Here is a 72,089-nt window from a genome sequence, read left to right as displayed (position 1 = left end):
CAAATTTAATGGATAATTTTATGAATTTTTAAAAATCAAAATTTTAATTATTTTTATTTTTACTTTAAAAAAATATAATTTTCTTTTTCTCTTTTCTTTTTCTTCTTCTCCAGCTGGTGCCCAACCAAAGGTGAGCCTCGAACTCGTTGAGCTTGCTTGACACCGGTGAGCTCGAGTCTCACTAGATTGACGAGGCTTGAGTCGGGCTTGGCTGTCGCTAGCCATCATCATGGCAGCCACGGGCAAGGAAGGAGGAAGAAGAATGGAAAAAAAAAAGGAAAGAAAAAAAGAAATATAAAAAATAATTATAATTTTGATTTTTACGAGTTAGAGAGGAAGAAAAAGATTGTGAGGCTTGGGTTGGAAATGAGTTTTAAATCCAACCTATTTAAGACTCATGTTTTCAATTTAATTAGTCTCTTCTAAAAGTAAGTGATCAATATATGATCAATTTATGATTTTAAATGGGTAATATATGGGTCTAAGACTCATTTTGACATAGGTCTTGCAATGTGTAGCACGTCAAGTGTGATGCCTGGTTTTGCATGGAGTGTGACGAGAAGTTCAGTAAGGCTGCGTAAGAGCTCAAGTGATAGATCGGGGACTTGAAGGTCAAGAACTCATCGTTGAGATCCTGGATTGAGTTGTGACGGACCACAACCATCTCAATGACTTGTCTTAATTGTGTCATTTATCTTCCCAGATAATTCTTGAAAAGAAGACTCGTCTTTCGTAGCCACACTTTCGACGCCGAGAAATGTTACCCAAACCAATATCCATTGTCATGCTCCTTCTGGTTGTTTCGATTGGTCTTATTTGTCTCCCTGACTTGTCTCTTGGGTTCGTTCATTAAATGAAATATCAATGAATACGTTAATTAGGACGAAGTCGGAATCAAATCATACAGCGAGAGATGGAAAGTCTTGAGACTTAATAATGTACAAATGTTGTAGGGGAATTATGGGAAATCTCTGGAGTATTCTTTGCTTTGTATGTACGCCGTGCGTATTGGAGATGTGGCAAGTCGAGATTCACACACACGTCGCTCTCAGCCAATTTGTGCCGGGGATGTTAACATTGTTAAGATTTCAGCTAATCTGTGATTACAACATCCTCAAACGATAGTTTTTTACCATGGCCGATACTTGGAGAATGTATTGATTATAGTTAAGCTAATAGGCGATGTTAATTGCGTGCGAAGGAAACGGTGGATATACATTAAATCTCACTAAAGATTGAAAGCTTTCACATAGTTTATAGGCTTCGATTAATTCACCCCATCACGTTAGGTATAGCCTAAATCTAGTTGCTATCTCCACGTGGGAAAGAATGCCTACTACGTTTGTGCGATGATGATAATGAGGTATCGTGTTTTCATTTGTGGATTGACAAAATTAACAAATCTTTGTCTTAAGCCCAACATTTTTCATGTTATTCAAACTCTATAGAGAAGATTGCATCACAAGTCTTAAATCTTATGTACCAAACGCAAGCAGGCTCTTATCCTTTCGATTGATTCAATCAAGTCCTAAATTTTTACTAAAAGGTTCAATTAAATTCTAACAGTTTTAGTGGTTCAGTTGAATCCTAAATATTTACTAAAAAGTGTAATTAAATCTCAAAATTCATGTTTAGAAGGGCAATTTAAGGGTGCCACATAGGCAACTTTTAAGTTATAATTATGCCATTTTAAGTATTCTTTATCCAAAGGACTTGATTATACTTTTTGAAAATATGTTCATGACTTAATTAAACCGATTAAAAGGTTTAGCACTTATTGCATTACGTATATAAAGTTTAGAACTTCTAGTGCATTATTGATAAGAAAGTAAAACTTTTTCAATATTCCGTACTTATATTTTAAAATCTCGTCATTCAGTTTTATCAAACAAGCCATAAGTAACCCCTTGCTTGCTTATCCCAGCACGTGGTTTTTGAGTTAATTGACTCTTTTCAATTGATGTTAATTATCATAATCAAACAAATCTAATCTCATTAAAGTGCTGAACTTGGGAATTTTCAGCCTTAATTGGGTCATCAAACCAAACCTAACTAATGTCGCACAAGTAGGACCCATGAATTGAATTATTAACTTCTTTAAATATCCTATAAGAATTTCTACTTCACTTAGGTCTTGCTTAATAAAACTGAAAAACAAGCACTGATAATTTAATCATCGAATTTTAAATGCTGACAATTTTAAGTTTAGAGAAATGCACATAAAAAAAGTTATCGGTAGGTTTTACCAAGATTTTAATTACCATTAATTACTTTTCTTTTTCCATTATGAAAAAAAAAAAAAGGGATTGCTATAACCATATTAACTATTGAAAGTCAAACATTTTAGCACATGAAAACGGCCGATGTTTCCTTTGTGGTATGCGACAGATGATCTTAACATAATGCTCCATTAAAAACGTGAACTAAGCATGCGTCAGCGGATTCTATGAAATTTGCATGTCACCTTCCCGTTGAAAATTACACAGATGGATTGCCAAATTCTATACGACGGAGATGACCGGGAGCAAGTAAAATTATTTAGTCAAACAACACGTCCTTCTCACCACATAGTCAAGAAATTTTAAAAGATGCATGGAAGAGGGCGTTAATTTTCCGGAAACTCCAAGCAGTTAAGGCTTGCATGGTAACGTTTTATTTCTCCCGATTTTTGTTCTTTTGTTCCCAAAAAAAAAAAAGAACAAATATCTATTTGGTAATGCTAACTTTTTTTCTATTTCCCGGAATAGAAAAATTGTTGGGAATAGATTTAGAATAGAAACAAGAAAAAAAAAAAAAAAGTAGCTTCTTGTTTTTGAAAATAATTTCTAGAAATGAGTTCTCTTTTTTTTTGCCCTATTTTTCTTTTGTTCTTCTTTCTTGTTGCAGCCATCGTTGGCCGCTTGCCAATCGTCGGCCACCTCCGGTTGCCCGTGGCCACCGGGCGGTGCCACCGTCGGCAATTGCTGGCAATGGTCGCCACCGCTCATAGCCCACCAATTGACAATCGCCATCATTCATCGGCAGCCTGCTTTGTTGCCAACCGCCACACGATCGCCGCTGTTGCAGCACGACCGGCCGACCGCTGCCGCTGACTGTGTCGTGCGACGATCATGTGGCGATCGTGTGGCGGTCGTGCGACGGTCATGCGACGGTCGTGCGGTGGTTGTACGGGCGGTTGGCAATCCGTGAGTAAGAAGAAAAAACAAATAAATACAAAAATTTATAAATTTTTATCAAACACATTTCTATTATTTTTCTATTCCAAGAATAGATTTTTTTTTTTATAGTTACCAAACACCTTATTTTACTAAGAAATTGTTCCTGAAGTAAACATAAAAAAGAACTATTTCTGAAAAGAAATAGTTCTCCGGAATAGAAACGTTACCATGTGCACCCTTAATTGCACAAAGAATTTTAATGGATAGGTTCTAAACAAATGAAATGACTCCATGTCTTCACATTTTCGGAGGTTGTTTTGCACGTTATTTGAATGAAAGTCCAATGACCAAATAAATTTTTGGGGCTCATTGGCCGGAATATCCAAGGTCGGGTGAACCAATTGAAAGCGAAGTCTAGATTTAAGGATACGATTGAAGAAAATTGGAATGCAATGTATCTTGGATGAGAAAAAGAACAAAGTTTGATAATCCCACTTATAAGTAAAACCTGAACTGAATTATAATCTCTTTATCCGCAAGAATTTGGTTTGTCCAAAATTTCCTGTGCAAGGCTCAAATTTCACCTAAATCATAGTTTAGATGAATCCAATGACCAAAAATATAGCATAGATAGTTTGTTTTTAAGAAGGAGAAAAAAACACAAGCATTTGGCAACCTGTAAAAACCATGGTTATATCCGTCCAGATCCATTTTGTAAGATCAAGCAACTGTAATGAAAACACTACAATAAAAGTTTGTTGTTGAAGTTGAAAACACTTCACTAACATAACTGTGCGTGATTGTATTTAAAGAAACAAATCTAAAACCCATTTATGGTCAGAAGTATCTTTGGGCGCTGTAGGCATTTCCAGGTTCTCAGAACATGCTTGGTTAGAAGTATCCTCAGTAGCTGCAGGTATCCCCATCTTATCAAAATAAGCTTCATTTATCTCCACCACAAGTTTCGGTTGCCCTTCAATGATTTCTAAATATTTAGGATGTCCTCAATAGTCATTCATATTCTCCACAATTATTGACAAGGCCGCCTGAAGGAGAACCTTTGCATTGTGTTGATGTGCAAAGGCATAGCTCCTAATTGAGTTCTCCCAATTTAATTTTGACATCACGAAATTTTCACAATGAAAGGCATCACTTGGTATTTGTCAGCCAAAGCCAGAAGCTCCAAGCATTCTGCTCATCATCCATGCACACCTCTGCGGTGTATAGATATTTCACGAATGTTTGAAGGACATTAATCGACGTGTCGCTGATGTTGACCACAGCTTGCTTTCTTGCATCTCACTCGAGAGCATCACTTTAAAAACTTCAGACCGGCTAGCCTGTAAATTCAAAGTTGAAGAGAACTCAGAAATTCTCGCAGTGTGAGAAATTAAATTTTCTTCATTTGGATCATATTTTTAAAAGTTTGAATGATAAACTTTTCGTAGATGCAAAAATTGCGTTGATTGAATGTTGCAAGGAAAAATTATGCAAAACAAAATCTAAATTTGGGTACGATTTTATTTAAGGTTTGGTTTTTAATTTTAACAAAAAAATGTTATTGTGATCCATTATGACACTTCTAGCGTCCAATTTATTTTGGCATATTCCTAGATTGTGGTTTGCAATTTGTGCCTATTTCGGTGAAGCCAAGTCATACCCAAACGGAGATCACAACTAGAGCAAAGAAAAATCGAAAGTTCAAATTAGAGCAAAATCAGAAACGATTGTTGACCTCCAAGTCTTCCATCTCTTGCTTGAGCCCTTACACGGACTTGCTGAACTTGTTATAGTACTCCTGACAAAACCAAGCGGCTTGCGTGAGGTGTCCCGCCATGCATGCACTTGGTGTCTTTTCGGAGCAATTGTGTCCAGTCCAATTGCAATAGCAATAACATCTTGTTAAAATGGGTAAATGAATAAGGGACTGCTTGCAATCTTAAGATCCATCAACACCCCCATTAAATATTTCACAATTTATGAGAATATGTACTATAATAAACCAACTTCCTCAATAACGTATAGTGGGTGTGGAAGGTTTTAAATTAAGATGAGAATGTGGAGGGTTTTTTTTTAATTAGGAGGAGTTGCATTAGTGGTTCAAACTAAAACCAAACTCAAAGGCAGCTGTCGTTTAATGTGAATCATAGTCATACAAAAACTTACCACAACCTATCTACCAAATCAGCATCTTGCCACCGGTTACATTTGGCAACGAAATAACAAAGAAGACAAAACTAACTTTACATATAGATAAACCACATTAAAGAAAATATTACTAGCTATTCAAGAAAAGTTTAAGCTTGGCTATAATACCATGAGAGTTTTTGTGGGATTACTGCTAATGTTCTAAAAATTTAAGTTATTAGATGAGTGCGTGATTTATTATTTAAATATTCTAACAATAAGTAGAAAAGAACAAACAGAAAAAAAAAAATCGAGCCCAACATGTAGCGAACAACATCCTATAAAATGGAGCTTAAAATGCTAAAAGATAAAAGAAAGTGACCAAAAAAAAGGTCTAAAGTGTCCAATTATATCATATTTTGAAAAGTTCGAATGATAGCCTTTCCGTGGATGCAAAAATCGTGTTGATTAAATGTTGTAAGGAAAAATTTAATCTAAATTTGGGTATGATTTTTTTAATATTTGGGTCTTAATTTTAACTACAAAAACATTATTGTGAATCCATTGTGACAATTCTAGCGTCAGTCCAATTTATGTTGGCAAATGCCCAGACTCCGATTTGCAATTTGCGCCTAGTCCGGTAAAACCCCAAAATATTGAATCACCACAAGCTATGCATTCAACAATCTAGCCTTGGAAATATCCCTTATCAAACTATTAAGATTTTTTGAACTACATTTCTAAGCACTCTTCGACTGACCAAGTTCATCTCCCTGCCGATGTCCACTTGATCGTCGAGGATGGTTCCGAGGGGACTCCGCCGATGCGGATCCCAGCCCACATACTCATTTTGGTCAGCATCACATTAGCATTTTCTTTGATTTAAATTTTTGGATTTTTCTTTGATTTTGCTCGATCTGATTTGAGAAACCGACGATAGGTTTAGTTAACAGCAATTAAGGTTTGTATTGCATTTGTGGTTGGATTTGAATTTTCATTCGCACTCCAAGCTATTTTGGTAGATAAGGATGGTCTGAAAGGGATTGTGCTATGAAATCTCGTTGTCCGATTCTAAATACAGCGGTACCTAGGCTTAATAGTTATTCCTCACATAAACGAGTTCTGTTACAAGTTTAGGCGGATTGAATAGTTGTCGAGTACATTGGCATTATCAATTTCTGCGATTGTTTATTCTGCCACTGTAGTTTCCTGAATTTTCTCTTCCCCTCTCTATTTAAAATTAGGGTTCGATCCCTAGTTTTGAGAGCAATGTTGGAGCATCCAAATGGAAGAGAACCGGAGTGGCGAGATTCATATAAGGGACTAAGGGACTCCTCACCTGAGGCCGTCAAAGCCTTTGTCGACTACCTTAACTCAGCTAAAGTATTCCTTGATTACCAACTGGCTTCGGAGATGTTGAAGTTAGCTGAGAAGTATGGGGTCATGCAGTTGAAGAATGATTTTGAGAAGTTCATAGTGTCTCATCTAAATTGGGAGAACTCGATATTTAGTTATGCGATTGTGCACATGCACAATGCAAAGCTTCTCCTTGAGGCCGCTGAGTCCTTAATAAAAAAACAACTTGGCTAAATTGAGAAACCATCCAAACTATCAAAGACTTGGTAAGGATAATCCAGCCATTGCATTCAAGATGCTTGAAGCATGTTTTCTTAGTAGTCAATACTTCTGCATGATATAGGCTGATTGAAGCTTCTCATCTTCTTGTTGTTGCTGACTGAAGATTCCTTGGTTTGGGCCGAAGAAGCAATGTCACTTGATCATTATCAAACTGACTGTAATCTTTTTTGTCCGTGAGGATCCCACCCCGAGCGCCTTCTACTTCTAATAGGCCATGAACTAGATCAGAATCATTCTTAACGAGTCCATAAGAAGTGATCTCATTTTTTTCATCGGGTCCGAGTAGAGACCAAGGTCTTGAGCTATCGATCCGGCGAACAACTCAAAAGATAAAGAAGTATCGTTAATTTCTTCATGCTCGTTCCAAGTTCGAAGTACCATTTGTACAAATAAGAATCCCCTTCGTTACATGATTTCTTCTTCATATAGATAGATATAGGATCTATGGGGCAATTACTTAGAAGTACATTTTGTGCAACAGCCCTTCCTATCTGATAGAAAATGATCCCATGATCCTGAACCGATCTTACCTGGGATCGCAAATCCCAAGTTGTCTATGAAGAGCAGATCTAATTGTATTAGTGTCTAGAATTGATTTCTTTTGTGTAATACTAATCGATAGGGCCTCATTGGTAAGTACTACAAGATCTCGTACATTGGAACCCATGGTTATGGACCCGAATCCATTAGTATGGAACATCTTCTTTTCAAGTGAAATCCCCTAGTATATGAAAGGGTGAAAAAGTGCTTTCGTTGTTGTGGAATAAGAAGCCTTCGTATCTTAATGCATGTATTTAATTTATTCGGAGCTATTAGAGCGGGATCCACTTTTTGGGGAACTTCTCACCGTGTCCAAATTAAATTGGGACAACTCTCTCGAACTATGCCTTTGCGTATCAACAAAATGTGAAGGTTATATGAAGCATGTTTTGACAAGCTAGGAATGACTACAACACCTAGATACTTCTAACCAACCGTTGAAAAATCTAATTATAGATATGGATGGTTTGAAAATAAATCTAATTATAGATATGGATGGTTTGAAAATAAATCTAATTATAGATATGGATGGTTTGAAAATAGGATTGGTGAGAGTATTCTTCTAGAGAGTGAGGCACATTGAGAGATAATGCTTTCTATTACTCAAATAGTTGGATTGATACAAATGAGGCGATAGCTCTCTTATTTATATGAGAAATTTCCTAATTACAACCGTTGATTCACTATAGATCTAATGGTGGAGATTGCATCACCCTATTCACCAACTGCCTGTATTTATGTCGAGAATACTCTAGAATTCGACACATTTACCGTATCGCCCATCTCTAAGATGTTCTAGAAATCCTAGGAAACTTGGTCCATCTTCTTGGTTACACACGGCTCCTTGTGCATAAGAAGCCTCAATACCACTACACTTAGTCGGAACACTTTTGTTTCTTTATGCTTACCATTTAGGCATTTCCAAATTCCTCATAGTGCTAGGAAGAACAAGGAATAAATTTGGAGGGTAAAAGGTGTTGCCTAATGTTGTCATTTTGAATTTAGATAACATCCATCCTAACAAATGCTTTAGATCAGAAAATGAAAATAACATTACGATGATCAAGATCCAAAGTAGTACTAGAAAACAAACGTCTGTACTAGAATTCGCGGGTAAGTGATTTAAATGAAAGGAAAGCAAGAGTAAAAATAAGAAGTTACAACCCTAAGTTGGAAATGGAAAGAGTTATAAGTTGTTTTAATAAAAAAAATACAAGAATGAAGAATTTTTACTAGTTCTCTTTGATCTTTGAAATAAAAAGTACACGTGTTAACGATAAGATAATAATTTTGATATGTCATGCTTCCTACATGACTCCTAAATGTCCATTAGAGGATTTATTCACTAGCATAATTACCTTCTTCAAGAAGTAGAATGTAGGATTTTCAGGATTAAGAACTTCTTTTACTAACAAAGAACCAAAAGAAAAGAAACAAATGAATTCTGAGCTTAGATGGCAAATTTTTAAAGTTTGGTCCCTATCATACATTAATCAAATGTAACCCAAATAAATGGTTGTAGTAAATTAGAAGATCCTCCCCAAAATAGTGATATGTTGACTTCCAAATTTTGGCTATTTATTTAAGATTTGTTTGCACCAAAATTAGGGATTGATTTTAACCCCTAAAAAGAAAAAAAAAAAATCAATTAAATTGTATAACATATAGATTTTAGAAGCCTTTGCATTAAGAGTGATAGCATTAATTAAAATTTGTTAAATTAAAAACTTATAAAAAATAAGAAAAAAATCAATGAAAAGAATTAAAAGATTAATAAGAAAAAAATTAAAAAAAATTAAAAAATTAATTGTTAAAAAGAATAAAGAAGAAGAAGAAGAAGAAGAGGAGGAGGAGGCGGAGTCGGGCCGGGTGGACCCGCCCCCTATTTCTTTTCTTTTCTTTTCTCGGGTGGACCCGGCCTACTCCCTTTTTCCTCTTCCTTTTTCCTCGCGCGGACCGGCCCATCTGCTTACCCTCCAGCCCGGCCCGTGCGCTGGTCTTCTTCTTCCTCTTCACGCTGTTCACGCTTCTGCAAAAGAAAAGCAAAGCACAAGTCAGAGGAGGCAGAGGATCGCGAGGAGGGGCAGGTAGCGGCATGATCCACGGATCGGGTGATGCAAGCCTAGGGAGGCTTTCTCAAACAATAGGATCGGGAGAGTGACTCGCGCAAGAAACGGGACGAACAGTAATTTCAGCACTGCGCAAGCTCAGGAGAACAGTCGTATCTTTGTCGATATAGATCGGATCGACCTGATTCCAAAGCCAAATGAACAAAGACTTCTGGATCTACAATTTATGTGTTTTGGGTTTTCTGAAATAAGTACTGTAGGATAGTCGAAATTGGGTTGGAAGTAACGAACAGAACAGGAAAAGATAGGAACTTCGTTGGTTGCTCTTCTAGGCCTCCAAGGAAGTTGAAAGGGACACCGATTCTTCTAGATCGATGACTGCAACTCTTCAAGGATGCAGATTTCGAAAGCTCCGACTCTTCAAGGACGGAGTGAAAACTCTTCTAGGTTTTCAAGGGTTGAACTCTTCAAGGTTCATGATACTTGCTTCAAGCAAAGCTTTTCATTAATCAAAAGTTGTCTGTCTTCTACAAGGGATTGGATGGCTTATATCATCAAAGAAATAAAAACAGAGCATAGAAACTTGAAAGCATTAAAGAGCCTAGAAACTAGAAAAATAATAAAGAGCCTAGGAACTAGAAACTAGTAAAAGAGCATGGAAACTATAAGCTAGTAAATGCGTCACGCGAGCTTCAAGTGTCTTTCAAGCTTCCGGGATGGACTCGAGATGTCGTTATGGCTTCTCGGTTTCGTCGAGCTTTAATGCGGGCCGATTTTCTTGGTCGAGGAGCCGGTCTTCAATGTGGGCTGCATCATCCTCCCCATCTTTAAAAGAATTCGTCCTCGAATTCTTGCCATCATCATCGAAGAATCTCCCACCCTACTAGGTGCCAACGTAATCTTCTTGCCTCCAAATTCAAAGAATATGTATTTCGATAACCGTCATGCATAGTCCTCCTATCGAATTGCCATGGTCGACCAAGAATAATGTGACTCAGTGCCTTTCTTCAACCACGACATTTTATAAGGCGTAGGGTGCGTTTTTAATTCCAACTTCAGATTGTTTGCCGCTACTTCAGAAATTATATTCTCACAACAACCAGAGTCAATAATTAATTGACACACCTTTCCCATGATTGTGCAAGCAGAATGAAAAATATTGGTACGCAACCACCTATCTCCAATGTCGTCTCGAGGGAGTAAGAAAATTTTTCCTCACCATAAGAAGTTCGCGGTGTCGGCATGCACTATTTGTTCATCATCCGCAGCTTCTTCATCATTTTTCAACTCCTCTTCAAGTGGATTCTCAGCATTCTCATCAGAATCATCATCCACCAAAAAGGCTTTACCGATTGGTCGATTCTTATTGATTCGACAATTGCTAGCACGATGACCCAACTCCCCACAAGAATAGCAACGTATTTCGGATGTAGCAGGTTGATTCGAAACATGGGGTTGAGTAGAAGGCTTACTAGCAGATTGCTGTCTCCGAGAATGAGAGCGCTCCATTTTGAGTGCCCGTTGGTGTGCATCTCCTAAGTCCCAAATGTCGAGGACTTCCAAGGCGTCTTGAATGTAAAATTGAAGACCGTTCAAGTATTTGTTCACAAGCACATCCTCTGGGTCCTGGATATTATTACGAATCACCAACTCATTGAATTCATTGGTGTATTGGTCCACCGTTCGCGTACCTTGTGTTAGATTTTGGTACCGTTGGTAGAGCTCTCTCTTATATCCTTTGGGGAGAAAATATTTTTGAATCTTGCCCTCCATCTTTCTCCACGAAGTGATTGGTGCTTTGCCAACGGATTGGCGAGTTTGTTTTTCACGTCTCCACCAAGCAATCGCCTTGCCTCGGAATCGCATAGCAATGATCCCAACGCGACGATTCTCCGGAACATTCCGATGCTCAAACACCTCATTCACAAGTGTCAGCCAATCAACAATTTCATCAGGAGACTCAGTACCTGTAAATTCTGGAACATCTTTCTTGACTTCCTTTTCCCAATCGGGCTCACGAATATGTTGTAAACGATGTCGAACATGCCTCCGACCGTGAATAGATTGAACACTTTCCGAAGAGGAAGAGTCACCACGGGAATTTTCAGTCCTGGAACGGGGTGGAGAATTATTTGCTTCAGCCCTCAATCGCTGAACTTCTTGCGTCAGTTCGTCAATTTGTTGTTGCATATTCTCAGCGAGTGTGTGCAATTCATTGAGGGGAACGGTTCTGCCGCCACGACGCCTTGCTTGTCTTGGAGGCATTGTCCTCTCCTCCAAAGCTCTGATACCAAATGATGCAAGCCTAGGGGAGGCTTTCTCAAACAATAGGATCGGGAGAGTGACTCGCGCACAAGAAACGGGACGAACAGTAATTTCAGCACTGCGCAAGCTCAGGAGAACAGTCGTATCTTTGTCGATATAGATCGGATCGACCTGATTCCAAAGCCAAATGAACAAAGACTTCTGGATCTACAATTTATGTGTTTTGGGTTTTCTGAAATAAGTACTGTAGGATAGTCGAAATTGGGTTGGAAGTAACGAACAGAACAGGAAAAGATAGGAACTTCGTTGGTTGCTCTTCTAGGCCTCCAAGGAAGTTGAAAGGGACACCGATTCTTCTAGATCGATGACTGCAACTCTTCAAGGATGCAGATTTCGAAAGCTCCGACTCTTCAGGACGGAGTGAAAACTCTTCTAGGTTTTCAAGGGTTGAACTCTTCAAGGTTCATGATACTTGCTTCAAGCAAAGCTTTTCATTAATCAAAAGTTGTCTGTCTTCTACAAGGGATTGGATGGCTTATATCATCAAAGAAATAAAAACAGAGCATAGAAACTTGAAAGCATTAAAGAGCCTAGAAACTAGAAAAATAATAAAGAGCCTAGGAACTAGAAACTAGTAAAAGAGCATGGAAACTATAAGCTAGTAAATGCGTCACGCGAGCTTCCAAGTGTCTTTCAAGCTTCCGGGATGGACTCGAGATGTCGTTATGGCTTCTCGGTTTCGTCGAGCTTTAATGCGGGCCGATTTTCTTGGTCGAGGGAGCCGGTCTTCAATGTGGGCTGCATCATCGGGTCACGCCGCCAGGCAAGCTGGCAATGGCAGAGGCCATGCGCACTTGCCCGGTTGCCCTTAAAGGCGAGGGGGGCTCGCTTGTTTCAAAGAAAAGAAAAGAAAAGAAGATGAAGGAGAGAAGCTTGAGTGGAGCCAAGGGGAGAAAGATAAAAGGTGGGAGAGAACTGGCCGTGAGAAAGAGGGGGTTTTAGAGGAGAGCGCTCCGGTTCCTCTACGAGGATCGCCGGCAAATCTCTTCCCCCTGTTGTCCGTTCATACGCTCCCTCATCACCAAAAAAACGTCGCAGAAGCCAGGCTCAAATCGATGAGAAAGGACGAGTCCAGCTCAAGCCTTCACGGAGATAGTCGATTACGTCTCGCTTCAAAAGCCGGGTACCCTTCGTTCTCAAGTGTTCTGTTCTGCGATGCTTTACTGAGTTTGAGGGTGCTGGGCTTAATCGAAGAGGTAATGGATAAAAGCTTGCGGAACCAAGCCTGATTTGCGGTGATTCATGCTGGTTTAGAGTGTTATCTACCATGTTTAGATGAAAAATTACATTAAACTCGAGTTCGAAACTCATATCAAAGTGCACACCACTTGTTCGATGATTTATATAGTAAATTTAAATAATGAAACTGTTTAATTTTTTAAAATTGAAAAAATGTAATGAAAAACAAATGATGTGAAAAGCTAACTGAAATGAGAATTAAAGAGAAAGAAACTATTTAAATTTGCTCTTCTTATCTGCATTGCATTTTCATTACCTTGTCAGTTCGTATGTAGTAGTCCTCCTAACATGATTCGGTATTGTCATCAAAACTTTTCTAAGACTTGCATACGGTTATCTCATTAAGTTGGATATTTGATATTGCCTTTGTTGTGAAGAAGATTCTTATTTCGCTTAGAGCCTTCAAATATCAAGTACTTTCAATCGCAATCGCAATGCAAGGAGTTTTCTTGTGAAATGGTTATGCGATGGATACTCAGCAGCAATAAGGCTTACTGAAAATTGTTTTACGAGGATTACACTAAATAACTAAAGTTTTTTTTTTTTTTTTGGTAAAAGCTAGATAACTAAAGTTAATAAGGCAATTAAACTAAAATGATTAAAACTGTTTTTTTTTTTTTTTTTTTAATAATAATTTCCTGTGCAGATGTTGACGCTTCCTAAAATCGCTCTGTTGCTTTCGTTCTAGGTTTGGTGCTAGCTGTAATCTGAGCTTGTAAAATGGAATTTGGCCAAGCAAGCTTGGCCAGTTCAAGCTTGATTGACGAAGCAGAGCTCAAGAAGAAGAATGGGAGAATAAGGGTAAGATTCTTGTGCATATCCTCCTCTGTTTTGGGGGTGAAATGTGAGGAAATATTAGCTCTGAAAACTCGTCTGTGCGCTTGCGTTTGGCTAGATGCAGGCTCGCGTGCATGGCATTGATGTGCAGCATCGCAATTTACTGCCTTGCGAGCTGGTTCTGTCTTCTTTAAAGATGGAGCGTGGCAAATAAGGGTGTATTCTCTAGAAGAGGCTGTGCTGTTCGCGTGCCTGTGAATTTCTGTGAACAGCTTTAGTTTATATTTAGCTTTGGAATGTATTGGTACAGGGGACACAAGTTGGCTGCGGGATCATTAAAGAAGATGGAATTAGCCACAAGTCATTCCTAGCTGATCATAGAAAAAACGCTGGAGCATGCCTACTTGCCTTGCAGGTTAAAATATGCCCTGTAGTTCCTATATTTCTGGTTATTAAATGACTTTGCATTCTCATCTCGAGAAAGGGATCGAGAAAATCATGGTGGTGAGTGTGCTTTCGAATCAAAATGAGAGCCTTGATTCATGGCATTTCAGTATTCTTTTAAAGAAGATAGAATCGGTCATTTCAGATTCTGAACAAGTCACTTCAAATAGAGATTCATATTCCACTCAACTCAACTAAGGCTCATTCGAGCAAATCAAAGGAATCAAATGCACTAAAAATTGAGGATCTCTCGTTTAGAAGTCTAGTCCAAGCAAACAAATATGTACTTATAATGCCTGAATAGATGAAAGCTAATTCAAAAACCCCAAGATCAACCTTAGAGAAAGTTTGACATCGGACCAGGAAGTAATCTTTTAGTGAGAATGCCCTATCGAGGTGCATCTGTACGAACATGCACTTCCAAAAGTAATTTCAACTCCTGTTATCACCATATAAATCCAGCTAGAAGCATGTACAGTGGCAGAATTTTACCACAAGTCTCTAAATAAATATATGCAGAAACTCATATTGATTTGATAATGCGAACTTTATATGCTCAAGAACCATTTGATCTGCCTAGCGTTACATCTTGAAAAACTGGAGTAAACATAAAACGGTGAAGTTTAGGCTCCAGAACAGACAAGACCAAGGCCAATCCAAGCAATTATTGAGACCATAGCGAAAGAAGAAAGCGGTCCAACATGCTTTTTGAAGGCCCAATCACCGAAAAGATTGACTGTCGAATGCATATGTTAAAGATTGAAGTTCAAGATGTCAAAAAACGTACTCACAATCACAAGATTTATCTAGCATATAGCTCGTCGTCTTTTCTTACGTCTCCCGAGTAAAGTTGCGTTTTTACACATGAATATAAGCAATAAACAAAAAAAAGTAAGGAAATAATCGGAGGGCAAGTAATGAGTAATAGACATATTATATACGGCACTAAAATTAATGGCGTAGTGGCTAACGTGGCTAATTATCACAATGGAGGAGGATTTATATAGTAAATTTAAATGATGAAACCGTTTAACATTTTAAAATGCAAAAAGAATGTAAAAGAAGCAGATGAATACAAAAGTTAACCGAAATGAAAATTAAAGATAAATGAACTATTTAATTTTTATCTAATTTACATTACATTTTCCTTTCCTTATAAGTTGGTGTATGTAACTGGGGTCCTCCTGACATGATTCGGTATTCCGATAAAGAAAACATTTCTATGACCTGCACTTAGTTATTTCATTACGTTGGAAATTTGACATCGCCCGTGTGAAGAAAATTCTAAAAATAGGAAATTTAATAAGTCAATGTATGAGACAATTTGAGGGAGGCAATTTACACAAACTAAATAATGATGACTCGATTTGTACTGAATTAAAGATACTCGTGAGCAAATCGGATTGCTAAAGTTTGGTATCATGGGGTTGTAAATTGCCACAAAGAAAAATGATGAGATTTCAAAACATTAGAATGTGAAGGGACGCGTTAAACTCCACGGAAACATAACGCAATTAATCTCTCCCTAACACATTGGGCCGATAGTTACGTTTGCAAATCTCGTCTCTCCACATCTCCAGTATGACTGGCATACGTACAAAACAAAGAATGCACAGAGATTCCCCACTAAACCCCCCCTACAATATTCGTACATAACAAGTCCCAAGAATATCCATCGATCACTACATAATTTGATTCCAACTTTGTCCTGATTAAAGTGGTAATTAATATTCCAATTAGTGAACGAACCCAACAAAGAAGTTAGTGAGATCCGTCGTACCAATTAAAAAAAAAAAAAAAAAAAAAACGAGAAGGAGCATGCCAAAGTTGAGTCGGCACGTTTTCTCAGCGTCAAAAGCGTGTCTTACCATGGACCACTCTTCTTTCCAAGAATCATCTCGGAAGATCAATGGCATAATTCTATAAATGAGAGAACAAAAATAATACGTGTTGATAAAAGCATGTAAGCGTTGCTCTTATCTTCTCCATCTAAAAGTCAATAAAATTCCAAAACAAGAAAATATCAATTCAGCTTTCTAAGGTCGCTTCTTCGACGAAGCTTCTCGCTAACTTCCACGAAACCCTAAAAACCACAATCTTCTTCCAAGTTCCTGCTGTGCACGTACGCACACAACCGTACCACGGAGGCTCGATGCGTGTATAAATAGACCGGTGGAGTCTTTGAATTCGAATTGTCGTCTCACGGCGCCGTCAGCATTTCCTCATACTTCTTCTTCATTAGTTCCCCCAATCTGCACATACATACCAATCTTCGATTCATTGTATAACTATGTCTCCCCTCGGAACTGGAGATTTACGTCGGATTTTCGAGAACCTCGACAAGAACGGCGATGGCCAGGTGAGCCTGGAGGAGCTCAATTGGCTGCTCGAGAAAATCGGTATCCATCATAGCCTGGGCGAGCTGGAATTATCTATAGGGAAACCGAGCCTCGACTTTGACGAGTTTTTTGTTCTTTTACGACTCCATATCGTCGGAAGAAACCATGAGGAGCGGTGGAGTGGAATCCCGAGAGAGCAGTGGAGGAGATGTCAATCAAGAGACCGACCTTGCCGAGGCGTTCAAGGTGTTCGATTTGAACGACGACGGCTTCATTTCCTGCGACGAGCTCCAGAGCGTCCTCTCAAAACTAGAGTTATGGGACGAGAGAAGCGGGAGAGACTGTAACAGCATGATTCGTGCGTATGATACTAACAACGACGGAAACTCGATTTTGAGGAATTCAAGAGCATGATGTCGATTACAATTTCTTGATGAAATCTACAACAACGTGACATGTCTTGGGTGGGATTTCCTTTTATACATCACACTGATTCTATCTATGTACTTCTATGACTCTATACGTTTGTTTAGCTTCTGCCGTTACTCTCCTTCCTACTTCAGCGTGCTATTATTTTAGTTAGGAGAAAATTATTCAAAAATCATAAATTTGTTGTACTTTTGCTAATTAAGTTCTACATTTTTAATTTTATCAATTGAATTTGAAGCCTTTTTACGTTTTATTAATTGATATAATTATTTTGAACGAAAATCATTAACATGAATGCTAGCTATCGTACGTGGTATAATCAACATTGACATAGACAAATTTGAATGATATCTTAATAATTTTTGAATTATTTATTTATTTATTGTTTTTACTTCCTTTTCTTCTATTTTCTTTTGTTTTTCTTTTCTACCATGACCGGTGAGTAGGTGAGGGCCACGACCCTTGCTTGTGGCCGTCGCTAGACCATTGCAGCCGTGGGCAAGAGTTGTAAAAGAAAATGGAAAAACAAAATAATAATAAATAAATAATTCGGAATTTTTTTAAAAAAAATTATCCATATCAAAACCAGTAATGTCACGTAGGACAACCGGCATCCACATTAGTGATTTTCAACAAAAAATGATCGGATTGACTCAAATGACAAATTGTCAAAATGTTTAGGATTCAATTGGTAAATTGTTAACATATTTACGACTAAATTGAAAATTAAAAGGTTTATGACTGAATTGGTAAAAATATAATATGTTTAGAATTATTTGGACAATTCTCCTTTCTAACTAGTATTTTGGCCATCTCTATGTTCCTACCGTCAATGCTAATTCTACCTTTAAACATGCAATGGTAATTACACATATGCCTGATGCGGGGCTGAGTCCCACCCACACATTGTCATTTAACAATACTAGTCCTTAACGCACACGCAGGCCTCATCTTTACTTACGCATTTTAATCACATGATTAAGGACATGAATTGATTTCACTTTCTACACACTTTAGACATTTCCTCGGTAGGAGATGATTTAATTCTATAGTGGAAGTTGGAGGTAAATGTTCAATTCGAGCGGGAGAAGTTAATTTTCAAGAGATTTTTCTCAAAAAAAGATAATGCCAAGATACGGGGTATTAAACAAGTTGTTGCCCATGCCTTACGTGCGTGACTGAGGATGAAGAGAATTTGCACAAGATTACCAATTTAGATTGTATTATTATAATAATTATGGAGCTTTAAGGGTATTTTAGTAAATTAATGAGGACATCAATTTCAAACGTTCCCTATGTACGGTTTGGATAGAACTCCACGGGAGTAGCCAATTGATTCAATTGCTCGCACACAATTGACAAGCTTAGATGCACACTTTTGGTGCCAACCATAAATGTTTTGCTTTGGAGCTGGGGACGTTAACTTTCCCTAGGTATAAACAAGGAGAAAAAGAAAAAGAAAAAGAGAGATACATATAGATAATCACTCAATCAATCTTAAACATAATGTATGATTACTAAATTTAGTTTTAAACTTTTAATTTGACCAATGTAATTCTAAATCTTTTGACGATTTTTCTATGTATTACATTTAGCCTAATGTGGAGATTTAGTCAATGTCGGATGTCTAAGTGGCACAATCAATGATTCAACGTATATAACTCCACTCAAAACGATGTCGATTTGAAATTTTTTTCTCTTTTTATTGTTCATCGCGCTTCCTATAGCTCTTTTCTCCCTTCTCCGAAGCTCAATCTTTACTCTTCTTCGACTTGGACGAGTTCTCTCAGTCATCTTGGTTCTCCACTGTGTTCTCCAGACACTTGTACTTTTTCACGATGATGGTGGTGAGAAGAAAGGGGATTCTCAATTTGTAGGATTTTTCTGGAGAGTGACGACCGAGAAATTGCGAGGCGGTTCAATTCGTTCTTTCAATTCAGCATTGATTTTTTTATTATTATTATTATTTTTGGGTCGAAATCTGGCATCGATTGACCTAAGACGAATTTGGGTTCGAGTGTGTCTCATCCTTAAGCGGCCGTGATGCCCTGTCTTAGATCATCCAAGACTATTCTAATTCAGTCCTAGATCATCCAAGATATAAAAACCCAGCAAATCAGTATTTTCATTCTATTGCGTGTGGAACAACCAGCAGAAAACGAGGAACAACAACGACGGCGAGATGCATTTCAATTATAAATAATTTTTCGCATAGAGTTAAAAAGGAGTAGATAATAGAATAAATGAGAATAACTAAGAAAGGTTCCAATTTGAGAAAATTAACAAAAGCAAGCCACAAATAATTAGAGGTTATCTACGTTATTTCCGCGACACGAGCCTACTATCCAATGGCTGAGTGCAAAAAAGCGCACGAATGGAACAAAAATAAAAGAAAATTTTGTTAAGAGAAGATACTTGGAACTGATAATTAATTAATTAATTATATATATATATATATATATATTCATTTATTTATGGGGAGAAGCAAGGAAACAAAATTGAGACTGTACTTTTCTTGATAACATGCTCAATCTAGCATAAGATAATTTTTCATCTTCACAGTTGTTAAGATTCCTTACAGAAATTAATTGGAAATGAGTTCTAAGGGTAAACTAACCAGATCCAAATAGAGATTTCAGAGATGTTGTGAGAGATTACTTTCCATAATTATTGTTATATTCTTGGTCGTTCTTGCCATGGTAGAAGAAAGGAAACGGTGTATGTAAGGAGATAGAGAAGAAGGAAATATCTGGGACGACCCCGAAGGCCTGACACAAAATAGGCCGGCTCCAATTAACTGACTCGACGTTTCACACCAAGGCGTGCATAATGGAAGGAAACATGGATAGTGGAATGATGTTTCACCAAGGTATCGGTTCTTGGCGTCTCTTTTCAACATTCAGCCCCACCAAACGGTCCTCTCTCTCTTTTTTCAACTTTTCGAGGGAGGTGTCGCTCGTGCCTCGGTTTGAAATTTCTTCTGCTAGGGCTCATTGAGCGTGCTTGAGTTTTTGTTGGCCACGCACTTTAGCTAAATCTTTTTTCGAGATCCATTTCCTCCTCCGCGTTTAGATTGGCCAAGTCATCTGCTATTACTTGCGAAGCAGTCTTATTGACTTTCAAATGCTGGGTGGCCTCTTCGATGGCACGATCAGGGCGTGGACGATCTCCTCCCGAAACGGTCAATGTGAGAATTGTCTCGTGGTTGCGTCGGTAAACCTCCGCTTCATCAGAACTGCTGCTTAGGCTCCGAAGCTTTGGTAGAAGAGACGCCACTGCTGCATACCTCACTGAGTAGAGATTCGAGTCTCGGAACAGCTGATGAATGATATACAATCATTGGAAGGCCACCACTCGAGAGTTCTAAGAAATTCTTAACAGTTTGTCCTTCACCATCTCATCAAAATGACATCCTAAGAAGAGGAACCTTCGGAAGTTGGGTCCTTGGAGTCCACCATCGGCTGAGTTAAAAGCTTTGTAACTTTTGCTAAAATAAGCTTTGGCCCCGGCCAAAATGTTGGAAGGGTTTCCTGCTTCGGCTTTGATTTGACTGTTCAGTCAAAGGAGAAGATGGCAGCGGCATTGCTGGAGGGGGAGATGAACCTCCAGTGGAAGCCGAGGCTAGAAGAACATCAGGAGCAGTGACAGCAGCAAGAGTGGTGTCATTAGACGTCAGAATCGGAGAAGATTTCCAAACTTATGACTTGACTTGCAGGTGACGATCAGGTTAATAAAGAGAGCTCTACGTTGCCTGATGAGAGTAAATATGCTGCCAATTAGTTTGGCCTACAATACAGGATTAAGTATGGCAAAGAGATTGCAAATGCATACCGTGTTCTGGTTCTGGAAGAAGTAAAAGAGGAAGTTTCAATGAACTAGGCTGTTTGGAAGCGGCGTTGGTTTTCCCCTAGCAAGGTTTGATTATTGAAGCAGGAAGAACATTTGTCAGTTCCGTTCATTTAAGGAGGCCTCATCGAGCCCCTATCCACGCAAAATCTCTTGGGATCTGCAAGCGAACTAGCTCTCCCTCAGCAAATGCAGCGACCCTGCGAGGAGGAGGACACCGACTCCATGCCATGCACCTCCTGCAAGGAGGAGCACGTCACACTCGATGCCGTCACGTGGAAGGAGTGCTCCGATGAGGCCAGACGGACCAACGAAGAGCTCAAGCGAGAGATCGAGGACGGCACGTGCAAGGGGTGCTCCGAGGAGGCCGAACAGACCAAGGAAACCAACGAAGAGCTCAAGCGAGAGATCGAGGATGGCACGTGCAAGGAGAGCTCCGAGGAGGCGGAACAGACCAAGGAAGAGCTCAAAAGAGAGATTGAGGATTTAAAGGCCAAAGTCGCCTTCTTGAGTATACTCCACCGGTCCACCCCCACGTCAGTGGTCGCCCTCATGGCCCCGGGGCCACCGACGTGGTCTTGGTCGCCGCGGGGGACAGTCCCAACGAAGGCCCGTCTAAGCCAGTGCCGGCTCACAGGGCCATTCTGGTGAGCATCTGTTTTTGCTCGGTTCGTGGCTGGTTTTGCCTTGATTAAAATTTTGTGTCTTTTCTGATCTCCCTTTAAATTATGGGTCTTTCTCTGTTCTTGCTCTGATCTCAGTTTAATTTTGAGTTTTTCTACATTTGAATTTGAGAATTTCCAAAAGAGGCGAGAGTGCCGGTGGATAAGCATTGTAGTTAATTTTTCGAGTGGACTAGGGTATTTGGTAATCTATTTTTATTTTTTAATTCTTTGAAAAAAAGAAAGAAATCCGTTTAGCAATGATTTTGTTCCAAGAATAGATTTGAAGAAAAAAAAAATATTCTTTGTTTCCGGGGACACATCTAGAACCAAACCTTTCCCTTTTTTTTTTTTTCTTTCTCTTTTCTTCTTTTTGTTTTCTTCTTCTTCAACATCCTCTCGCCGCTGGTGAGGTCGCTTACTGTAAAATTCTTCCATTGTACATGCTCGTGGCGAGGTATATATGGTGAAAATGCGGGTTGCATTTACATTTGGAACTGCATTCTGCTAAAGATGCACCTACATAAGACATTTCCACTAACGGATTATATCGTTTACTTCCTAGTCAATTGTTAAACTCTCTCTTAGGTTGATCTTTAAGTTTTTATATTAGTTTTCATCTATTCAGGCATTAGAAGTACATATTTATTTGCTTGGACCGGATTTCTAAATGAGAGCGATTCACAAATTTATCTTTTGCAGCTAATCGTTTCCTTTTATTTGCTTGAAATGAGGGTTGAGTAGGGTGGAATATTAACCTCTATATGAAGTGACATATTTAGTAATTGCGTTGCTCGATATTTCATTCATTATGACCCTTTCACAAGATTTGATTTAAGCGATGCTTGTGCCAGTGGATATGCATTTTGCCTGCTGCTATGTGCATTTCATTGGCGTTATCGACTCAAACATCACGAAAGCTTGAGTTATGGTCTTTCCCATGGCATAGCGCACTTATGAGCATAACATAGTTTTCATAATTTTTGTCATTGATAACTTTAGCAAGGACATGTTCAAAGCTTTGCTCGCATGCTCATAATATTTATATAAGTTTTTTCGATTTAGTAAACTCTGACTCTTATAGAGCAGATGCATAAATATCTCCTATAATACTATTGAGTTTTCACACCACAAGAATTGTACTTTTTAAGTGTTCTTCAATTTTTTTTTTACTATATTTTCTATTTACCACCGGGCTAGTCAGTCCCCAATATTAAAAGCAATGCTCGAGAATGAGATCGAAGAAAGTCGAAGTGGCACCATTAAGATAAGTAACATGTCGTATGATGTCCTTCGAGCATTTGTCATCTTTCTTTATGCCTAAGCATGCCTCAACGAGCAAATGTCTTGTGAGCTTCTAGTATTGCCCGAAAAGTATTAGATGGAGCACCTCAAAACTTATTGTGAGAAGTTCTTGGTATCGAAATTAAACTGGGACAACTCAATCAGGTACTATGCCTTTGTGCACCAGCACAATGCAAAGCTTCTGCTTGAGGCCGCCACATCCCTAATCTCAGACAACTCGGATAAGCTTAGAAAACATCAAGTATACTTGATACTCATTGAAAAGGACCCACGCCTTGGGTTGGAGTTACTAGAAGCATGTCTTGCAAGGTGGGAAAAAAAATGCAGCACCTGAAGATAGGAATTTCGTATCGACAAGAAAAGGGCTTTGTTAGTTTTCATGATCCTTTTCGTTCTTTAGGCTCAATACCAACCATTTCAGTTACTTTGGTCGATGTATGAAAGAGACCAAGCTTTGAAACTTTTACGCCTGATTCATTTGTCTTTTTTCTTTTGGTTCTTTTGTTAGTAAAAGAAGTGTCTAAGTCTGAGAAAACCTGCCTCCTACTTCTTTGAGAAGGCAAATATGTCGATGAAGAAAGTCCTCTTATGGACATTTAGAAGTTATATAGGAAGCATACTATAGGCTGACAGAAACTTGTCAGCTTGTCATTGATGCAAGTGTTTTTTATTTCATAGATCAAAGAGAACTAGAAGAAATTCGCAACTAATTGCTGATGCAAGTGTTTTTCATTTCATAGATCAAAGAGAACTAGAAAAATTCTCTTGATTCGTGTATTTTTTATTGAAGCAACTAATGACTCTTCCCATTGCCTGTCCTAGTTAGGTTGCAACTTCTTATTTTTGCTACTGCATTCCTTTCATTTAAAGTAACTTACCTTTTGAAAATTCCACGACTTATAGTGCAGACATTTGTTTTCAAGTTATACTTCGGATCTTGATCTGTGATTTTATTTATCATTTTATGATCTTAAGCATGCTTAAGATTGATGTTATCTAAATGTTCATGCATATGAACTTGATATATGCCTTTACAACCTATACCATCAAGTTGATGTTAGTTCTTGCCTTGTTAATCAATAGAAAAGATAAGTTGAATGACTTTATCAAAGGTTGTCAGATTAGGCAAGCATCTACGCATCACCAGCTAAGTGAACAAGTGCCCCCATGCCCATGGCTCAGGCTTTAGGAATGCACGGTGTCTTGTAGTGGTTTTTATTGAAAGAGCTAGTAAGGACACCTAGAGGGGGGTGAATAGGTGTTAAAAGAAATTTTTGCAAGACTTAATGAAAGTAAATTGCCTTTAGAAGATAATAGACTGAAGATGTAATCAATTATAAATAGTTATATAAAGCTACGAATTAAAATAAGAAGTTCAGGGAAAGAGAATAGAAACACAAAGTTTATAGTGGTTCGGCTTAGTTTAAGTTTACGTCCACTCTCCCGCACTGACAGCCCACCGGCTAGATTTCACTATGAAACAAAAGAGATTTTACAGTGTCACGTCCTTGATTTCATAGTATCGAAACTCTACTACACTTTTCTAAAGTCTCACAAGTGTTTGCTCTCTATTTTGAGTACAAGTTAAGCTTAACAATTAAAATAGCAAAGAACTAGGAGCTTTAGACTTCAAAATTTTTCTTTCATGCACACACTCGAACAACTTGAGTTTTCCTTATATACTCATCCATGCCTCTACAACTGTTGACACTTTCCAAATGAGTTCTTCTAATTTACCCGTTGGACATAATTAGTTAAGGAGATCTCAAGTCATTTAAGGAATGTGATGATAGCCCATCAATTCTGCTCGTCCATGCAATCAAGATTTTGGTTTCCATAAGTAGAACATTCTAAGTATACTTCGCCTTTCAAGAGATTTGATTATCCGAATTGATTCCAATAAGAATAATTGATCATAAGATGTTATATCCAGCCATAAGATTTTCCTTAAACCATACGAACCAAATCCTTGAAGATAAACCCGCATCTGGATAAGTCTTCACTCTTCGGCCTAGAATTTGTTAGTGAGGTTAGACTTAGAGAATAAAGTTTGGTGGTCTTTAGACTTTGATAGTAGAGTTTGGAGTTCTTCCGACTATAACACTTAAGCCTGCAAGTCTTCAGACTAGACTTTTGGAAAGGTTTTGTTAGTTTCAAAACAATTAAGGAGTTTTCTCTAACATTTATGATGCTTTAGCTGTGTTGACACATAATTTTTATTTTCAAGCACATAAAAAATCTAATTAAAAAAATTGATTAAAAAAAAAAGGCCGCGGGGGTTGGGTCAGGCTGGATTTGACCTTAGCCCGGCCCGCCCCCTCTTCCTCTTCTCTTCCCCCCGCGTGGGCCTTCGGCCCACCCTTCTCTTTTCCTTTTTCTTTTTCCCTCGCGTGGCCCAGCCCGTCCTTGTCATCTCCCTTGGCCGTTGTCTGCATGGGGAATCCGCGAAGCCAAAATTAGAGCTGCCTGGATCAGAAAGGAGTCGTAATAGGGGGCGGCATGATCGCATGGTAGGCGAGTGGCGCAATCCTCAAGTCAAAGCGGACTGGTAGAGGCTGCTGGTTGGTCAGCCAAGGGCACGCGGGAGAGTTGAGCGCGGAAAAGAGAAAGAAAAGACCAGAGGAACGAACGAAGAGAAAAATGGGGGAACAGCAACGCGAAACTAAGGAAAAGAAAAACACAGAGAGAAACACAGAGCGAAGCAGAGGGAGCAAGGAAGCTTGAGGGTGCAGCTAGCCGTCGCCAAAGGCCCGTCTGCCCACCTTTGTCCATCGCAGCTCTCCCTCCCGAATGAGAATAGAGGAGGAAGAGAGGAGGAGTCGAGAGGGAGACAAGACAGAATCGGGGAGGAGAAAAGCTCGTGGGGGTCGCCAAGGAGTCGAGGACTCCTAGGGACGCATACCACCACCATCGAATTGCCGACCACCGCCATTCCCGCTGAAATCAGGTAGGCCTTTCATTGAATATCTGGTGTGCATCTCCAAAATGAGTCGGCCGGAGCTCATCCCGACCAGTTTGAGCGAGCTTCGCCGCCTACCTATCCCCGTCACTCCGCTTGCTATTCTCATGTCACTTTCAAGTCCGGATAGGTGCTCGGGCCACGGTCGAGACAAAGTCCGTTAGTTTTGTTAGTGCACACAACTCATTCGTGGAAATGTCCGAGTGAACTTCGCCCCTTCCCCCAAATACTCCGCATACGGCCTCTTGGGATTGCTAGTGGCTCAAGGGACGCCGCGACTAGAGAGCTAAGCCGTCTCCCCCGCCCGCCCGAGACAAGCCACCGATGTACGTCGTTCGGCATCCCTAGTCGCGATTGAGTAGTGGTGACCAAGATTCTAGGCTGAGTTGGCCGGATCACGATCTAGCCCACTCGGCCTTTGTCCTGACTTGGGCCCGACCGTAGGCGGTTGGGCCTAGCCTAATCGGGCTAGACTCGACCCACCTTGACTAGGCCGAGCTCGATCGATCGAATCTGGTTAGGTTAGATCAAACTCGACCCGATCCAGCTTGAAAAAAATAAAAATAAAAATAAAAATAAATAAACAAAATTCAAAATTAAATTTTTATTAAAAAAATCGAAAATCCAAAAATTATAGGGTTTGATTAGGAAATTGCCATGTTTTACCTTCTTAGTGCCATGTTTTACCTTCTTAGTGTGATTAGGCCTTATTTTGCTCACATGATGATTATATTGTATGTTTAATTTGCATATCTAGTTATGTTTAATTGCACGTATTTAATTTTGCTACAATTAAGATCTTGATAGCTATGGTTGCTACTTTAATGATTGCACGCCCACATTGTCATCTCACATGTTAGTGGATAAGTGTAAAATTAATCCAAACTGCTTGGCAAAAATCCTTTATTTTAAAATGAACAAGATTAGGTACCGAAAGGGCACTAATTGATCAATTAGTGTAATCAAGTCTCAAACCCTAGATTTTTTGGTTATGTAGGAAGTGAGGTACACTCCCATGCCTCACTTGGTTTCTTGCTGACCCCAATAGGCTAGTGGCGACTCTTTTTGTGCAAAATTCCTAAAAAATATCCTAATGTCACGCAGGGTACGGGCTTGGGAGAGCCTGCGCCTAATCATGGGCTTTAGGGCCGTCCTTTAAGCAATACCCCTAAACCTATTCCCTCCCCCGAGGGTAGGTTGTGACAAGCTGGAACAGTTGTCTTAGGCAAGTGGTGGTGTTTGTTGCTTTACGCTTACTATTAAGACACTTGCAAATTTCTCTTTGCACGGTATCTTGGAACGAGGGGGAATTAGTTCGGAGGGCAAAAAGGTGTTGCCTAGTGTTGTCATTACGAATTTTACTTATGGACATCCTTGTCTCTTGGTCTCATCTGCTCAAACGTGTGAAGAAATAATCCATGCAACTCATTTGGTAATATGCATGGTCAAAAGATCCGCGACCTTACCTGGTTACTCTGATATATGGAAAGAACTTGATGCTCTAAAACCTAATCTTTTGTGGCTTATCTAATTTTGACTGGCGGCACGCTATTTTCAAGGTTTTAAACGAGTTTAACTTTGACTAAATGATATGTTATATATTTATAAAATACTTTATGATATGTGATAGATGATATTCAACTATAGATTCATTGATAGCTTGTAACAAGCATGCATGAGTGGATTATTGAAACTTGCACATCATCCTTGGGTTGAAAAAAAACATAAAGATAGGCAAATTGGGAAATCGTGATTCAAATGGAATAATTCCATTCTAAGCGACGTTCATGCCCAGGAGCAAGTCAAATTCATCTCATCAAACGTCATGTCCTTTGCACCGAACGTTCAAGAAATTTCAAAAGAGTTATGAAAGAGGGCGTTAATTTTCCAACAAACCTCCAAACAGTTAATTGCCCAAATAATGTCGATTGTAGGACTTAGACTAATGAGATGCATCCTCTATCTTCACTTTCGTTGAATGTCTCTTGGACATCACTTGCATCGAAGTTCAATGACCAGAGAAAGTTTCGGGTTGGTTGTCGGCCGGAATATCCAAGGTGCAATGAACTAATTGGAAGCCAAGTCAAAGTTTAGTGATATGAATGAAAAAAAAATTAAAAAGAAATATGCACTAGATGAAAATAACATAAAAATTTGATGATGCTAATAATGTAAATAAAACCCTGAAGTGAAATGTAGTCTCTGTTATTGGCAAGTATTTGGTTCGTCAAAATTTCCTAGACAAGGCTTAAATTTCCCTAGATCATAGTACAAATGGATATGATGACCACTTTTAGCATAGATAACTTGTAATTGTTGGAGAAAACTTCCTTATCTATTTTGAAGTTGACAAAACGTTTCTATAAGTCTAGTCTGAAGACTTGTAAACTCTACCGTCAAAGTGTCTAGACCTCTAGACTCAAGATTTAAAGTCTGTTTTCATTGACAGTTTTTAGACCGACGAAGAGAAGTATTATTTGTTGAAGAGAAGACTTATCCAGATGTGAGTATATCTTTAAAGATTTGATTCGTATGGTTGAAGAAGTTCTCACGGTTGGAGATTGCACCTCGAGATCTATTATTCGAGTAATTTAAATCCGTTGATTGGCGAAACTTACTTGGAAGATTTTACTTATGGAAACTTAGATCCTGATTGTATGGGCGAGCAGGATTGATGGGCTATCATCATATTCCTTAAATAACTTGAGATCTTGTTAATTGATTCTGTCCAACAGGTTGATTGGAAGAACTCCTTTGGAAGGTGCCAACGGTTATGAAGGCATGGAGGAGTATATAAGGAAGACGCTCAAGTTATTCAAGAGTGTGCGTGATAGATAAATTCCAAAGTTTGAAGCTTCTTGTTCTTTGCCGTTTCATTTGCTGAGCTTGAATTTGTATTCAAAAGAGAGATTAGATACTTGTGAGACATTGAGAAAGTGTAGCAGAATTTCTACACTGTGGAATCAAGGACATGAGACTGTAAAATCTCTTTTGGTTCTTAGTGGAATCTAGCCAGTGGACTATTAGTGCGGGGGAGTGGACATATGCTTGATCTAAGCCGAACCACTATAAATCTTGTGTTTTGATTATCTATCCCTAATCTCTTTACTTCGATTTGAAGTTCTATATAATTGTTTATAGTCCTTCACTTTTTCAGTCTATCATTATTAAAAGTCAAATTAATTTGTTAAGCTTTGCGAAAACGACTTTGATCACTTATTCACCCTCCTCTAGGTGCTCTTACTAGCCCTTTCAATTGGTATAAAAGCTTGTGTACTTATTTAATTGAAGTGTTTTTACTTCTGAGTTAAAGATCTATAGCTAGTATGTTGGCTCCGGGTTTGGTTGAAGGCCAAAGCAACAACGGACCACTTTACTTCAATGGAAAGGATTACAGTATATGGAAAAACAAGATGAAGGCATTTCTAAGATTAAAAGATCCTTTAGAATGGGATGTGGTAGATAAATGAATCATTCCTAAAACTACATCAGTCTTAGAGAGGGGAAAAGAAGTTGCAGAAGTTAGCGAGATGACACAAGAAGAGATAACCAAGAGACAAGCTCTTGATGCAAAAGTGATTTATTCTTTATATTGTGCGTTATCTCCTATTGAGTATAATAGAATATCTTCTTGTGAAACAACCAAAGAGGATAGGTTGCGCATTACCTATGAAGGAACTGATTGAGTAAAAAAAACAAGAATCAATATTCCACTCAAACAGTATGAAGCCAAGAGAATTTATCATTGATATGTTTAGTCGCTTCACTAAAATTGTAAATGGTCTAGAGTATCAGGGAAAACTAATCTTAGGACCCATGAAGGTTAACAAATTGTTGCATGGACTCTCAAAAGATTGGAATCATGTAAAGACTTCAATAAGGGAAACACAAAGGATTATGCTGCTCTCCGTAGATGAATTGGTTGGCACACCCAGTCCTATGAAGTGGAGCAAATCAATGATGAATAAGATCACAAAGGTAAGAAGTCTATTGCCTTAAAATCTAACGATGATTCTGAAGTTAGAGACTCTGAAGAAGATTTGGACAGTGAAGAGCTAGCACTTATGATAAGAAGGTTCAAGAAACTGAACAAAAATGGAAGAAGATTCAATTGGAAGAAACAAAGCACTCAAAAGTTTCGAAGAAATCAACGAGGATGATGAATCCAATAAAGATGTGATTTGCATTGAATGTAAGAAAAATGGACACATTAGACCCAATTGTCCTTTGTTGAAGAAAAAGAAAGGAAAAACTGAGAAATACATAAAGGCTCTCAAAGCAGAAACATGGAGTAATACTGAATGTGAAGAAAGCGATGATGATTATGCCAATATTTGTTTAATGGCAAAATCAGAATTAGATTCAGACTTTAAAACTGATACAAACTTAGACTTAGACAATGAAATTGAGGTAAGCAATTTAAAAATTCCTACTAAAGTCTCTAAATATATTGATGAACTTTATCTTAGCCTCGAACTTCTCTTAAGAGGATTTTCGAGCTAAAAATGTAAAATTCTACACTGAAGCAACATGAGAACTCTTGGAAAGAAAAGTTTGAAAATTTAGACAAAAGTTTTGACATTTTGAAAGAAAATGCAGACTCTCTTTCAAAAGAAAATACATGTTTGAAAAATGACATTTCAAATATTTTAAAAAGTTTTCAATAGGATCTGAAAAATTGGAAAAGATTTTTTCGATACAAAGACCTTACTTTAACAAATGAGGTTTGGGAATGACTTCGAAACCATTCCTCTAATTGATTTTCCTAAAGTAAAGGAAAGAATCAAACAGAGACCTACAAAAGCCTTTTATAGAAATTATTTTCAAAAAGTCTTTGTAAAACCTGTTGGTCAAGTGCTCTCAAATGTTCTAAGTGTAATAGCTCGAACACTTTGAGAAAGGATATCCTATGATTTGGAGACCTGTTAAGAAGGATTGGGCAAAAACTGTATATTGCACTAACTCCACTAGACCTGAGAAAATGTGGGTACCAAAGAAAGCTTGAGTTTCTTTTTTAATTGCATGTCACTATAAAAAAAGAAGGTTAAATGGTATTTGGATAGTGGCTGTTCAAGACACATGACAGGAGATTCGAGTAGTTTTATAAAACTTGTTCAAACAAATGGAGGAAAAGTCTTTTTTTGTGGAATTAGCAAAGGAAGAATTGTTGGATGCGAAACAGTAAAGATTGGAGGTCTCACAATCACCAATGTCTCCTTGGTGGAAGGACTAAATTACAATCTACTCAGCATAAGCCAACTGTGCGACATTGGGTTCAAAATCAATTTCCAGGAAGGAACATGTTTAGGAACTAGTAAAAATCTCTCTTAATCTTTTACTGGGCGTAGATATGGGAATATTTATCTTCTGGACATAAAACCAGAAAAATCTCAATGCTTGATATTAATTCAAGATGAAGCAAATCTGTGGCATTGAAAGCTTGGCCATGTGAATATGAAGCAAATCTGTGGCATTGAAAGCTTGGCCATGTGGATATGAAGCAAATTGCCAAGATCTCTTCCAAGAAGCTTGTTCGTGGACTACCCAATCTGAAGTATCAAAAGTCTAACTTATGCACACCATGTGTATTAGGAAAACAGGTTAGAATTTCCTTTAAACTAATAAATCAAGTTTCCACTAATCGTGTGCTGCAGCTCCTGCATACGGATCTCTTTGGACCAACCAAAACTCAAAGCATTGGTAGAAAGAAATATTGCCTAGTAATAGTGGATGATTATTCATGATTTACTTGGGTCTACTTTTTAGCAAGTAAGTCCGAAACCTTCTCTCACTTTTCAAAATTTGCCAAGAAAGTGCAGAATGAGTAAGGATATGCTATCTCAAGCATACGAATAGACCATGGAGGTGAGTTTGAAAATCAAGATTTTACTAAATTATGTGATAAATCTGGTTTTCAGCATATGTTCTCCTCTCCATACACTCCTGAGTAGAATGGAGTTATGGAAAGGAAGAATAGATCTTTGCAAAAAATGGCAAGAACTCTTTTAATTCAAAGTAACATTTCTTCTCGTTTTTGGGCTAAAGCAGTTTCTACAGCATGTTATATTATTAACAAAGTTTTCTTAAGGCCTATTCTGAAGAAAACTCCTTATGAGTTATTCAAAGGAAAGAAGCCAATTGTTTCTTATTTTCATGTGTTTGGTTGCAAATGTTTTATCTTGAAAAATGCAAATGATCGAATTAGTAAATTTGAAGAAAAATCTGACGAAGGAATCTTCCTTGGATACTCAACTTCCAGCAAAGCCTACAGAGTATTCAACAAGAAGACTTAGTCTATGGAAGAGTCGATGAATGTCAAATTTCAAGACTCTTTGAAAAATCAATCGACTTAGACTCAACCTGAAGAATCTGAACATGCTCTAGACTCTACAAAGTCTACCTCCCTTGAAACTGATCAGACTTTAGAAGAACAACAACGAATGGATATTGGAGAATCAACTGAAGAAAAAGATCAACAATTTGTCAAACTGACTAGTAACTAGAAGCACAAGTCCAGTCATCCCAAAGAACTCATCATTGGTGATATTGTTGAAGGGATTCGCACCATATCCAAAAGGCAAGAAGAGTCTAGCGCTGGGCACTCATCTTTGAAATTGAACCCAAAAGCATTGAAGAAGCTTTAACTGATGAAAGCTGGATTGAAGTAATGCAAGAAGAGCTTAGGTAGTTCAGCGTTAATGATGTTTGGGAATTAACTCCTAAACCAAAAGGTAAATCTGTTGTTGGAGCTAAATGGGTTTTCGGGAACAAGATGGACGAAAAAGGAAAAGTGATAAGGAACAAAGCAAGACTCATGGCCAAAGGATATATGTAAAAAGGAGGGATAGACTATGATGAGACCTACGCTCCTGTAGCAAGGTTAGAAGCAATTAGATTATTACTTGCTTTTACTTGTTATAAGAATTTCAGGTTATTCCAAATGGACATCAAAAGTGGATTCCTAAATGGATTTATTCAAGAAGAAGTCTATGTGGAACAACCTCACGGTTTTGAAGACCCAAGGAAACCAGATTCAATATTCAGGCTGAAAAAGGCACTGTATGGGTTAAAGCAAACTCCTCGAGCTTGATATGACATGTTAAGTAAGTCTTAATTCAAAATGGCTTCGTTAAAGGAAAAGTAGACACTACTTTATTTATTAAAAAGGAAGGTAAAAACTGTTTGCTTGTTCAAATATATGTTGATGATATTATATTTGGATCACGTAATGAAAACCTGTGCAAGAAGTTCTCTAAATCTATGCAGGATGAATTCAAGATGAGCATGATGGGTGAACTATCATTCTTTCTCGGACTACAAGTGGAAGAAATTTCCATTCACCAAGAAAAAATATGCTAAATAATTTGTTAGAAAGTTCGGATTGGAGAATTGCAAAAAGACTGATATACCAATATCAAGTTCTTCGAAATTGGACAAAGATGAAGGAGGAAAGAAAGTTGACTAGAAGCGGTACAGGAGTATCATTGGTTCACTTCTTTATCTTACTGCTTCTAAACCTGACATTTTGTTTAGTGTTTGCATTTGTACCAAATTTCAATCAGATCCCAAAGAGTCTCATCTAAGTGCTATGTAACGCATCATCAAATACGTTGCAACAACCTCTAAGTTAGGTCTATGGTATCTAAAAGAATGAGACTTTACTCTCCTTGGATATTCAGATGCAGATCTAGCATGATGTAGAGTTGATAGAAAGAGCACATCCGGCACTTGTCAATTGCTTGGTAACAGGACAGTATTTTGGTTTCAAGGAAGCAAAGTACTGTAGCTCTTTCAATAGCAGAAGCAGAGTATGTGGCTCTTAGAAGTTGCTGTTCTCAAATCTTATGGATAAAATAATAATTAAGAGACTTTGGAATTGAAGACTCTTGCACCGAGATCAAATGTGACAACACAAACGCAATTAATCTCACAAAGAATCCAATTTTTCATTCAAGAGCAAATCACATAGAGATTCGGCATCATTTTATTAGAGATCATGCTCAAAATGGAGAAATTTTGATCCAATCCATTAATTCAAAGAATCAGCTGGCGGACATATTTACAAAACCTCTGGAGAAAAGCCTATTTAAGTCTATTCGCTCCAAACTTAACATCTGATCTCTTGAAGTTTGAAGAAGCTTAGACTTTGGATTATAATCTGAAGATGCTCAGACTCAGAAGACCAAGAGTTTCGACTATAAGTTATTTCTGTTCTAGCAATTTATCTTTCGAATAAAAAACTTGAAAAGGTACGATTACTTATCGCAAATTGATTGATGTTATCTTTCCAAGTTTTTGAAGTTGTAGCAATTATTCTTTTTCGAAAAGGAAGCTATCATTTTTGAAAAGATAGTTATCTATTTTCAAAAAGGCAGTTATTCATTTTTGAAAAGGCATTTTTATTTTTCCTTTTTATGTCAGTTCGTATACCTCGTTTCGATTACTATATACTACCTTTCTTCTTCGTTTTTACCACAAACCCTAGAACTCAGAATTTCATTTTCTTACATTTTCTCTCTAGTTTAATCGATAAAGTTTTCATCTTTCTCGCGAATCGAGTTCGAAAATTCTCTCAAAGACTGTGATAATGTCTTCCCAAAGAAAGTCGTCGGGATTGCAAGCGGGATCACAACATATGCGTGAGGAACCTACATACTTTGATCTGACCAAGGAAGAAGACTCTTCAAGGTAGCAGCAAAGTCAGCAACATTCTCAACCGCACCATGCTTCTTAGGCTAGACCTCAAGAGCCTCAACAACAACAAGCAGAGGAAGAAATAATTAAGGATGTCGAACCAGTAAGGACTCTTAAGCCCACATTTACTTTCAAACTCTACACCGCCTTGAAGAAAGGTGGTTTTGCAATGACCTTTATTGATGAATTTCTGAGTGAAAAGGGGTACTAAAATGAAACCGATTTTTTAAGAACGATGGAACGATTGGGAATTGCTCTTGTTGGTTCAGTAGAAAGGGCTTTTGCAAATTTCCCAAGTGATTCACGTTTTGGAGGAGTTAATCAAACAGATGGAAAAGATGACAATGAGAAGATGTTCACTCATTTTAAGCCTAGAATGGGTGTTGCTGCAAACATTCATGGAAGAAAAGTGGATTTGTTTCGTTTTGAGGAACACAAGCGAGTTTATTCTAAATTGCTGAAGTGAGGGGTGATGATCCCAAGGAGTGTGGATTTTGATTTTCTCGATTCGTTGAACATAAAGTTAAGGGAGAAGTTTGCTTTACTTCAACTTGAACGTTTTTGTTCTGAGACAACTGTAGTTCATCCAAAGCTTACTGCATATTTCTATTACAATCTAAGCTTTTTAGATGCGAATGGATTTTTCTTCAGTGTTAGAGACCGGGATTATATGGTAGATATGGACACTCTGGCTGATGTGATTGGAGTGGAGAGAGGGATTTTCTAATCAATCAGTGTGTCTATTGGTCATGCTACTATGGAGCTTGTTTGAGATAGAATTGCAGAAGGCCGGATTTCGTATTCGAGGATGAGTGCCTCTAATATCTTGCTCCATAAGATCGTGATTAATTGTTTTAGACCCAAATCCATATCAAAGACCGATGTCTCCATTTCAGAAGTGAAGCTGATGTACGCCATCACCATTGGTTACAAGTTCTCTCTGCCTCACACTATCATGTTTCACATGTATAGGTCAATGGTAAAGGTCAAGGGACAACTCCCTTATTCTGCCCTTGTTACTCGTTTGTTCGACATCTTAATATTCAGCCTCCCAAAATTCTGTGTGTTCGAACCATTGATCCAATGGTGGTGGGACTGAAGATGGTTTCAAATATGCGTTTGAAAGAGCTAAACAAGGCTTTAGAAAGACTTAAGGAGAAGACCTCTGTCAAGACTAGACAAAACCTTGTGGCTGCAAAAAAGAAAGGCAAGGAGCCCATGACAGTTCTATCTAAGAAGAAGAGAATGCTCATCTTGCAGAATGAAGAAGATGAGGATGACATCACTATCTCTGCCCTTGCCTTAAAGAACTTACAGCATCTTGTTCCAGAGACAGAGGATTGAGAGAACCAAGACAAAGAAGAGATAAAGCAGAGGAATGAAGAGAGGGAAACAATGAGGAAAGAAGAAGAAGAAGAAGAAGAAGAAGAAGAAGAAGAAGAAGAAGGAAGATTGGAAGAAGAAGAGTAAATAAAAGATCAAGTAGAAGGAGAGAGTCATGGTGATTCTCCTGCAGAAGAAGAAGAAGGACAAGATCATCCTGGCATTGAAGAAGAGCCAGAGCAAGAAGAGTACTTCTCTCCACCTGAAGGCACTGAGACAGGGGAGCTGCTGATAAAAGAGGTACTTCTTCACTTGTTTTTACCAATGATGATGTTAGTCGTTCTCTTGCCGATCCAGAGGATGTGTATGCCTCTCACTTTCCTGAAGAAGGTAATGAGGCTTCATCTCCAAGTCTGGATGTTCGTGCTGAAGTTCCATCATCTGGCAACACTCCACAAACTGATCATACTGAAGCAAGCACTCAAACTGACAACTTAGCAGACTTTAAAAGATTGCTTGAACTTCTTCTGGAGATCAAAGGTCAGATGTATGCCTTGGGATGTGAATTTCAGACCATGCAGAATGCTCATCAAGCCACTTCAGTTTCTTTGCACGACCAAGTTTAAGCCATCAATCTTCAAGTTCAAGCAAATGCAAAGCGTGAAGATTTAGTGTAACTGAAGAAGGATTTGAGAAAGCTGGAAGAGACTATCAAGTCTATGAGAGATTTCCAGCTCGTTCACGTTCCCAAACAATATTAATTTTATTCAATTCTCTTTATATTCTTTACTTTTTGCTGTTGATAAGAAGGGGGAGAAGTTGATGCAAATTTGACTCTGTTTTTTTATTGGATGGTTTTGTTTTGACTTGACATATCTTTGTTTGGATGGACTGGTTTGGACTACTATTTTAATGCTTGCAATATCTTAAGCTATGTTGATGATTATGGTAAAGATAGCTATTTTTACAGGGCTAACTCGTTTTCTGTGGATGCAAATTCACTACTCTCTTTATCATAATTCACTTATCTTTTATGAGATATCTTAGTTTGCTTAAGTGTTGTCTTGTAGGTCAAAATTTTCTAAATCTGCAGGAAAGTTTTGTCACCATAAAAAATTGGGAGATTGTTGGAGAAAACTCCTTTATTTGTTTTGAAGTTGACAAAACGTTTCCATCAGTCTAGTCTGAAGACTTGTAGACTCTACTGTTAAAGTCTGAAAACCTCCAAACTCAAGATTTAAAGTCTGCCCTCACTGACAGTTTCCAGACCGACGAAGAGAAGTATTATCCGTTGAAGAGAAGACTTATCTAGATGCGAGAATATCTTTAAGGATTTGATTCGTATGGTTGAAGAAGTTCTCATGGTTGGAGATAGCACCTCAAGATCTATTATTCGAGTAATTTAGATTAGTTGATTGGTGAAGCTTACTTGGAAGGTTCTAGTTATAGAAACCTAGATCATGATTGTATGGGCGAGTAGGATTGGTGGGCTATCATCATATTCCTTAAATAACTCGATATCTCCCTAATTGAGTCTGTCCAACGGGTTGATTAGAAGAACTCCTTTGGAAGGTGCCAATGGTTATGAAGGCATGGAGGAGTATATAAGGAAGACGCTCAAGTTATTCGAGAGTGTGCGTGATAGATAAATTCCAAAGTCTGAAACTCCTTATTCTTTGTTGTTTCATTTCTGAGCTTGAATTTGTATTCAAAAGAGAGATTAGATACTTGTGAGACATTGAGGAGGTGTAGTAGAGTTTCTACACTGTTGAATCAAGGATGTGAGACTGTAAAATCTCTTTTGGTTCTTAGTGGAATCCAGCCAGTGGGCTGTCAGTGCGGAAGAGTGGATGTAAGCTTGGTCTAAGCCGAACCACTATAAACCTTGTGTTTTGATTCTCTATCCCCAATTTCTTTATTTTGATTTGCAGCTCTATATAATTGTTTATAGTTTATTTTTTCAGTCTATCATTATTAAAAGTCAAATTAATTTGTTAAGCTTTGCGAAAACGATTTTGATCACCTATTCACCCCCATTTAGATGCTCCTACTAGCCCTTTCGGTAATGACATCAAATGAGCACTTTAAATCAATAAAAGTTCACTGTTGAAGCCGAAAACACTTCAATTGGGAAAATGATACCAATGAGGCGATGCCAGAGGTTGTAGCCCTTATTAACACAAAGGCAATGAGATCTATCAACAAATTATGCAAAAATGTTATCCCACTCCTGTTCCTTCAAATTCAAAATTCCATAGAATTGAAAGGTCATTCTCCCAACTGATTTTTCTCGTCGACAGTTAACCCGTACAAGACAAGACTATGACTTTGCGATAGTATCTTTAGGTGCTGCAGTGTTTTCCTGCTTTGCAAGACACGCTTTACATTTCTCCACCACAGGGGCAGGGTGCTTCTCCACGAATTCCGAATATTCTTCACGTTTACTGAGTTTATCCGTATTGTCCAAGATTAACGATAAGGCAGCCTCAAGGAGAAGTTTCATGTTGTGCTAGTGCGGGGAGGCATAATTTGCAATCGAGTTGTCGCAGTTCAATTTGGATATCAAGAACTTCTCACGATAAGCTTTGAGATGCTTTATTTGATACTTTTCGGCCAATACTAGAAGCTCACAAGTCATTTGCTCATCGAGCCATGCTTTAGCGGAATAAAGATAGTTGACAAATTCTTGGAGGGCATCATAGAACACGTCACTTATCTTAATCGTGTCACTTCAGTTTTCTTCCATCTCATTCTTGAGCATTGCTTGAAAAACTGGGGATCGATTAGCCTATTTGTAAATACAAAATTGAAGAGGAGTCAAAAACGCAATTTTTGCAGTGTGAGAAATTCCAATAGTTTGATAAGAGATGTTTGTGCATCCTATTGATGTCAACAGTTTTCTTAATCGAAGAAACACCTAATCTGAATTTCACGGAGCTTGTGAGCAAAGCTTCTTAGTAATGTCCTTGCTAACGTTATCAATTGCAAAACTTATGAAAACTATGTGTGTGCCCATAAGTCCCCCATGCCAAGCGAAAAAACCTCAAAACTCAAGTTTATGTAAATTTCAAGTTGATAACTCCAATGAAATTACATTGCAGCAGGCAAAATGCATATCTGGTTGGTCAAGAAATGATTAAATCAAATATTGTCAAAGAAAGTCGTAATCACTTAATTATCCAGCGACTCAATTACCAATTATTCCACTCAACTTAACTAAGCATCGTTCCAAGCAAATAAAGGGAATCGATCATGATCTGCATAAAAAAATCGAGAACCTCTATGACTTATATATCTGGTCCAACCAAACAAATATGGCAGTTCTAATGCCCGATTAGATGAAAGCTAATTCAAAAACTTCAAGCTTAACCTAAGAGATAGTTTAATAACAGACTAGGAAGTAAAATAAATTATCTATTAGTGGAAATGTCTTATGGAGGTGAACCTTTGTCAGCATGCAGTTCCAAAAGCAAATGCAACCCCCATTATCACCACATATAATCCAATCAGAAGCATATAGAGTGACAGAATTTTACAGCAAGTCTCTAAATAAAGAGTCGCAGAAATTCTATTAGTTTGACATTTCTGATTACATATGCTCAACAACTATTTAATCCGCCCAAACTTTGGCATTACATCTTGAAAACTAGAGTAAACATAAGAAGGTTAATTTGAGACTCGAGAAGAGAGAAGACCAAGACCAATCCAAGCAATCATTAAGGCCAGAAACAAAAGAAGAAAGTGGCCCGACATGCTTTTTTAAGGCCAGATCACCGATAAGATTCATTGAATGCATATGATTGACAAACTACTGGCGATTTAGTCAGGAATTGTCTGAGGAGGAAGGAAGTGATCTAAGAGAACTCATTTGGTTAGCTTTTCTCCAGTATACGAAAATTAGGATTGTAATTATTCGAATCATTTATTTGATCACCCACTCTATCCAGGCATCTCTGAAGAGTATTTTGTGGCAAAGCATGGTCATTTACTACGGGAAGTTTGTTACATTGCATGGTTGCCATGTCTAGAGTGACTGCCTTCTACTTGATATCCTCATGCACAAGAAAATATGAAAGCTGGCTTTTGGTGATTAGATAATTGACTCAGTCTCGCGAGCAGGAGATAGCTAGAGGACTTTACTCAGCTATAAATAACACAAGTACTGACGGCATGAAAGTTCGAGATGGCGAGCTAGTTAAAGGTGTCAAATAGGCCTCCCCTGAGGCATCAGAAGCATTTGATCAATCAGGCCCTAACTCATTATCCTCAAGAAATATCGCTTTTTTGGGGCAGTCTTTGTTTCCAGACTGAAACTACCACCCTGTCACGGACTTCAAGCGGCAAGGGCAAAGAGTGATCGCTATCAACTAGTAAGCCACAGGTACCACCGTGCTAGCACACCTATGTCAATGTTGAGTTACCAAATTCCCATAAACACATAAAAGTCATCTTCAAAATCCAACTGCAAATTCTCCGCAGGTCTCCCCTCCTTAAATCTATCTGCACAAATTTCTCAGTAACAAACGAAGATAGAACTTCTAATGAAATCCTCTATGAGAATTTCTCTTTCACTTTCTTATAACTTCTCTCTGCCTCGACTAAAATGAAAAATCTAAGAAGCCTTAATAGCTCGGCCCAGACAACTGAATTTCATAACGACCCCGTTTTTAGACTATCTATATCCAATATAAGCTCTCCCAAAAGAGTATCTTCCCTTTTTTTTCGCTTCATTCGCATCATTTCACAGTCAAGCGCCTCTACTTTCCATAAATCAAGACTACCAAACAAAAGGTTCAGCATACAGTGGTTCTCCCCATCTTCGTCGTCATTGAAAGAAACTCAAAAAGGAAGTATTCCCGTATCTAATCTACGCTTCGTGAAGAATTACTGCAAAATTTCTCCATGACGTAATTGGCCACTTTACCATCCAGACACAATTTGTCACCACCCTATCAGACGCCCACAATTAGAATTTGGGGCAAAAAGCAGAACATTTGAGCCCACCAGCAGATTAACTAACCGATCGAAACTTAACCACTGTGGACTAAACCCTCTCATCCCTTCTGAAATTCCCAAATTTAATCGGGGATCAGCACTGAAACAAACAAAAACCCAAAATTCAAATCAGCAACCAAATCAATGAACCCAGCAAAAGGGCGATGCTCAACAAAATGGCCCTGTGAGCCGGCACCGGCATGGACAGGCCCCTGTTGGGACCGTCCTTGGCGGCGACCAAGATGATATCAGCGAACCCAGACCCATGGGAGCGGCCACTGGAGTGGTGGTGGTGGTTGATCGTGTGGCACCCCTCAACACGGCCCCCAAACCGCTAGGGTCGCCATAGCCTACTCACCTATCACTTGTTCTAATAACATTCCACTCTGATACCATTTCAATTTCAGCAAGTCCACAAAACCTGGGGGTCTACATATTTGTTTTTTTTTTTTTTTTTTTTTTTTTTTGATCAGTCCCAACGCAATTCATATAACGGAAGCATAATCAAAATTCCCTAATCCATCTCCAACGACAATAATGCAATGCACACCAACTATTCACCATATAAAACGATAAAGCCGAGTCACTTTTATTTACATAAATGTGATGGATGTCTCGGGTCGGTACAGCAAAAAGGCCAAGGCTTTTAACTATGCTCGGCTAACTCAAAAGAACATGACCCTACGTTTAACATATGCACCCATCCATCATCTAGTGTCGGCTAACAAAAAAGTATCGCCCTCCACCAGCTGTACGCTTGATCACACCCAACCTGGTGCGTTAGTCAGAGGTGGCGGGAGCATCCCTAGCATCACTCCATCACGCCAGACATGAACAGACAAAAACTCCTGAATAACAGGGCCATCAGCAAGACCCACATCGTACATCACCAAGACACGGACTCGAACAAATACCAGACCGGGTACACTAACACAGGAATGCTCCGTGCACTCCACCTCAACATCAGATGGCATTCCATAATAAGTACCACGCGCAACTGGTGGCAAAGGCATCTTTCAATCTGAAATGTTAATTCCCAAAGGGGTGAGTACAACCACTCAGCAGTAAAGATCCACCAAACTACACAATGCAACAAGCAAGACAATCAAGATATCACGAGTAAAGCACATAGCATTCATACTATCAAGCATACATCACCATGCAGTTGTGCATATATGCAATCGTGCATATCTTGCCATGCCATCGTGCATATATCACCATGCAGTCATGCATATCTCACCATGCCATCGTGCGTGTATCACCATGATTCGTATCATCCATGCTATCAAGCATACATCACCATGAGATCCATTCATGCCTTCATGATCAAATTTTCAATATCAAACGGCATCAATTTACTTTCATAAGCAGATCATGCATCATGCCATATGCATACATCCATGCACATGATTCAATTTCAATTCTTATTTTTCACAAGGATCTCATCATTTGTTTTTTCATTCAGGACCAATGTTTGCATCCCACAATTTATAGCTCGCATCCAACCTGTCATCGCGAGGGCCTTCGGCACACACCTCCGGGCATCTGGCACACACCTCCGGGCATCCCATACCCCAACTAGCACCACGAGGAATCCCCCCCGCACACACCTCCAGGGCTTCCGGCACACACCTCCAGGCATCTTAACACTCCGGGGGCATCCGGCACACACACCCTAGGCATCCGGCACCCACACCCCAGGCATCCGGCACCCACACTCCGGGCATCCCAACATTCTCGGGGCATCGTTGGCTCACACCTCCGACGGTATCATCATTATCATAATTTATATTCACACATGTATCTCAATTTCAACATGACATTTGATGCAATAATATCAAAGGTCTAAACCCGCTTTTGATGTTATATAACATGCCAAATGTCACCACATATGCGCAAAATCAACCACTCAAGACACTATATCACATGGAGCAAATTCATTTATTTTTGAAAATACAACAATTTTTCGCATAAAAACATATTGCACTCCTTTGGTCATAATTCTTGAAAAATTAGTAAACAGCCTTAATAAATCCTCAAAATTCGACATGTTATATATAAAAGATCTAGAGGAAAATATTTCGTGAAGAACACCATATTAGAAGAACATCATACAATTCGGTACAGTCCCCGTATCACAGTCTTTATAATTTCAGAATATTGCCATACACAGTTTCATTCACAAATTCGGTAAAAATCCTAAATTAGCTCCAAAATTCTGAAATTTTTATATGTTATATAAAAATTTTAGAAGTAAATATTTCATGGAGAACTCGAAATCTAATTCGTGATAAATTAAAAACTATAGAAACCATAACCATCCATAATCCTTGGCCTCGAATTCCAGATCTAACTATTTCGGATAAAGATTGTTTCACCAACCAATACTCATCCATTTCCTCTAAAATTTTAGTATGTTATTCCTTAACATGTCATCTTCAACTTTCATTCAGAACACGAGATCAAATTTCAACCATAAAATTATATAAAATTCACCGAATCACACTAGGTCAGCATTTCAATTTCCAGATCTAACTTCTTCAAAGAAAAATAGTTTCACCGGTCTATACTTGTTCATTTCTTCTGAAATTTTGATATGTTACTATTAAAGAAGCCCTCTAAAACTTTCATCAAGAAGTCGAAGCCAAATACCCACTAGAACATCGCATGCAACTCACAAAATCATCAAAGGTCGGACTATTTTTCCCAGAAACAGAATACTGGATTTGAACTTAGCTCCTATAACTTCAAAATTTCTTCACCTCTACCACATCTGAAGTTTTCCATTCACCACAAACATATCACAGTAAGCAAACGGTAGATTAATGGACTCTGCTTACCGTTAATTCGAGCAAAACACAACAATTACACGGCGGGACACGACGGCTCGACGGCGACGACGAACCTCCTCCTTCTTCCTTTCTCTCTTTCTCTCTCGCACGCCCACTTTCTCTCTTCCTCTCCTTCGCACGACACTCCTCTCTCTCTTGGTTCAATCCCTCGAGTAATCCGCCCTCCTCTCTCGTCTCTAATTTCTTCCTTTCAATGAGTAGCAATCATTAGCCTTGCATGCATTGACACTTGGCTCTCTTCATGGGACAAATGGAGAGACATGCAAACCGGTTTCCCCCCCTTCCCCCTTGGTCGAGGGCAGCTCCTCCTCCTTTGGGCTTTGCGGGCCAGTTGAATGGTGGGGCTGTGGGCTGGGTTTTTGGGCTGGCTTGGCCTAAGAATTTCGGCCCACTCTCCTCTAATTTTTCCCATTTAATCATCACCTAATTACCCATTCATATAAATACTTAATTACCCTAATTCACTTGGCCATAAAACTTGAAATCATAAATCAATAAATTCTAACTTATAAAACACACGGCCAAGAATAGAATTTTCCCCCATCAAATAATTGTCCAATAGAATGCTTGGCCTTAAATTTATTGTGATCCATTGGTCTAAAGGCCATACATAGTCCTATGGCACTTCCATCCCCTTTCCATAGGCCTTAATGTATCTGGAGGTCGCCATGAAATTTTTAGGATGCCACAGATTGGAGACCAGAACTATGACATTCTGAAATTTCAATATGCTTTCAATTAAATAAATTGGGCTTTTCATCGACGCGCCTATAGTATTATTCTCAGAGCTGATCACTCATGAGATAACTATACTATCTGGGGAAGTCATTAAGGGATTTTAATGCAATAGACATGAGAATTCGACTAGGAATCGACTACTCGATCATGCTCATCTGCAGAGATCATTTCAACATAGTAAGATCGATTAGAGATTGGAGATAAGTCGGTTTGACCGAGATATGTGGCTAAACGTAGGTGATTCCACCAAATTACAAAATTCTTGTCGATCGGCACTAAATTGATTTTTCTGTCACTTTGGTACTCTATGTCTATATTTCAAATCTTGAGATTTTCACGACCACCAAGAGTCACCAATGTGTCGAAAAGATTCATTGAGGCTCGAAAAAAATTGACCACGGGTCATTCACACTAAAAATTTCTGAAAACTACCTAATCACCTATGTCACGCTAAAATCGCACCATATCGAAATTAACTGCGAATTTGAATTCGATTTCAAAAATTGAAAGTTCTAACATGTCACAAATCATTTTAGGAAAGTCGACTCATCTTCCGAAGATTTTTTCTACAAATCGAGATTTTTGGCGAAAAGTTAGAATAGGGCCATTTTTTCCATAAAATTCAAATGACCATTTTTTTTTATCATGAAATTGGGATGCAAGTAGGTTTTATTGGCGAGGAAAAATGTCAATTTGATCAAGGACTCGATGGTTGAATTTTTAGAAGCCGATTTGAGTTGATTCAAGAAGGAATTGAAGTCCAATTTGAGGGAATTGTCTCCAAAATTCGTGGCTCCCACTTGGACCCAACATTTGGATCATCTCAAGGCTTCTAGAAGGAGAGTTGGCTGCTGAAAATTGCAGAGGAATCCAGCTAGGCTTGGTGGGGCCTTCCAAGGGGACAAAGTGATGAGAGAGAGAGAGAGAGAGACTAAAGGTGGCCCCCCTTGCAGCAACTGGTTCCCCCTTCCCTCCCCTTCTCCCTTGCCCGTTGAGCTCATCCATTTGCAGACCAAGAAGCCTTCAAAATTTCTAGAAAGTCGACCAGCAAGCTAGCAGCCTCGCTAAAGCCACCGCAAGCAGCCGTGTCACCATCGGTTGCCATCGCTGCCCCGCAAGCCTCGCCTGCTCATTGCGCATCACCGTGCATCCTCGGTCGCCGTTCTGCCTAGCTCATGTGTCCAGGAGCTCGCTAGGCCACCTCAAGCCACCGTCAACCGCTGTTCAGCCACCACCTATCGCCATGTAGCCCCGCCGAGATCGCTGTAGCTCTCTCTTGCCATTTCTAGCTCAACCAGCCTCGGAGTAGCCTTGTTCGGCCCTTGACTAGAACCGAAGCTAGTGGGTTTCAGCCCACTGTTTGGCCCGTTTTGTGGCTTTCCCGACCCCACTTGGCGATCCCGCTTTGGAGTTTGTTGATCCTAGCTGAACATTAATTAAGTGAGTTTAACTCACTAATCCATGCTTAGTAAGTTAATGACGTTTAATGATTGATTAATTTAGACTAAGTATGAATTATGTGGATAGTTAGAATATAGTATCAATTTAATTAATCGTTATTGCATGTTAGGTGGTTAGAGTAGTGTAATTAGAGCCTAGATAAACTCTAGTATTTATTTAGAGTAGTTCAAAAATTTTCTGAGCCCGTCTCAACTTTTAATTAGTCTTTTCCGGCCTAAGTGTGCATTTTTGCTATTTATTGATATTTAATAATTAATTTCCGTAATTATTCAATAATTATTTATTTTTCAGAAATTAGATCGGGATAGCTGGTAACTAGAATTTCATACTGATTGCAATGGTGTGGTTGGTTTATTTATCTGATTGTTAATTTGTGCAATTTGAGTATAATTTGTGATTTTGGGTATTTATTACAAAATTTATAAGTTTTGGTATTTAAGTAGAAAATTACTGGGTGTCGGTTTACAGTGCCAAAACTGTGTTTATGGATTGTTGAAATTAGTGGGATTTTCTAAAGTGAAAATATTGTATTTTGGCTAAGGCCGACCATGTATCCACACATGATTATTTTTATCGGCTATTTTAACACAAATAAAATAGGCCACGGTATTACTTTTAATTGAGGAAATTAAGTGTGAATACCAATACCATTGGCCGTAGGTAAATAATCGTGTGATGGTATGTAATCATAGTAAAATGACTAGTGAAAGATGAAGTGACGCATGTTATAGATGCCGATATGGGTTGGGTTAAGAAGACCGTCGAATTTCTAGTAGGCTATGCCCATCGGGCCAAGAGTAACCGTTGAAGTATAGCTATGCCCATCGGGCCATGATTACCACTAACCTAGGTTATGCCCACTGGGTTGTAATTTACCGCCGAACTTGGATTCAGTTGTGCTCGTCGAGCCATGATTACCGCCGAAGTAAGTTGTGCCCATTGGGCCATGATTTAACCTAGTTATACTAAGAGACTCGATGAAGTAGGTTGTGCCCATTGTGCTGTGAGTGGCCCTGATTAATATTTGGATCAAGTGATTGATTGTGATTTAAAGTAAGCAATCCTGATATGATTGGACTTTTTAGATAGTATTGAATGGGCCAACCGAGAACAGGTCGTGATGACATGGAATCGACTAAGTTGATTGACTCGATGACTCGATCCAATTTGATGCTTGGATGTGTTGAATTGATTGGCTGATTATGCAAATCGTACTAACTTGCAGGAAAGAATTGAAGCAAAGGTAAGTCCTCTGACTCGTGCTTGTGCTTAGGCAGCCTTTGGGTCGTATTTTCTTCCTAGTCGAGGCTTATGGGGTTGAACTTGCTGATACGTCGTTTCACCCCATTGTGGATAACAATTTTAGGCCTCTAGATGGTGGTCGTGGAGGACTTGAAGCCCCGAAGTCTGGAAAGGTGGAGAAACCAGAATCGGTGAACGTGTTTGACTAGTGGGTCATAGGACATTTCCTTTTTGCTGAGTCGATATTTTTGTAAATAACCTGGTATTGTATATAAACCTGTTTGTTTATAAAATGTTTGTTTTGGTTTGAAAATTTGTGGCCTACTTTTCTATTCCATCTGGTTATTGTCTGGAGATTTATTATTCACTTTTGCATGCACATTAAAATGAATGGGTTGGCGATGCATCCTGGGATATCGCTATTTAATCAATCGCTAAGGGATGGGCACGTGCTTGGAGGATCGGGGTGTGACAAAAACCTCAAGAAGGCGACTGCTCTCACTCAAGCTCTTTCTCTTGCAAGTAAAAATGTGCAAAATGCCAAAAAAAAAAAAAAAGAACTTATGATTATAATTAGGGAAATAATAGGCAGAAGAATAATCAAAGTGCCAAAACTTGGCACGAAAGGACACTTAAGTGCCAAAATTTCGAAAATGTATACTTAAGTGCTAGTTTCAAAGTAAAGTGGAACATTTAAGCGCCACCCCGGCCAAAATTTGGCCAAATTGCTGACGTGGCAATTTTCCGACGAGTTGGGTGCAAAAAAACGTTGTTTTTCTCGCTGACGTGACAAGAAAAAAAAACGACGTCGTTTGTGTTTGATGTGTAAATAATTAATATAAAAATTAATTAAATTAAATTTAAACTTAATTTTATTTAAAATATTCTAAAAATAAAAAACCTAAAAATTTAAAATTTAAAATTAAAAAAACCTAAAATTATTATTTTTTTAAAAGGGTGGGGAGCCAAAGGGGGCGGCTAAGGGCTAGGCCCTCATTGCTGCCGCCTCCCCCCCGGCCGTCGGGAATGGCCGGCGATGGAGATTCGGCCGGGTCGCCGGCCCCGGTCAACGGCATCGCCAGCCCCTAGCTAGGGCTCGGCGACCCCGGCCGATGCTACCCCCACCGTCGTTGACACTTCCCAACGACGACGGGAGGCGGGTGAAGCCGGTCGGCCGGGGGCCGATGACCCCGGTGACCCTTCCCCCTCCATTGCCGGCCTTCCCCAAAGTGGCGGCGGGGAGGCGACGGTGACGAGGGCTCAACCCTTAGCCGCACCCTTCGGCTCCCCCCTTTTAGGTTTTTTAAGTTTAGGTTTTTTAATTTTTAGAATAATTTAAATAAAATTAAGTTTAAATTTAATTTAATTAATTTTATATTAATTATTTACAAATCGACACAAAAACGATGTCGTTTTTGCATTTTCTCGTCACGTCAAGGAGCAAAACGACGCCGTTTTGCACCCAACTCGCTGGAAAATTGTTACGCGCAATTTGGCCGAATTTTGGCGGAGTGGCACTTAAGGGCGCGTTTGATAACATTTTTTTTAAAATTGTTCCGTAGAGAACACAAATAAAATAAAAGTATTTCCTTCGGGAACAATTTTTGAATAAAAAAAACGTGTTTGGTAAACTTGTTCCAGAATAATAATGAACAGAAACACGTTTGGTAAATGTGTTATTTTTTTGTTTCTTTTAGTTTTTTAATATTTTTATTTTATTGTTCTTATTTTTCTTTCTTTTTTTTTTTCTTTTTTTCTTTTTTGGCCGGTTGCCGGCCTCGGCCGTGGCCGGGGACCGGGCTGACAAGGGCCGGTGGCCTCACCCAACCACGGCGAGGCTCGCCGAGCCTTGCCCCGTGCCGGTGAGGCTCGGGCTCGCCTTGGCCAAGCGAGCTCGTGCTCGCCGGATCTCGGGCGAGCCCGGCTCGCCGGATCTAGGCGAGCCCGAGCTCGCCCAGCCAAGGTGAGGCCGAGCCTCGCTAGGTGCCGGCGAATGCTCGGCCTCGCCGAGGGCCGACGACGCTCCGGCGAGGTCGCGGGCCCTCGACGGCCATGGCCGAGGCCGGCAACCGACCAAAGAAAAAAAGAAAAAGAAAAGAAGAAAAAAAGAGGAGAAAAAGAGAGGAGAGAGAAAAATTGTTCTTATAAATTGTTCCAGAAACAAGAAACACGTTTTTTTTTTTTTTTTTTTCTGTTCCAAATGTGTTCCTAGGAACAAAAATAGATTTGGAACAAAAACGCAAACAAATGCATTTCTGTTCTTTTTTTGTTCCCCGGAACAAAAAAACATAAATTTTGTTCATAAACAAAAAAAAAACATTAACAAACATGCCCTAAGTGCTCCACTTTACTCGAAACTGGACACTTAAGTGTACATTTTAGAAATTTTGACACTTAAATGTCCCTTCGTGCCAAGTTTTGGCACTCTAAGTGTCCCAAACTCGGAAATAATAATTCCATAACTAAAAGCATTCTCTCACGAATTCTTTTTGAAATCCCTTTTGATTTGATTAATTTGCCCTTAAAATTCAGCCACAATTGATTTGCATAAATATTATTAATAATCATAAAAGGTTAGGGAGAATACTCTTTGGTCGTGAAAGCATTATTTCCCAACTAATTATTATTTTTGACCAAAAAACTAATTATTATCAAATGCAAATGATTTACTTAAAGAAATATAAGATAAATCCTTTAGCATCCACTTAAGTTTAGCAAATATTTCAATTAGGCAACTGAATTTTATTTTAATATCTTATTATATTATTTAACATTTTATAATTGATGCATCTTAATCAAACCTGATTGATTTTTTAACAAGCTACTTATAATGCAGGTAAGTGGTCAATTTTTTGGACGCCAAATTATGGCACACTTAACGAGAACGTCACATTAACATTTTGCTTGAGAAGTCAGATTTTGATCAAAGTACACATTGTGAAAAGGAAAAATAAAAGTTTCCAAGATTAAGTGGCTAAAATTAACGTTGAGTGACAAGATTAGCAATTACTAAAGTCCTCTAGCTATCTATAAAAACACAGTTGTTTAACGTCAAAAGGTTGTCGAGGTCCACAAGGACTCTTGACATGATTGGCAATGACTAAAGTCCTTTAGCTATCTATAAAAGGGATAAGTACACTATCACTACCATAAGTTGTGTACGACGCTCACTTTGGTGTCAAAAAGTTTGAAAAACAATCATTTTAGTGCCAACTCCAATCTGGTTGGTCAGAAATCTGACGTGGCACTTTTTTATTAATTTTTTAAGCTTACAGTTAGCATTTAAACAACAAAACGACACCATTTGGTGTCTTTCCCCCAATTCAAAACCTTAAATCCCCAAATTGTGAGAGAGAGAGAGAGAGAGAGAAGATAAGCCAACGGCGATGGGCCAATCGTCGTCCTCAACGGCCCCCGCACTTGGCGGCCACGGCTTCAACCCCGACCCCGACCCCGACGACGGCCACTCGGCGGCCAAGTTGAAGGCTCTAATCTGGCCGGTGCTTGGGGAGGCCGCCGACAAGTGCGCCGCCCCCGATCTCTCCCTCTCCATCTTTGGTCTCCCCGATGAGTGTCTGGCTTGCGTCTTCCAGTACCTAGGCTCTGGCAACCTAGGTCGGTGCTCCCTCGTGTGCTGCCACTAGCTCGCGATCTAAGGCCATAGCTGCAAGAGGCTCGCCCTCCATGCCCACTTCGGAGCTACTAGATGCGATCCCGACTCGAAGAATTTGAGGACGTTGAAGCTGGTGAAATGTTACCAAGATTGGGACACAGTGCTACTACGACGGAGGCCGAGCGACGACAGCCAAGTGATGGCGGCCGGCGTTGGGCGAGGATCGGACAAAAAAAGCCCTAATTTCAATCCCCAATAAAAAAAATATAAAAAAAAACTCAAATGAGTTGTACGACGTCGTTTTCTCAAGGCCATCCACTTAGGACGGCAAAACGACGTCGTTTTCTTAAGGAGGACGGAAAACCACATCGTTTAAAGACCTTATCGATTTTTTTTTTAAATATAAAAGCCAAGTAATCATTTTGGCCGGAATCTCTCACTGGTGGCACCAAAGTGATCGTTTTTCCTTCGATTTGGCATTTAAGTGATCCAATAGAAACTTTTGGCACCAAAATGAGCGCCGTATACAACTTATGGTATTAATAGTGTAATTCTCCCATCTATGAAAACACGGGTTGTTTAACATCAAAAGGCTATTGGGGTCCATAAAGACTCTTGACAAAATAGTTAAGGACATACTTAGATACATATTTGTATTTGTTTTTAATGGCTAACAATCAATTAGACTTTTGGAAATTTGTTGAAGTTAAAACAAAACAAATCTACTTAGTTAAGTAAGCGATATATAGTCATAACCCATATCTAGTTTATTGTAAATTAAATAGATTGCTATAAGCCACTTGCTTTAATCACTCCGTGCTTGCTGCATACTGTCACATGGTTGAGTGTAAAAAGCACAAAAAAAAAACAAAAATAAAAAGAAGATATTTACGATGACAAAGGATACGTGACATGCGACATGCCACGATTCGCCAATACGTCTTTTCTTAAAAATAGAGAATTTCGATATGTTATATATTAAATATATTTTTATATATAGATACATATATAAATAAATAATAAAAAGAGCCTAGAAGTAATTTATACTAAACATATTAATTCAATATTTATTAATATAAATCATTATTTTAATTTGACAAATTCAACTACATTTCATTATAATAATACATAAAACCTAGGAGAAAAAAAAACATTGTTTAAAGGAAAATGCTGAAGTAATATTTATAAATTTATTTATTTATCCTATGTGGTATTTTTTATTACTTTTTTATAGTAAAAAACTTTTTAAAAAGCTAAAAAAATTCTAAAAAACAAAACTGAAAAGAAGAAGAAGAAGAGAGGCACAAGTCTAGCTAGGCATGCCGCTATCATTGCCGTTGCCCCTGCCAGCCGACCTCGTCGGCCCAAGGTGGTCAACGGGGGGTGACCCTCGTCGGCCTAGGTGAGGCCTAGGTGAGGCCTAGGTGAGACTCGCCTAGATTTGGGTGACGCCAACCCTTGCTTATGGCCGGCGAGCCTCTCCAACACCAAGTGAGGCCTTGCTGGCCCCACGCACGGGCTGGTGACCCTTGCTAGGCTCAAGAGAATGAACTTGTTCATGGTGGACGCCAAATCCAAAAGTTCCCTATGTCTAGTATAAATCTCTACGTGAGAGTCAATTGATTCAATTGTTCACATACAACAAATGAGCTCGAATGCATACATTTGGTGCTGGTAATAATTGTTTGATTTATGGCTATTTGGGTCATAGATATTTTGGCCAAACGCCCAACCTAGGAAACTTCGTCCTGGCATTGGAATTTGATGAGAGTAACATTCAGGAAACATTCAAAAAAGTCAAAAGATATGATGCATTTCACTCGTTTATGCATCGGACACATCAAATATAATTAATCGCAGTTGAACTTGTTTACACATCTGGAAACACAGTTCACACATTTGAAAACATGGTATAAGCATCGTAGGATTTAGGTGTAAAGCGACAATACATAATGACTAGATTTGATGGCACAAAAATCCTAACTTTCTTATCATCAATATCTCTGGGATGAAGTGCCGGGGTATTTTGGATGTACCGTCCTATAACATAACGCCTTCATCACTCAATGACTGGAAGTCGTGCTCCTCAACACGATGCTCATTGCGACCTTTTTCAAGAACGTGATGAACCAGAGGAGAACATGAAGCCGCTCGGACACATGAAAATCTGAAGCTCCAACTATCGGTTCTCTCAACATCTGCAATAAAGCAAATAAGCATATGAGAGGAGACTATAAGCACCATGTTACCTTGGGAGACTATCACATAATTACAGCCTTAAGTTCTTTCCATGTATTAGACTCTAACCAGGCAAAGCCACCGATCGTTTGACTGCACTTCAATCCCAGTTGAGTCACATGAACTATTTCCTCACACTTCTGTGCAGATGAGACCAGAAGAAAAGTATGTCCAGAAGCAAAATTCGAAATGACAACATCACGCAACACCTTTTAACCCTTTGGACTAATTCCCTGTCCTTCCAGGCGCTATGCAAAGAAGAATTTGGGAGTGTCTTAACGGTAAGCATAAAGCAACAAAGGTGTCCCAGCTAAGTCTGATAAAAACCAACACAGGACACCCTGCGCTCCTACAGCCTGAGCTATGGACATGTGGAACTTGTTCATTTAGTTGTGAATCTGTGACGTGTAGATGCCGATCTAATTTGAGAACCTTTGGTAAAATTATTTATCTTTTTCTATTGATTAATGAGGCCTGAACAAACTTTACTTAATTTAATAATTAGTCACGTTGACCACTATGTCAACCACTATGTCATAATTTGATCGTTGTATGTGATATATCTATCAATCATTATTTGCCCTTCGATTATCACTTGACTTTGTTATGACTATATCTTATACTCGTGTAAAAATGCAAATTTACACGGGAGATGTAGAGAGGTGCCGAGCTACGTGCTAGATATATATTGTACAACCCCTTAAAGTTCTACAAAAATTAAGTTTTTAATATATAAAATACCAATGAATAGGCAAACTCTTACAGTTGAATCAAACTTTTAGTGGTATTAGGTCACTGAAAATTAATTTCAGCCACTTTATATTTGGAAACTTTCTTTTTTTCTTTTTTGCAATTAGTGTACTTTGATTAGAGTCTAAATTCTTAGGCAAAATATTAATGTGGTATCCCTCTGAAGTGTCACATAATGCTGCGTTCAAAAAATTTGCTGCTTGTATATGGAATGAGTAAATTACTCATAAAATTGATAAGATTCCAATTGAGGTGCATGAATGCAAAATATAGAATAGTATGACGAGATATTAAAGTTATAATTCGGTCACCTAATAGTAAACTTTAGTTGCGTAATGATTTACCTTATTCTGCTTTAAGATTTTTTTTTTTTTTGCATTTAATAGTAGTCAATTAGGAAAGTACATATTCACAGCCAAAAAGATTATTGAAAACTTTACACAGGGTCTAAATTGGCCTTAAGACTCGTGCACCTTCTTCATGAAAGATTCTTGACCAGATCAAGTAAATAGTGAAAGAAGCCCAAACTTACTTTTTTATTTATTTGTTTCTACCATATTTCATTGCACCTCTTCTGTTTGTCTAATCTTGCTGTAAACTAAAGGTAATATTTATTCCTAAAAATCACTGAGTTATTACTATTATTTTTTAAAGAACCCCATATATTTTCACTTCCAATTAATTCGAAACAAAATACAAGCTACTTACCAATAAGAACATGTATATTTTTTCACTCAATTTATTTGTAAAATCAACCAAATATCTTTGTTGCTTGATATTTATTAGTTAAAATGACCCATTCTTTAAATTATAAGCAATGTGATTTGTGAGTAATATATACTTAGTCTATCCATATTTCCATTTTTTTTAGTCGAAAAGGATACTTCATTCATTAAGTGCCATAGTTAAAACAAAGATGTTCAATATTATAACATCAAAAGGGGTCACTTGGTTTGGTTCTCTCGGACGGCGGGGCCAGCAAAGCACTTTTGAATTGGGCCAGACTTTCTCACGCAATCTTCTATGACGGTCTGGACACGCCATGGGCTTGGATGAATGCCCTTAAACAAGCCCAACAACCGATAGGCTATCACCGTGATCATTCAGCGTGCAGATCAGGGGAAATTCGCCGCTTCCAGTTCGTGCGCACGGATCAAGGAGCGCCAGGAGAGAGAGAGGGGGGCCGGGCGGAGGAGGAGAGAGAGTCCTTCGGGAAGAGCTGGGCTTCGGCCTCGTCGGCCGTGGCAGAAATCACCAATTTCGCAAAACCATCGACAACGATCCCTCTTGAATCCCGAAGTACACCGGCAATTGCGCCTCCCGGCTCACCCTCGACGACAGGCCCACCGACATTCAGCTTAAAGGCGGCAACGGGCAGGTTCGATTTCCTTCTCTCTCCTCTTCGAATTTTCCGTTGGGTTCCACCGGAGACGGGTGCGTTCCGTGATTTCCATATCTCCCACAAGACACGAGCCATAATCTCCCAGGTCGGTCGGTTGTCTTTTCGCTCCATTACTTCCAGTAGCCATTCTTCGATTCTTGAAGTTACAGCGGGCATAGTGGGTGGGGTGAGGTAAGGCCTTGAATAGATTTTCACGGGTAGGGAGTGCCTTCCGACATAAGCTCCACATGAAAGTTCTGATTTTTGGGTATGTTTGCACCTTAAAGGAAGGGTTTTTGGTGGCTGGTATGAGGCGGATGCTTGGTTTATGATGTGTGCCTGGTTTGTTTGTAGGGAGGGATCTGTGATAGGCATTCTCGACCGAGTATTGGCCTGTTTTATGACCAAGCCAAATCAGTTAATCCTTTCGTGGGTTCGAGGTGATTGGAATGGCTAGTAATTCTCTAACAGTAGTTTCCTTAAAGAGGTTGTTTAACCTCTGTCGTAGGCTTTTGCATGTCGAGTTTGAAAGCAGCCTGAAATCCCTTGTTCCTTTTCCTTACCATTAGCTGATGCAATACCTCCTGAACAATTAGAATGTTGTCTTGGATCTGACATCCACTAAAAAAGGCACTCTGTTTCAGTTGCAATCAATTTGGGAAGCCAGGGTTTGAGATGGTTAGCTATGACCTTAGCAATAATTTTGTAGTGGACATTACAAAGGCTAATCAGTCTAAATTGACTCATATTCTCAGGGTTTGGAGCTTTTGGAATGAGGGAGATGTGAGTCATATTTAAGGCCAGGTCTAGGTTACCTGTCTCGAAAAAGTTTCTATGTCTTGCTGAAATTCGGCCCGGTGATGCTGGAAAAGTTAGCCATTTAGTCCGCCTGGATCTGGAGCCTTCCTAGGCGCAATTTTGGAAACAGGTTGTTTTACCTCTTCCAATGTAACTGGGGCAGGCAGTGCTTCATTTGTGGTGTCTTGAAAGATATGCAGAGATTCATCCAACACTGGTTGGAAATTCCCATGTCTCGTGGTTGTGTATAAAGTCCGATAGAAATTCACTGCATTCTGTTTGAAAACAGTAGGCTCACAGCACTACGTGCCATTTTCCAGCATTAACATTGTGATCTTATTTCTCTGCCTTCTTTGAATGGTTGTCACATGAAAGTCCTCCCCATTTCAGCCCGTTTATCCTCGATCTAATGCTCCGGTACATATCTTCTTGTCTTCATAATTTTGAAATTTTTTCAGTGATGGCTTGGAATTTTTCACTGTTTTTGGGTTCTATTCTACTGTGTGTGGGCTCCATAAGGTGATTCTTAAGTGCATCTATTTGTTGGGCAGCATTTGAAATCTTCTTGCTCCATTTCTTTAGCTCCCCTGTGATTTTTCGCAGTTTTTCAGTCATTCCCTTTTGTATATGTGCTGCATCATGCCGCGCACTCTCACAAAATCATAGCATTCCTCATCCTCCACCCAATATGCTTAAGATAATTCCTTATTGAAAAAGAAAAAGAAAACGAAAAAGAGAGTCATTCTAACGGTCTTATATTTATTTTTAACCTTTGCTTTCTTCATCAATAAGAATAAGTTTATTTAAGTACGACTTGTTCAATAGTCAAATAAGCCATAATTAAATCTATCAATAAATGTTTTAGTAATAAGATGAGTTCTAAATTTGTTTATCTTCAATTTTCTCTAGTGAGATATATATCTCTTATTTTTTCAATGATTAACTAATAATTATACTTATTGAAATTTATTTAAATTAAGTAAAACATAAGTAAACGATATATTCTTACAACCTTTATCTATTATATTATAAATTAAATCGATGCCATAACCCACATGTTTTAATCACTATGTGCTTGCCTCGTGGATGAGTTTGAAAGCTAAATTAATCAAATAAAATATAGAGAATCCTTTTTAGCTAGGTAAATATTATTTCCCAAGTTATGATTATTTACACGTTTTTACATGCATCCAATCCCGAGTACGAGAAATAGAAGTGAAGAGGTTTCGCTGACGAATTAGCTCTCTCACTTGACAAATGCAGTGACTGAGCGCAAGGTAGGAGCACCAGGAGGAGACCAAGTCCATGCGTTGCATATTAGAGGAGCACATCATGCGTGACGCCAGCATGTGCAAGGAGTGCTACGAGGAGGCAAGCGAGACCGTGGAAGAGCTCGAGCGAGAGATCCAGGATTTGAAGGCTGAGGTTGCCTTCTTGAGATCATGCTCGCCGACCGACCACCACCACCACCTCAATGGTCACTCCCATGGCCCTGAGTTCACCGATGTCATCTTGGTCACTGCTGTGGATGGTCCCAACGGAGGCCTGTCAATGCCGGTGCCAGCTCACAAGACCATTCTGGTGAGCATTGCTTTTTTCCCGGTTCGTTGATTTGGTTGCTAGTTTTTCTTTGGTTTGAATTTTGGATTTGATTAAATTTGGGAATTTCAGAAGAGATATTAAGCTTCAATTTGTTTGTAGTTAATTTGTCGGTGGATTCAAATGTTCTGTTCTGTGCTCCCAGTTCTAATAGTCGGCGTGTCTCATAGGTTGGTGATAAATTGTGTCTTGATGGTAAATAGGTGGTCAGTTAGGTTAGAAAAGGGGTAGATTGGATACGGGAACACATCATTTATGAGTTTTCTTTCAGTCATTGGACAATGCAGGTTCGGAGACCACTGTTTACTGAACTTTTGTTCGGTAGTCTCGATTTATGTATATTTGAGGCACTTGTATGCAAATTGATGCCTGAGTGATGTGAGAAATGGAAGCAAAGATACTCTTTTGGGAGAGCTTATAGTGGACATGGATGGTCTGAAAATGGGGTTGGTCAAAGTGTTATAAAATTTAATTGTCTGGTTCAAGCTATTAAGGTTTCTCATATCTTTCATTTTAGTTGAGGCAGTAGGAGTTATAAGAGGGGGAAAGAGCAATGCTCATAGAGGATTTCTTTAGAAGTTTTATCTTCCTTTGGCCATTTTGGGCATGCCTACACACAACTGTTATTGAGAAAAGGCAACTGTAATGGTAGCTCGTGCAAATAGATCTAAGAAACGGAGACCTATGGAGAATTGGCAATTTGACTTTTAAGATAAGTTTTATGTGTTCATGAGAATTTGGTAACTTGACATTGACATGGTGTGCTGACACAGTGGCGCGGTGGATTTCTAGTTGACAGCGATAGCTCTTTGCCTTGCCACTTGAAGTCTGTGACAAAGCAGTAGTTTCAGCCTGAAAGCAAAGAGTGCCCCCAAAGTAATATGACTTGATGATAATGAGTTAGGGCTTGCGTAATATGATGCTTCCAATGCCTCAGAGGAGGCCTATATGACACCTTTAACTAGCTCACCATCTTGAACTTTCATGCTGTCATACAAGTATTATTTATAGCTGAATGAAGTCCTGTTGGTATCTCCTGCTTGTGAGATTGAGTCGGTAACATACTAAAAGCCTTCATATTTTCTTGTGCATGAGGATATCAAGTAGAAGGCAGCCACTTTAGAATTGGCAACCCTGTAATATAACAAACTTCCTATCATAAATGACCGTGCTTGCTGCAAGAGTTCAGATATGCTTGGATTAGAGTGTGGGGTCACGTAAATGATTCACACTATGACCATTATGACCATCCTAATTGTTGTGTACCGGAGAAAAGCTAACCAAGTAAAAAAGAAACAACAATTATTCATCTCAGATTTATACCTTTTTGTCCACTATAGTTTTATCAAGCAGGCCGCTACCAAACAAGTTCTGTTAGATCGCTTGTTTCCGCCTCAGACAAGTCCTGATTAAATCACCATGAGTTCTAAACATAAGCATTTGATTATCAATCTTTTGGTGATCCAGCCTTAAACAAACGATGTTAGACTGCTTTCTTCTTTCGCTTCTGGCCTCAATATTTGCTTGGAGTGGTCTTTGTCTTCTCTCTTCTTGAGCCTAAACTTATGTTCACTTGAGTTTACAATATGTAATGCTGAAGCTTAGGTGGATTAAATAGTTGTTGAGCGTATATAATCAGCATTATCAACTCATGTGAACTTCTGTGACTCTTTATCTAAAGACTTGCTGTAAAGTTCTGCAACTTTATATGTTTGTTGTCGGATATATATGGTGATAATGGGGATTGCATTTACTTTTGGTACTGCATGCTACTAAAGATGCACCTATATAAGACATTTCCACTGACAAATTATGTCTTTTACTTCCTAGTCTGATTTTGAACTCTCTCTTAGGTTGATTTTGAAGCTTTTGTATTAGCTTTCATCTATTCAGGCATTAGAAGTACGGATTGTTTGCTTGGACTGGATTTCTAAATTAGAGAGATTCTCAGTTTTATTTTGCAGGTGTTTCTTTTATTTGCCTGGAACATGGCTTTGTTGAGTTGAGCGGAATGTTAGCCCTATTTGGTAACCATCTCCGGAACAACCGGAACAACTGATTCTATATATATATATATATATATTTTATCCGCAACAAAAAAAGAATAAAAATCCGTTTGGTAAAATTTTTGTTCTTGGGAATAGATTTGGAGCAGAATTAAAACATAGAAAAAAGTTGTTTCTTGTTCCTAAAAATAATTCCTAGAATTAAGTCACAAGTTTTTTTTTTTTCCTTTTCCTTTTCTCTTTTCTTCTCTTTCCTCCTCTTCTTTTTCTTCTTCCTTTTGGCTGGTTGTCAGCCTTGGCCATGGCCAACAATCGGTTAGATGAAGGTTGGCAACCTTGTCGGCATTGCTCACCTTTGGTGAGGCTGAGAGAGCCTCTTTGTGGTTGGGTGAGGCTCAGCCTCGCCTTGGCTAGGCAAAGTTGACCTCGCCCAAATCTGGCGAGGTCTAGCTTGTTGGGCCACTGCGACTGGTGAGGCTCGGCCTTAACTCCCCATGAGGTAATTCTATGATTTTCCATGGTAAAAGAGCCCCTGACCAATTAAACAAAAATAAATAGGAACATAGTTCCAATAAAAGGAACCCATGGACCATATTCTTCTCAATCTGAGTTTTGCTAATGTCTCGAATGAATTCGAGCCACCGATAGGTTAGCGTTGTGGTGGCCCGATGAGGCCAAGCTTTGCTTGTGGCTGGGTGGGCTCGGCCTCGCTAGATTTGGGTGAAGGAGGAAGAAGAAGAGAGAGGAAAGGGAAAAAAGGAAAAAGAAAAAAGAAAAAAAAAATATAATAAAAGTGTTAAAAATTAAAAGAAACAAAAAATTTAAAAATTCTACCATACACATTTCTATATTGAAAATAGAAGTTTTAAATAGTTACTAAGCATCTTCAAAAATTCAGAAATTGTTCTCGGGAACGAATCAGAAAAAACTATTTATGAGCAAAATTTTTCTTAGGAGCAGAATGATTACCTGCGCCCTTAATCTCTATTTGAATTGATATGTTTAATAATGAGTTTTTGTATACTTCATTCATCATGACTCTTTCACAAGATTTGGTTTAAGCGATGCTTGAGCCACCGGATATGCATTTTGCCTGCTGCCATGTACATTTCATTGGAGTATAAACTCAAAACATTACACAAGCTGGAGTTATGGTCTTTCCCTTGGCGTAGGGGACTTATGAGCACACATAGTTTTCATATTGTTGTTTGATAATGATAGCAAAGACATGTTTCAGAAGCTTTGCTTGAATGCTTGCAAAATTTATATCCAGAGTTACTTTAATTGAGCAAACTGATGTGATGCATAAGCATTTCCTATCAAACTATGGAGTTTTCCCACTGCAAAATTGCGTTGCTGAGTCCTCTTTGATTTTCTATTTACAATCAGGCTAGCCAGTCCCCAGTATTTAAAGCAATGCTCGAGAATGAGATGGAAGAAAGCGAAGCGGCATTATTAATATAAATGATGCATCGTATGATGCCCTCCGAGCATTTGTCCACTGTCTTTCTGTTGAAGCATTGCTTGATGAGCAAATGGCTTATGAGCTTTTAGTATTGGCTGAAAAGTACCAAGTGGAGCACCTCAAAGCTTATTGTGAGATGATCTTGATATCCAAATTAAATTGGGATAACTCGATCATAAACTATGCCTTTGCGCACCAGCACAATGCGAAGCATCTCCTTGAGGCTGCCTTGTCCTTAATCATGGTCAACATGGATAAACTAAGAAAACACCCTAAATATTCAGAACTCGTTGAAAAGGATGCAAGTCTTGTGATAGAGATATGGGAAGCATTTTTTGGAAAGCGGAACAACAAATAAAATTGGTGGGCGAGTTTATACTTTTTTGTTCCTAACTGCTGGTATTTTGAGTTTCAGATAACTTTTTTGCCTGATTTGTTGATAGATCTCATTGCCTTTTTTCTTATTCAGGGATGCAATTTGAAGTGTTGTCAGATTCGAAGTGAGCTTTTAGTGAAGCAAAGTGCGCATGCAATGTCACGACAGCCGCTTGGTCTTACTCAATAAATGCTTGACGGATGTAATAATGGCTTTTATAGGTTCTAATATGCTTTCTCTTTTATAAGAATGTACTATCTATGCTGAAATTGGTCATGATATTCATCTATATTATGATTTAGGTGAAATTTGAGCACTGTTCAGGAATTTTTTGACAAACCAAATGCTTGTGGAAGAGACTATAGGCAGTTTAGGGTTTTTACATTTGGGGTTATCAAACTTTTTCTTATTTTCATGTAGGGTGTATTGCAATTTGATTTTTTCAAACATATCACTAAATTTGGACTAATCAGTTTATTTGATTTCCACTAACCAACTAATAATTTATTATATTTGGTCATTGAACTTTGATGTGACTAACATGCAGAAGACTTGAAAAAATTGTAGATGGATTTTACATTTCTACTGTTTGAGGGTCTTATGATACTTAACGCCCACGCCCGTTTCATCTTTTATAATTTCTTGAACAATTGTGCACAGAACATGATGTTTGACGAGATCGCTTTAATTTGCTATTGTCCGGGTCATAACCGTCTCATAATCGTCTTCTAAAATTGGCTTTTCCATTTGAAATATGATTAGGCATTTCGCCTATCTTTGAAATTTGTCAACGTGAGTTGACATGCAAATAGAGGGTCCGCACATGCGCACTTGGTTTGTGTTTTCAATGGATCAATGGGTTAAGATCATCCGTCACGTATCAAAAAAGTATCTCATTTACCATACACATCTCCCTATCATTAATCAAAGTCTGTTTAAATATTCGAAACATGGTGCCCTCATTTTCTATGTAATGAGATGCGACTTGTTCCCCCCCCTCTTTTTTTCCCTAAATGTCTATATGATTTGGCTCTCTAGACACCATTTAAGATGGTAATTAAGTTAATCATATTCCAAAGTCCATTTGCAAACCCTCAACCATGATAAGCTTACTTTACAAAGATGCTAAAGGGCATTGCTTGAGAGTTCTCAAGACTAGGCTGAGCTAAGTAAAGATGAACTAAAACTGATTTACAAAATTTATATATAAAACTACCCGATGGACTTTCATCACATGATATCCAGTTCATGTTTGTTATATGGCCTACCTAGAATTTTTGTCCTTTCTTGGTGAAAAGATGGATAAGTAAATGATTGTTTGCGTGTATGGCAGCTCGTCAATTATTCTTGCTTGGAGCCAGATTGAGCTGAAATTCAATTGAAGGTTGATGACCATAAAACTTACGACACTTCCAACTTTCTGTCGCCATTTCATTACACAAATAGGTGGCACCGGCACGAAACATATTTTGTCTCTTTTGTCCCCCTAGGATTAATTAAGGCCACGGCTATAAAGCAAACAATTATTGCTGGGACCAAAGGTATACATTTGAGCTCATTTGTTGTTTGTGAGCAATTGAGTCAATTGATACTCATATGGAGCTTTATGTACACTATATAAAGAGAATTTTGGATTTGGCGTCCATCAAGTTCATTAAAATACCCTTATGACCCAACAAAAAAAAAAAAACGGTTCATTAAAACACCCTTTCTGAATACAAAAATATAAATTGGTCATTCTATTCATTTGAGTGGGTAGTTTAATTGGCCCTAGTTAGTAGAAGTTAGCGGTTTCTGGATTAATCCAAGTTCCAAATGGACCTTGGAACCTACCATGCATATTATAGAATTTGGAATTTAACCCGTCACAAGTTTTATCTATATTTTTAATTGAACGATTGTAGTGAATTATCATCTTTAATGACCACTACATGCTGCTACAATCCACTAACCATAAATTATATTTAGATAAACGAAAAATATAAAACATCAACAAAGTAAAAACTCAATTATGGATATCGTTGGAGATAGAAACTCAAACTAGTATTTCCAAATTACACACATATCATTGAATGTCAAAGAATACCACAGGATTGTGTGGAGATATAAAATAAGAAAATACAAAGACTTGTTATTTGGAACCTGATATAAAATAAGAAAATACAAAGACTTGTTATTTGGAACCTACTCGTCGACACCGGTTCCCCAATTTTCAGAACATGAAATCTATCTTGCGTACCCTACAATTGGATCTATGGGAACTAGTTCCTGGTTCTATTTTAAAACCATGCTCACCCTATTGGTTAGCCACTTTCTTTAAAATCACTCCCTGAAAACACTGCAGTATAATCTGATTCTCTTCATTCTCAAGCACAAACGTGATGCATGTACGACAAGCATGTCTGTCTAAGACAAAAGTGAAAATTTCATCTCACTTCCTCTTTCCAAATTTAGCCGTGTTCATCTCTTGAATACCACCTGGAAATGTTTAAAAGTGTACAATGTAAAATTAGGGATGTGTGTGCGCGAGGACTAACATTGTTGAATGAAAATTTTGCGTTGGACTCACCCGTATCCGGTTCATGTAATATTAGCCTCGCATATTTCAAACTAGAAACATAATTGACAATAGGAATATAGAGATGGCCAAAATACTAGACAGAAGAATAGCACAAGAGAGAGCGCTACATTAGCAAGAGATGAGTAACGGTAAAAGCTACATAAAATAATGGAGCTATTAATGTATATAGAACCAATACGATGTATGAAAGCAAATCCAACTCAAGACGTATCTTGTTCTCGTAAATAAGAAATTGTAATTGACATCATGCTTAGATTCCTTAAAATCGAGCCTCCCATCGCTATTAGTATGGTATGCGCAAATGATGCTATTGTAGTCTCTCCCACATCTCTCGTCCCATAACCCTAGTCTCGAGAGGACGCTCCGGAGATCCTCGCAGGATATGAAACCATAGTCATTCAATCGAACTCTTTGAACGCCTCCTCGAGGTCAAGGTCAGTCTCTTGATTGCAGTCTCCTTCATTGCCCTGCGGCAATTCTAATTAACCGCTCCTTGTGGTTCCTTCCGACGATATAGTCGTAAACGTACTAGAATTCGTCAATGTCGAGGTTCAGTTTTCCCATTGATGATTCGAGCTCGCCCACACGGTGATGGACACCATTTTTCTCGAACAGCCAATTGAGCTTCTCGAGGCTCACTGGCCATTAGTGGTGGATTCGAGCTCGCCCACACGGTGATGGACACCATTTTTCTCGAACAGCCAATTGAGCTTCTCGAGGCTCACTGGCCATTAGTGGTGTGCATGGTCTGGGTGGGCAGTTCCTGACCTAGAATCGGGAACCGCCCACTAAGGACCGGTTCCAAAAAATTGAAACCAGAATCCACCCATTAGTTGCATGGATCCACCCGAGAACCGAACTACTGGTCTGGTCCGGTTCTCGGGTGGATCCATGGAATTGGTCTCGGAGATCTTATGATGGATCTTGTTGGGCAAATCCTTCCACACGAATCTGTTGCTAACTTGTTGTCGAGGGCGACGATGCCGGAAAATTGACACTGGAGGGCCGAATAGAGAGATAGCGAAAGGGACGGACGAACGGACCATCTATGGAACCGAGAACTGGACTGGTACCCACCGGTTCCCATAAATTGGAATCAGGAACCGAACCGATTTCCTCAAGAACCACTTGTTCCGGGCGGGTCCCAGTTCTTTTGCACACCCCTAGTCAGGGTGGTGACACTGTAGCGCTTGGAGTGCAATGTCAACGTCATGAAGCTAGACTATTATCCTTATTTCAAAGACAAACCAAGAGGAAGTTATATGCGACTGCGGATAAAACAATGAAGGATATTTTGAAAAGTTAACTAGAAAAAGGGTGTCTTTATTCAAAGAAAGTGTAGAAATAGCACCACCGTTTCTGTAAACAAATTTTCATAAACATAGTAAGTTTCCTTTTTAAATTCATTTTTTCGGCTCATTACTTACAAGTGGGCCCAGTGCCTTGGTACTAATACATAATATTTATATGCCTTCTCTGGTTAGGAGAAAAACTTATATTAATTATTGATATCTAAAACTCTTTAGCTCACTAAAGATTAATATTAAAAATTAATATATTATTTTAAAATAGTCAGTCCGGTGGGTGGGCGGGTGAACGGATCCGCCCATGGAACTGGGAACCGGACCGGTTCCCTCAAGAACCACCGGTTCCAGGTGATTCCGGTCCGGTTCTGGGCGATCTGGGCGGGTTCCGGTTCTTTTGCACACCCCTACTGGCCATTGCCATTCTTGTCGAGGTTCTCGAAAATCCTATGTAAATCTCCCGGTCAGGGGCGAGACATGATTTACAATGATATGCACGAGTAGAATGGGGAGATTAATGAAGAAATGTGTGCAAATGTTGATGACGCCCGTGGGAGGAGGACAATTGGATTTTCAACGACTCCGAGGTGGAGTTTCCGTCCATTTATGTCCATCGAACTTGCGTTGTACAGATCTTTACATACGTGCGTAGCATGACTTTCAAGAAGCTAGCGGTCTTCAGGGTTTCATAGAAGTTGGGAAGAAGCTTAATCGAAGAACGACTTTAGGAAAGCTGAATTGATATTTTCTTGATCTGGAATGTTTTTGACTTTAGATGGAGAAGATAATAGTAATATTAATATGTTTTTGGTTTTTATCCTGGGTCTTCGCACGTTGCTTTTAATATGTACTATTATCAATCTCTAATTTGATTTGTCACGTTATTTATCTTCCGAGAGGATTCTTGGAAAGAATACTCATCCTTGGTAGCCACGCTTTTGACGCTGAGAAATGGAATCCAAACCACCAGTCTATGGTCCAGAACTAATCCAAGTAAATTCGCTTTGATCCATGAAATAACAACAACAGGATAATAAGTTTCTGTTGGCCTATATCATGCTTCGCTACATAACTTATAACTGTTCATTAGAGGATTTCTTCGCTAGCATGATTGCCTTGTCAAAAAAGTAGAGGAAAAATCACCAAAAAAGTCCTAAATCTATTATAATTGTACCAATTCAGTTTTAAGCTTTTTATTATTATTATTTGTGCAAATTCAGTCAATCTGGCCAATTTTGATTAGTCGGCATTGACATTGACAATTTTTTAATTATATTTTATATTTTATCGATTTTTTTATTAATTTTTTCTTTAATTTTTTCTCTTTTTTTTAGCTCCTTCTTCCTTCTTCCTGCCGAACAAAATTAAAAAAAAAAATCGAGAAAATTCGCTTAAAAAAATTATTTACATCGGCGTTGGCTAGCCGATCAACATCCACATCAACGTCGGCTAGTCAAAACTAACTGGAAGGACTAAGTTGTTACAAATGCAAATTTTTTTAAATTGGTAAAAAATAAATTAAGATTGAATTGTCATTATTGCAATAAGTTTTTTTTTTTTTTTTTTGGCAATTCTCCCAGGACGTAGAAGGTAGGATTTTCAGCTTTAGAAACTTCTTTCACTAAAATGGATGCTACTGAACCTAAAGAATGGCTTTCAGAAGATCTCCAGAGTCAAAGCGGTCAATAATCATATGAGAGATTATTAAAACTAAGAAACCCCCTTTCCTTGTTGATGCCAAATTCTTTTCTCCGTATGCAGTAGTAACTTAAATCATATCAAGATCTTCAAACCTAAAACACTAACCATCACCATTAGCATATTTAGCTTGAAGAATTTCTCCTCAAAATCACTGGAAAAATTACTAAGAAAGTTATAAACCTATTAGAATTGTATCAACTCAGTCTTTAACATTTTAATTTGGCTAATTTAAAGTGTATTTGGTTCAGCTATCCTGATGGGCTTTCAGCTTTCAAAGTCCCTTGAAAAATACTGGAGTGTTTGGTAGCCATTTTGAAACAGGTTTTGACAAAATGCTAGCATTGGAAATGCTGGAAGCCTAATGCTACTCCCACTCTGGTGAAGTAACATTTATGGAACACTAAAAGTAGGATAAAATATTTTTTCATTCCACAACCATCCTCACTAATTCTTTAGTTTCCAAAATTTGCCTCTCTTTGTAACTATTCATCTTCTTCACGTGAGTGATTGGTGAAGGGATGGCGAGGGTTGCGTGACCCAGGCGACCTTTGCTAGAGGTCACATGAACTTGGGTGACCGTTGCTTGGGTCTTGTGACTTCCGGTGACCCTTGCCCGAGGTCGGAGAACCTCGGTTGACGGCCGATGGCACCAAATCTGGCTCATTGGCAACTAGCCTTTTGCTAGCTCCGACGAAGGGTTTGGGTCATCTTTTGATAAACCAAGTTGTTAAAAAAATATACCTAAAGGCCCTTGATTTTTTTTTTTTTTTTTTTTTTTTTGCTAATCACTATTTGAATCAAATTCCCTTTGCAAAGAGTTTTTACCAAACACAATTTCCATTTTCCCAATGGGTTTTGGCTTTCAACATTTGCATTGCACCCAAAGCTCATTTGTAAAGTTGAACCAAACTCGCCCTTAGTGCACTTTATCAACTTAATTTTGATTGAAAATTACTAACATGGAGAATTTTTATATTTTTATATTATATTATTTATTTATTCTGCCTTTTCATTATGGTTGACGACTTCACCGTCACTAGGCAAGGTTGGTCTTGCCAAGGCTAGGCGGGGGAGGCTCGTCAATGCCCAACCGTTGCCAAACAGACACCAATGTGAAAAAGTAACTCAGGTACCAAAATAATGAGTTAAATGCGAAAAGGGCAAATTTGAGTCCACTCGCACCATACGAATTGATACGAAACCCTAGAGCAGCCCTCACCTGGGCACAACTTCGACTCGGCATGCAACGACCCTCTTGTTGTGAAGATTACTCCCCCACCCCAAAATCGGCAACAATCTGAGCACCAATTGCTTCAATTTCAACAAAGAAGAACTTAGCCTCACCTGGAATCTCATGAATCTCTTGTCCTAGCCCATGGTCGATGAGGCTTGACCTCACCCAATGTAGGCGGCACCACATAAAATTACCAACATCTATGTTAGAGAATTTCGGCTAAAATTGATTGGATAGACTGAATTGACAAATTAACAAAATATTTAAGACTAAAATTGGCTAAATTAAAATATTTATGACTAAATTTGTATAATTACAATAGTCTTATGACTTTTATGGTAATTTCTTCCAAAATCATTCCATCCCTATGCAGAACTAAAGATGAGCTTCCATAACCCACTCATATTACCTAATAGATGACCCATTGGAGAACAATGCCATGCAATGATCATTCATCAAAATTAGACATGTTAAACAGGTAAGTTGGGTCATAAATGATTCGACCTAAATTGACCCATTTATCATAATACAAATTTCTTGACCTATACCCGACTCGACCGATTTAACCAAATCTAGGAAATATTGTCTCTTATGATTTTTTTTTTTAAATGGTATTGCTAAAATACTTTCGTGCAATACAAATTTAATGGACAATTTTATAATTGTTTTAAAAATTGAGGCTTTGTTGGTTTCTTGAATTTTTTTCAAGAAAATAACAATATTTTCAAGTGATTGCTTGAAATGAAAAAATTAAAAAATATTTTCTGCCGTTTGGTATGGAAAATTTGATTTGATTTTTTTTTTCGTGTACTCCTATTAATATTTTTATTTTTATTTTTAAATTGAATTTCTAATTTTTTTCTTCATCTTTAGCTGGGTGTTGGCTCGGCCCAATCAGCAACTTCAAGCTTCACCAACCTTTAGTGAGCTCGTCTTTCCCCTGGCCGGTTGTGTCGTCATCGCTAGCCATTGGCCACGGAAGATGGAAGAAGGTAGAAGAAAGAAAAAACAAAGAAAGAAAACAAAAAAAAAAAAATAATAATTATAGTTTCAATATTTTAAAAAATATATTTATAAGGCTAAAGAGGAAGAGGGAGAGAGTGTCTATGTCTTGGGTTGGGAATGGGTTCTAAACTCAACTTATTTAGACCCATTTATTTTATGTTTTAAATTTTTAAACCCATTTAAGTAGGCTCTTCAAATTGAAGTGATCCATGTATGATCCATAATATGAATTTATGACCCCCTTTGACAGGTATAAACAAATTAGCAAATGCAATGGATATTCAAAATATAGATTTTTTCTATAAAGTACAATCCAGGTTCCAACACTCTACATCAAACAAGTTTTGATACCATCACAGTATGTGCATCATTTTTACTTGCTAAGAAGAAAGCAGTTCAAGTGCAACTATTGACAAATTAAGTTGAGATATTCCATGTCCAGAACATACCATAAATTTGAGATAAGAAACAATCAAACTTGCAACAACCTTGACGTGTCGAAAGAGACACGAGTATAGGACAAATCTATACTCCTTCCTCCCATTTACTTTCCGAACACACTCGCTACCGACTGGACTCCCTCCTCACATCGCTATCATGGCCATTGACAAAGCCATTACTCATTTTCCCACTCCTCACATAGGAAATCTTCCTCATCATAGAACAGGTTTACCTCTCTCTATATCATCGTCTTCATTACCCATCGAAAACCTTAGGATTGCAGCTCAGACTAGTCAATAATACCGAATCATGTCAGTATCCAATATATGTATTAACTAAATGTGAGTCATAGAAAAGTTTTGATCGCATTGCGGACTCAATCACATTCAAGAGCTGATAAAGGGAAAAAGTGTCAGGAAAGTCCTAAACCTATTACATTGATGCTAATTAATCATAAGTCTTTTAATAGTGCCACTTTAGCCCTAAGACTTTTGACTAGGTGTCAATTCAGTCATAAAACTTTTAATAGTGCTACTTTAGTCTCAAGCCTTTTAAATTAGCTTCAATTTAGTCATAAACATTTTGATTTGATACCAATTCAGTCATTCTGACTAGTTTTGGTCAGATTTTGTTGATGTGGACACTAGCTGGCTTATATGGTACCGCTGGCGTTGGCATGGAAAATGTTTAATAATATTTTAATAATTTTTCAATCTCTCTCTCTCCATGGCCAAGTGAGCTGGCCTTGCCTTATGGCGCCTCAAGAATGTCATGTGTGACACATGTCATTCTCTCTCTCTCTTTCTCTCCCCCTTCCTTTTTCCTTTAGGCAATGGTCAGCCATTGGCCATGGCCAAGTGAACTAACCTTGCCTTATGGTGCCTCAAGAATGTCGTGTGACATGTTGTCATTACTAATTAAATATTTCCTTTGATTGATAGCAAGCGGAAGCATAATAAATATATCTCCATACAATATACACGAAGATCATTTCACAACTTAAAATATTACTTATATATCTCATTATGTTAACTTCATATTTACAATCCATAATAGTATCTCAAACAACACACAAAGTACAAAAGACCTTAGAAAAGGTTAGGCCAACTAACGTCACTACTCCCATAATATCCTACAAGCGAGCCACCATTTAACTCAGGAATTGATGGTTTTAGGTATCACCTCGTCTCTTCCACCATCATGTTCACGGGGACCATCCTACACATTGAAAAAATAAAGGGTGAGCCGAAACTCAGTAATGAAATCTCCAAGTCTAAAGTAGGAGTTCACCTTTGCACTAGCCCTGACATAACAATCATAAGCATTTAGAACAACATGACCAATGTATGAGCACAAATCCTACCTTCCTCGCAAGTGTCTCACACAAAGCATAGTATTATCTACTCAATGCACATGCATGGTATATAACTTCTGGATGCATCAGAATCATTTGATGCCTTATAAATGTGCATATTTGTATATTTATGAGTATGTATCATCTTATTTACTCAATCTCCCCAACATTTAGGGGACATTTCGACACACGGAGCATTTCAACTCCGAGATATCCTACAACATACCCACGGGGCATCTCGCCATACTCATTTTTATTTTTAAACGCGGGACATCTCGACTTCTTATGCATCCCGAAACACTCCTTGATGCATCTAGACACATGAGGCAACATCACGAGCCTCACATGGACGATGACACTTTGAGTTTTCAATATTCAATGTTATCATGTGGCATTAATGCACATAAAAATGATGAACATCAACATTTAATGTACCGCATCATTTCACTTACCATTACTAATTGAACATATTCCACAATATCAATTTGTGCATTGCATCATTTCACATAATCATCATCAAACGAACATATTTAATATTAGCATACTTTCCACATACAATGGATATGCATCTGTTAAAAATAAAGCTAAGAAAATGAAGGACAAATATATCCGTAGAATAGAAAGTATGAGAAAACAAAGAAATTTTAATAATAATAATAATAATAATAATAATTATTATTATTATTATTATTATTATTATTATTATTATTATTATTATTATTATTATTATTATTATTATTATTATTATTATTATTATTATTATTAATAAAATCACCAAAACACTCTCTTCACCAAAACACCACAAATCACCAAAGAATTAACTCATGCTTCATAGTAAAATAATTAAGATCATCAATGCAAAACTCAATATACCATTACCAAAATGCACACAAGTGAGGAACCCAGCATGCTATCATCAAACTTATTCACAATGTTCCTAAAACTCACTTAAAGTAAACATCCATCAAGCAACCATGTCAAGTACTCATTGGAACAACCTAGCTTAGCGCCTAGAGTCTTCACTCACCTTGAAAATAGTTTGCGTAAAATCAAAACATTAATTTCCTTCAAGGTAAAACAA

The 72,089-nt window shown here is 38.5% G+C and overlaps 2 protein-coding genes and 2 pseudogenes across 2 annotated transcripts; 3 read left to right on the top strand and 1 right to left on the bottom strand.

The window, feature by feature from the left end:
* The first annotated feature begins 16,526 nt into the window (after positions 1 to 16,526).
* On the top strand, positions 16,527 to 17,165 carry LOC104444060 (probable calcium-binding protein CML44). Its single transcript, XM_010057636.3, is given in 3 exon segments — positions 16,527 to 16,781; positions 16,783 to 17,038; positions 17,041 to 17,165. Coding segments are annotated over 3 exon segments (480 nt in total). The 5' UTR covers positions 16,527 to 16,607; the 3' UTR covers positions 17,091 to 17,165.
* Positions 17,166 to 21,120: 3,955 nt separating this feature from the next.
* LOC104446149 lies at positions 21,121 to 23,232 on the top strand (annotated as a pseudogene).
* A 14,962-nt stretch (positions 23,233 to 38,194) lies between these two features.
* Positions 38,195 to 41,882, bottom strand: LOC104444054 (BTB/POZ domain-containing protein At4g08455). Its single transcript, XM_039314722.1, is given in 3 exon segments — positions 38,195 to 38,662; positions 41,033 to 41,203; positions 41,637 to 41,882. Coding segments are annotated over 3 exon segments (885 nt in total).
* Positions 41,883 to 56,992: 15,110 nt separating this feature from the next.
* Positions 56,993 to 61,370, top strand: LOC120294566 (annotated as a pseudogene).
* The last annotated feature ends 10,719 nt before the right edge of the window (positions 61,371 to 72,089 follow it).

This window comes from Eucalyptus grandis, chromosome 6 (genome assembly GCF_016545825.1).
Source record: "Eucalyptus grandis isolate ANBG69807.140 chromosome 6, ASM1654582v1, whole genome shotgun sequence".
Taxonomy (NCBI): Eukaryota; Viridiplantae; Streptophyta; class Magnoliopsida; order Myrtales; family Myrtaceae; genus Eucalyptus; species Eucalyptus grandis.
The sequence above is the reverse complement of the archived record's forward strand: the minus strand, read 5'-3'. Positions and strand labels throughout refer to the sequence as shown.